The 72,089-nt window shown below is 44.8% G+C and overlaps 2 protein-coding genes across 2 annotated transcripts; one reads left to right on the top strand and one right to left on the bottom strand.

Moving 5' to 3' along the window:
- The first annotated feature begins 26,881 nt into the window (after positions 1 to 26,881).
- LOC8026368 (peroxidasin homolog pxn-2-like) lies at positions 26,882 to 33,292 on the top strand. Its single transcript, XM_029972682.3, has 3 exons — positions 26,882 to 27,612; positions 30,543 to 30,694; positions 32,736 to 33,292. Exons 1-3 carry the CDS (start codon positions 26,969 to 26,971, stop codon positions 32,876 to 32,878), a joined length of 939 nt encoding a protein of 312 aa, XP_029828542.2. The 5' UTR covers positions 26,882 to 26,968; the 3' UTR covers positions 32,879 to 33,292.
- Positions 33,293 to 57,078: 23,786 nt separating this feature from the next.
- On the bottom strand, positions 57,079 to 59,914 carry LOC8031733 (carboxypeptidase N subunit 2-like). The gene is made up of 3 exons (XM_002406933.4): positions 59,292 to 59,914; positions 57,671 to 57,822; positions 57,079 to 57,230 (listed from the first exon to the last, which is right to left on the bottom strand). The coding sequence occupies exons 1-3, from the start codon at positions 59,912 to 59,914 to the stop codon at positions 57,079 to 57,081; spliced, it is 927 nt and encodes a 308-aa protein (XP_002406977.3).
- Between the last annotated feature and the right edge of the window lie 12,175 nt (positions 59,915 to 72,089).

Raw genomic sequence — 72,089 nt, 5'->3', positions numbered from 1 at the left:
GCTGCGGTATAACACAAGGTGAAACGGAGTAGAATGTGATGGCATGTCGCATCACAGGCGCCCCAGGGCGGGCGAGGAGAAACCTCCTCGCCCATCGATATATTGACGGGGCAGAGGGATGAGAAGGGCCTCTGGGGACTGGGCGGTGCCGAGAACAGGCAAGTGTGTGCGACTGGACTTCGGGTGATCGTGGGAGACGAGGCCTGAGGGCCCTCTTTGTGTTTAGCTTTGGCTTTACGTGCGAGTGCGAATATCGGCGTAATGTCGCACGTCTTTGCAGTTTAGACTGAGTGTTTTTGAGCGTTGTGTTTTAGGAACAAATAAAAAGGAGCGGAATTCCCGCTCCTGTTAAAGAACCAGGCTGGACTCTGGTTGTTTGATGGACCACGTGGGATCTGGCGTATCGGCGGCAGTACGCGATTTTCTACGATATGCCCTTTAATTTTCATATATTTTGGTCTTGCATTTTAACCACTATTGTATAACTTGTTCACACCATTGTTTAACGTGTTTGTTTCCTAAGGTTGCATTTACAATTGCGCTGTGTAATGCCCATGGCTCCGAGGGTAAAATAAAGGAATAGAAACAAACCGAATCTGTAAGCTGCCAAGTTCAATTAGAATCTCCTTTTTCTGGATATGTACTGTATAGACTTAGCACCGGCCCTGGACAAGCGTAAGTCCATTGCCACAGACTGAATGCCAGCAGAGCTGGAGAGCCTCGCTTGTGTTTGGTCCCATGGTGGTGGACATTAGAGCATTGTGTGGGCCTTCTTTTCAAGGCCAGTCCCGGGCCTCCTGGCAACCCCTTCTGTTCGTCCTGACAACAAAGTGCGCTTAGTCAGCATACAAAGACCACTTTTACACTTGTTTGAACAAGATTGCAGCTTTAGCGGGCTGCTCAACTGCCATGTTGTGGCAGCATTTTTTGAAAATTAATTTCTTACGTATGCTGCACTCAATTAGAAGGCTGGGAGGCATATTAAAACACATTTGTCCAATCTGTCTGCCAGAATGTGTGAAAGTAGAACAGATAGCACATCGCTTTTGGTAGAGCAGCTCAACCTTGACCAAGGTTTACAGCAGGCCTGCACAGTGCTCTAGATAGAACACACCTAATTTCACTCTTCTTTATCACAGTGTGGAGCAGGGTGTAAGATAGACAGGTGGGGGAACGAGAGCCAAATGAGCGACCGGATTGTGTACCTCTCAGTTTTCTCTTTTTTTGTGGCGCCATCTGTGTGGAGCACCGCGAACTCTTACTCCAGGTGGGCGACCGGTGGCGACCGGCTAAACTGACGGAGATGGTTTCTCGTAGATTTTCAATAAAGGACTGTCGTGCTCTCGGTTTATTTTGCGCACTCTCCCATAAAGTTCCATGCAAATCTGATTCCGATTTTTTTCCCCCTCGCCGCAGCGCCATCTGTCGTAAATCGGGGTTACCCGCAAGCAGATGAGTACACGATCCGGTCACAGCGCTGTGGTAGGCTTCTATGGGCCGTTTCCCCACCTGCCTATCTTAGACCCTGGTGTGGAGCTAAAAACTAGCGTGCCCTACCAGCTGGTGGTGGTGTGGTGACCATAGCTGGATGGCGGTACTTTGCTTGGCGGGACTTAACCGAGAAAAAGTTTTCGCCTTTTGCCAAGTTTCACTGAGGCACAGTATAGTTTGCTGCCTGATGCGATTGTAGAGCATGTATCCACCATTTAGAGCTACATGAGACTGGTTTGATCAAAATGAGAATTACATATTGTCCTTTCAGAAATACAAAGTAGTAAACTTTATAACTTGCCATATAATTACTTTTTTCTTTTAAAGGGAAGCTGGAACACTTCTTGAAAAAAACGAGTTAGAGGTGAATTCTGGCGTATTTGTATCCCGTGAATCTGAATATCACTTTTGTTTTCCCCGAATATGCAACTAAAAGCGAGAAAAAGCGAAAAAACATTCGACCAGTCGTGACGTCATACTAGGATCTTCGGGCCTCCAAGCGCGTGTCGCTCGTGTGTTCAGCGCGTGCAACGGCAAGCTTGCCAGGTATATTTCCCCGCACTGACACCATCGTGACGTCTCTTTCTGATCTTTCTGAAAATAGCAAAGTGCGCGTGCATAGCTTTGACAGGCGCTGAAGATGCGCGAGAGCAGATATTCCGAACGCTCCTAGTGTGACGTCACGCCCCGAGAAGGAGGGGCTTCGGGGGTACTTTAAAAATTAATTTCTGAAGCATCCGTGCACCAAATTGAAAAATAATCTTGATATTCCTGATCCTGGAGGTAGAATGAAGGCCATTGAAATGTTTTTTCTCAAATATAGAACCGCTTCAGTTTCCCTTTAAGCTTCCTTTTTGTGCAAACAACACCAACAGCCGGCATTGAATTAAATTTAGCCTAAAGTCGACAAGCATTCGAACAACTCTATCGCATTGCCGCAAAGCAAGAAGAAAAAAACATGCATATCGTCTGCTTTTTTTCCCTGCTCTCTCTTCGGACCACCGGTATGCCAATAGTGCAAATAGTCGTAACCTGTTGTAAAATAAGGTGCGTAAGTTGTGCACGTAATGATGGCATGCAGTTAGGTAGTAAAAATAAGTGTCAGACGACACGTCACAAAGCAGAAGAAGAAATTGCAATAAAATGCGGCAAAAACAACAAATATGCCTTTGCCTAGGAGCGGAGGGGAGAGAGGAGCGACAATTTGAAGCCACTTTATGGCGGCTGTGTCATGTGATTCCAAGATGGCAGCGCCTATGCAACGGACGGTGAAGAGATCTAGAATTTTAGAAATAAATTGAAGGGATGGCATGAAACCATTGGGCAGGGGTCTGCTCTGCTAGCTCGGATGAGACGGGGTTCACCATCACCCTGATGCAATCACTGTAGCAAAGTGCTTGCCCTATTGTGCTGCACTCTACTTCATCAATATAGAGAATTTGTACCACCAATGTGCTGAAAAATATATTTCCTCAATGCTCAAACTATTTGCTAAGGCTTCGTGATATGCCACTGTCTTATAGCAGATAGTTTTCAACTTTCGATTATTACTTGATTTACTGAAGGTATGAAAACTGTGGGAAACTGCAGCAGCTGACCACATGGTCACCCCCTCGCCAAAGCAAGGGGTGAACTGCAGCCCGTTTAGAAGCCTAGCTTGTAGCCCAAGCTACTGTTGCATTAGTAGCAGAGTGCATTTGGAAGACAGTGGGGCTGTAGCTAGCTTCAGTTGCTGCATTGGAATGTGCATCAATTGACATTAGGTGACCATAGCAGACAGAACTTATTGTGCCTCTATTTGGTGTGGCGAGACTGGTTTGGCGAGATCAGGTGAGTATGTGGGCTCTTTTGCAGTGCTTTTCAATGCGGCCTCAGAACATGAACATAGGAGTCTTAGTAAAGACAGAGTAGATGGCAGATATTTTCTGCCACCTAATATTTTGACAAGCCTTGCATCAAAGGCTTTTCTTTTTTCTACCTGGAACATGGGCTGAAGTATCAAACTGCCCGTGATGTCGCAAACGAAAAAGGATATCACCAGAGCCTCTCAGTGCTAATAGTCGCTGACAAGATGAGAAATGCAGGGCATCTCTTAATGCCCAACCTCCAGCGAGCACGTGTCGCCTTTTCTTATGCTTTCGCTCTGTGTGGATTGTTGAGGCTTGCAAGATGCCAAAGCATTGCCAAATGTAGGAAGCTCTCCCTGCCATTCTCGTCTTACATTTGGTCCTCGAGGCACACTCCAAGTTGGTACAAAAACATATGATGGTCTACTGAACACCCGTACACTATTCGGGCGATATGTTAGATATCGTCGTTATCGGAATGCGAATGGCTGGGAGTGTGTTACAAATGTCCGGCCTCTATGCATTGCCGAAGGTAGGAAGCTCATGCTGGAGGCAGGGAGCTGAGGTTTCTCCCAGCGTCCTCACCTCGTGAGCGAATTTTAAAAGTGGCAATTCTACACCATGCAATAAAGGTTTTTACGAAACCAATTTGTGGTTGATCTTATCAAAAGTATGTTATAAATCAAAATAAATTATATGAACTTGCTTCCGTCAAAAACAAATGGTGCTATGTATTCAAATTTACATAAAATAGTTTTTCCTGAGCAACCTTCGAAAAAAAATTGCATTGAATAGTGCTTTAACTGGAGTAAAAAGACCCATGTCTGTGTATAACTATCAAGACACTTTCTAACGAGCATACAGTAAGGAAACGGGGCAATGACTATCCACCCTATACATGTCACCAGCGTCCTTTACTTGTACTACGAGACCTCTTCCAGCACAATGGAAGATCATGATTTCTCGGAGATGAAATGCATGCTTGAATAAAGGGGCAAACAAATCAGTGCCGCCTTTAACAATAAAACAAGATATAAAACCTGCACTCACAGAACAGCCTGGTTTTAATTTCGTTATTGCTTATAACATTTTGTTGTCAACTGGATTGATTGCTGCAATGCTGTTAGTCAATATTAGTGAAAAAAAGATCTGCTTGCATTGACTAAAAAGTGAACATTGTAAAAACAATTTTCAGCAAACACAGATCTCCAACAATATCTGGTCCCGCTGGGCAATGGTAGGAGCAATACATGTACAAACATTCTCACATCTAGGTCAGTTAACATGCTTTTGAAAAAGCCGGACGCCTTTTTGGGGTGTGTCCGCTCAGTGGCGCCTGCCACACTATCAGCCCGCCCTATGGACAGATCCGGCGGAATGTTCGATGCACATTACCTGCAGTGGAAAGTGATTTTATTGTGGTTCTTATAGCTCTTAGGCACCGGTTCCCGGATTTAGCGGTGTCGCTGTCTAAATTTAACCTGAAATACTACTTTCTGTACAAACACAAGATACCCACGATATTACACGATAAATAGCCACCAAAATTAACGTACCAAATAGGTAGTGCTGTTCGTAAGTCGCCGAAGTCACAGAACGTTCACGAAACAAAACGGCCATCTTGGAAAAATCAAAATAGTAATGGTGATAGCGATGGGTCTTCTGTAAAAATTCCGAGGACAAACGTAATCAGTGTTTTTTTTTCGTTTTCTTGTTTTAATTAATGTAAGGAAAACATATTCACTTAGCAGAAACTTAAAATCATGGCAACAAAATAGCCTCAAGTTTGAACATTTAGTTGTGCCGAAATACACTTGGTAATGTCTATAAACCTTGTTTTAGTAATTAAATGAAAACAGAACGCAGACTTGGAAACCCTTGCTGATAGCCTTTCCTTGCCACTGTGAATGGTCAAAAGCCGATGCAATGATAGGCTGAAATACTTCGGGGATAGCATGCTTAAAGTGGCCAGAAATATTAAACGGGGTATATCTATCGTCTTTCCATCAACCTTTCCGGAGCTTTATCTTCTCAATAATTACCTTCTCGCATGTTTCACAGTAATCCGGGGCATGGATTCACCACACTATTTTTGTCAAATGTGGCAAGAGGTATGCACCACCATCAGAAAAAAAAAATGAAAATGTATTTAATTACGACAGGAAGCCACGAAAGGGGAAGATGGCAAGACCCGATCCACCAAAAAGGAGTGGGCCTAAGAGTGCAATCTTGGTCCATGATTCAGAACGGTAACCTATGATGAATGCAGAGAACAAAGGAGTCCATCAGGTCAACAGGAACCAATATCTGACCCGAACATGCAGGGCAATGCAGAGCAGGGGCAAATTTATGGGTCAGCCTGGGAGGGAAGGGAGATGATATCATGGGCAAAATGTTGCCCAGATCTGTTTTGTTAACCTAATATTTGTTATGTCACTAAACACCAACGTTACCAAAACGCTCAGTTGGAAAACTCACTCTTGGAACCTGGACCGCTGGCGTCCTTTGAGACCAAACTAAATATGGTGACAGCGCCACCCTTTTGCGACGAATTAAAACATGCAAGTTGTTTTATTTAGCTAGTGCAAAATGGCCCTGCGAGACGGAGCCACGGAGAGTTCCTGTATAGGCTCTTTACAAGAGCCATAGTTGCATGACTGTTTTCCACGTACCGCCGCACCGCTACTCACCGAGATCCGATCATGTGAGGAGCAGACTGAAATGCCGTGCACGAAAGTACACGTTGCACGCACCCTGGAATGCGTTCCCCTGCTTTTGAGTGCGCCGTGCTGCCATTCGCCGAATTCAGTCATATGAGGAGCAGGCTCCATATGCCGTGCAGGAAAGACGGCGCTACGGGGATGAACACTCAACTCTGACTCCCGTAGGGAGCCTATACAGGAACTTAAGCGCCACTGGCTCTTCTGCGACTCGACGGAACCACTAAGAGTAGCCGTGTAGTTTCCTTAGTGGCTGCTGCGGGAGAAATAGCGGCGTTGCAATAGACTTCTTCCAAAACCGACGCGCCCCATCGCGGCCAAATACCATGCAGTGCAGTCTGGGAACTAGATGGCCACTCAGTTTCGGTTTCGACTGAGAAGCTTCATCTCATGCTATCACGCCGCGACCGAATACGCTGCTTGTGTTTTCGATTATCTGATTTTTTTTCCGAATGTACACTACACTCATTGTCGAGCGATACAAAGCGAAGTCCGGGGCACTTTCCTTGGTTCCAGAAACACCGGATATTATGAGTGCGTATGCAAACGTAGTAAGACGTGGCTTAGTCACCTCACCCCATGAGTGCAGCTTTGAGCTCAGTGTCAGTAATCCCGCCCAGTACCAGTAAACTACAACTGAAATTTGGTCACCTTGAGCCCTACGCATATTTTGTTTGCCAAACGTCCGCTTCTTGTTACTTCATTGGGCGAAAAGCAAGCCCCACCCTCACAGGAGTATCAAAGTTGAGCCCAGCGTTGGCGCATTAACTTTTAAGGAAACACAATAAATTCAACCTCACTACTGCACAAAAGTTACTATAATGTCTTCCTCATGTCATCACATATCTCACACTCAAATTTTATGCTGATAGAAGATTAAGTTTTCGCAAACGCTAAGATCGGCTAGCTACGACGGAGGCCCTAACAAGCGTCCCCTACTCCTCACTAAGCCGTCTTGGACGAGCTTTTACTAACGCCCAAGATCTGTGCCTGAACAGTGTGTCTGAAATTATCTCGGCATACTCAGTCAGGAAGAAAGCAAACACATAAATAATATGGCCATTAGCAACCGTCAAATGCGCTTTGAATAATTTCGTTCGTTCGGCGCACCGCAGGGTTCATGCCCGTCCGGTGCACTTCCGGCGAACGGTGCGACATTGTTCACAGAAGTGCTCGATTTCTGCTTTCTTTTTTTGTATGTGCGAAGGTACCTATATTATTGCAGGATAACTTTATGCGCATACGCGATGTTGAATATCAGTGGAAGGCAAGCGGGTGGGGACTTCACTCCGTGCAGTGCTGCGGGTCAGTACAGATAAGAGATTAGAAGTGTGTTCGAATGGAGCTTTTCAATGGCGCGTCCGAGTTTTACTTCGCATACTCAGGCGTATTAAGAAAAACAGTAATGGCAAAAGGTTATATTTCGTCGATGGACGCACGAAAAACAAAAAAACAAACTTCCAGATCAACAACACTAATGTAAAGGCGCGAGCTCGATGTATGCATACTTATTGGTTGCTACAGCTTGTTGATTCGTACACAAGCAAGATCCCCGAGCTTCGCAGCATCGAGATTCCCAGCACTGGCTCGTCCAGATACCTTAAAACGCTAACAAAAAGGCTCAAGCACAAAAATACAACAAGCATTTATACGTTTCAGGCTTGTGCTAAAGCTTCGAGGTCTGGCCATTTAGGTTAGTTTAAAGACCACAAATGGCGTTCTCGGGACCAGAAAACATGAAATAATGGCCGTTTATAGTCCACACTCTGTGTATAATCTCTTGTCGTCGTGTCGATCGAAACCGAAACCATGCCACTCTCCTCCCTGGCTAACTAGTTCCCAGAGAGCAATGCGCACCGTGTTGCATGCAGGAATTTATGGAAGTAGTCTATTGCGTTTAGTTCGGTTCTCGAGTAATCCTTTCTTCCTAACAAAGGCTGGCGTATCTAGATTTTTCACTGAAAAAAGTTAACCTTGGGGGCCCTAGTCCCCCACCCTTAAAATCTGCCCATGATGCATGCGCCTAGAAAATGAGGGAAAAGAGTGGAAGAAAGCACACGGGGACGTCAGGACACCCGAGCTCTGGTTAGAAGGATTGGTGGGTACACCTAAAGCTAGGTGCCTTTGTCTCCACTGCACTCGTCAAAACGCCTGAATGCGAGAGCCAAACACTGGACACCGGCGTTCTGCAGTCGAACGTGTTCGACGAGTGCTGCAGAGACAAAGGCTGCCTTTATCTCTACTGCACTCCTCAAACGCATTCGAACGCAAATGCGAAACGCTGGACATTGACGTTCTGCATGTGCAGTACAGACAAAGGCAGTTAGCTCTAGGTCTACCCACTAATCGTTCCAATCGGAGCTCTGCGTTTTGACATCCCTGCACTCTCATCCCCTCCTCTCTCTCAATTTCTTGGCACATAAAGTTCTGGAAGTTTAACAACAGGGGGCAGTGAAAAATACAACAGACATGACATCCACACAAAAAAGCAGCTTTCTTTAGTATTTTTTAAAGGTGTTCTAAATTGCACAGCACTCATAGGATCTCTTCGCCCGTAGCACACTTCAGGACTAATCGCCAGACGGCCGTCAATTCAGAAGACCGTCCCTCACAATCTCGCAGGTCTCCCGAAAATGGGAGACGTGCGGAGGAGTGCGAGAGTAGGCCAGCAGGGTGGCCTACTCTCTCTGACAAGGTTCGGAACGAGCAGGCTTAAAACCAGACGACTCCAGAAGGAACGTCTTTACGTCCGCAGCTTATGTCCCCTAGGGGTAGAGATGTAAAATTTCCGGAAATTTTGAAGGCCGGAAAAAAACGACGAAAAAAACAAGTTTTTATCCGGAAAGTTTGGAAACATTCGAAAAATATTTTCAACAGCTATAATTCAGTAATGATTCGAAATATATCGACAGAGGTCAACAACCGCAAGATATTTCCGCCAGTTTTACGGTGAACTATTATATTATATCACCTTTTTTAACGTTTACGACAACTTTTGTCAATTTAGCTGAGCTTTGACTACTCATCTGGCAACAACCGATAGCACCTACGCAGTTCTTCGTTCCCGCTGGTGCCGTTCGCGCTCTCGACGGGCAGTCGGAGGAGCCATATCACTTTAGCTTTCCCAGCCCCTTAGTGAAAGTTCTGAGCATCTTACTCTGGTGTGGACACTTGCCGTGGACCGTGGAGCTGTCAAAACTGTGTGCTGTGCGCCGTGGAGAGGTCAGCCAGGGCAGCTATAACGCTTTAGCTTGAACAGCGCCGTTTCCGAAACCTCGTGCGCATCGTTCTCGGGTATGGACTTTTGCCGTGGATCCGTGAAAACTGTGCGCTGTTCGCTATGGTGAGGCCGCGCTCCAACGTTTGGAGGAACTTTGACGTGCTAAACAGTGGTAAGGGGCCAGCGGTGTGCAGATTTTGCTGTGCCAAATACGAATTTCCCAACGCAACTCGCTTGCGGCAGCACATCGAAAGGTGCTCGAAGTGCCCCCCGGACATCAGGTCTGCAGCATCGGACGACCCGACAAGATCAGAGTCTGGGGCATGTCGGTCCAGGAGCCCATCTGTGGAAGTTTTACGGTCAGAGCGTGCACCTGTGGAAAATGAAAGCACAAGCTCTCAAAATGAGGCCGACAGGTATGTCAAGCAGCAAACTTCTATAGAAGCGTTCGTTGACAGAATGACGCAAGGGTGTCAAAGCAAGCTTGATGAGGCGCTGGCTCGAGCGATATATGCCAGTGGAACGCCTTTATCAGTTACGGAAAACAGATACTGGCGAGAAGCGTTCAAGCTCCTCAGGCCCGCATTCGTGCCGCCTTCCAGGCATTCTTTAGGTGGACGACTCTTGGAGGCCGAGTATGCCCGAGTGATGACGCAGGTGGAAGAGCATCTTGAACTTTGTGTTGGCTACACCGAAGCCTATTTTCTACTGCGCCGTGGAGACGGAAGATCACAGGCACACAGGAGACTACATCGCGGGAGAGATTGTGAAGGTTGTGGAGAAAATTGGAACCGACAAGGTTTTCGCTCTTGTTACCGACAATGCAAGCAACATGAAGGCCGCGTGGACAATCGTCAGTCTGCGCTACCCTAGCATCACTACTCTTGGATGCTGTGCTCATGGACTAAACTTGTTGCTGTCGGACATGCTCAAACTGGTGACATTGCTAGAAGTTTGCAAGAGGTCCAAGACTGTAATCAAGTATGTCAGAAACTCTCACGTGGTTGCGGCTCTTTGCTAAGAGGCAAGAAGAGTGCTATGCTGGAAACCAGACCACATTAAAACTACCAGCTGAAACTCGCTGGGCGGGCATTTTGATGTCACTAGAAGGCTTACTGAAGAACAAAGAAGCTTTACAAAAAACTGTGATCGCTGCGGAGCTTCAAGTGAGCAGGGAAATAAGATCAACGATATTAGATGAAGACTACTTTTGGCGAGATGTGCAAAGCACCTTCCACGTGTTGCAGCCAGTTGCCCGTGCAATTTTCCGAGGCTGAGTCAGACACTGCTGTCCTCTCAGACGTCCATGAGATCCTGTTCAAAGTAACAAGACAAGTCGAAGAGGCCCTTCCAAACTCTGCCTTGACAACGGGCGAAAAGGAAAGAGTAGCAGAAATCCTGCGTGAGCGACGCAGCTTTATTTGCCGTCCAGCACATGCTGCCGCAAATTTGCTCGACCCGAAGTTCAAAGGGCGGTGCTTAAGTGACGAAGAGGTATGCCACGCAATGGACTACATCACAGAGACAGCAGAAAGGATGTGTCTCGATGTGGGAAAAGTGTTGTCAAATCTCGCCGAATACCGGGTCCAGTCAGGTGCTTGGTCGAGGAAGGCATTGGAGGACTCGGCGAAGCATATTCCACCGTCCACGTGGTGGCAAGGGCTGTGTGCCTCTGAACCCCTGGCACCAATTGCTTGTCGCCTTCTCCAAGTCCCGCCCTCCTCCGCTGCGTGCGAACGATACTGGTCGAAGTGCAGCGGTGTCCACACCAAAAGTAGGAACCGACTCAAAGGACACAGAGTTCAGAAGTTGGTGTTTGTTCGCTCCAATCTCGAGCTCAGGAGCCCTGATCTGAAATACCACGACGGAGATGACTCAAGCGTGGAGTCAGAGTAGCCCTAACTAACACACTGCTTTGGAACATCCGCCTTAATTTACAAAAGATATCTAGTCAACGCGTGCATATCTACCTTATCCAATGTTGGTTTTGAAGTTTGATCCTGTACTCTTTAATGCAGAACTAGTTGTAGCCTTAGAAGGGAAAAGAGTCATGACAAAATACATCAATGTTGTTAAACTTCACTCCCCTTTGAATATGATTATTTAACGTGGCATTAAAACATGGCACTACCTTCATGATAGTACATAAAGCAATTAATTTCTTCAATGGTTGACATATGCGACTATATTTCGCCACTCTGCTGTTATGTTATTTAAAGCTATGTTCATGCTGGTGCGGTATTGGAGATCCGGCTGTAAATTAAGAGTCTCGTATATTAATTTATTGACCGAGAAAAACGCCATAGAGGACTTCGAAACACGGCTTCATCACATGCGTACACACTACCAACAAGCCTCGGACAGCACTGTCATTTCTCCTCCGTATAAGGCGTTCACACTGAACAGTAAAGCAACGGTCATTCGGGACGTTTGCTGCATAGTTTTTAGACAACGCAAACGGTGCAACGACGGGGCGAGGCGGCAGACAACCCGAGGTGATTGTGTTTCCTCACTTGCCCCGCCGTCGCGCTGTTTTGTTTTCTTAGGGGCTGAAAGATGTATTATGTTTAGTATAGCGGGATTAAGTTTCCGCCTGCTCTGCCGGCAAAATTCAATTCAGAGGAGCGTGATGACCATTTTCCCTTTCGATGAGGTCAGCGATATCAATTATAACGTTTGTTGCAGAAATTTGCTTAATAGATTTGTTAATACTTCAAAAACTTGGGTTTCGGTTTTTTTCCCGAATACTATGTCGGGGAAAAAACCAGAAAAAACAGTTTTTTTCCAAAATTTCCGGTTTTTTTCCGAGCCCTCGCATCACTACCTAGGGGTAGGGAAACCAGTAGCTCCCACAACAGACACTCGCTTTTCCTTTAACAACTTTATTGAGACTTCTTCAATACAGCCGTCAAATAAAGCAATCGTGCTCAGCGGCTGAAGAGCTGCGCTTGTTTCGACGTTCAGTGGGTGCACCGAGAACTCCAACTCGAGTTACTCCGCTCGGAGCTGAGGGAGCTACTGAACGACGCACCATCACCACTACTGCAAGGGAGGTCATGTGGGAATATTGTGTCCCTGAACTGCTGCTGCCGCTTCAAACACCTTAGAGTTGTCGGAGCTGCTCGTCGGTTTCAAGTCGTACCCAAACCCAGCAATGCGTGTCGCTGTGGAGGAGGGAATAACCCTTCAGCTGCCTAAAAACTATATGAGAAACTTATCCCATGAGTAGCGGGCCTTATAGCAAGCTCGTTTCAAACGCACTGGCATTATGCGAGTCATCTCCCAGAGTGCCGCACGAAGAACCGGTCTCAAACTAACTTACCGAGTGCAGCCTCATGCTGTCACCATCTGCATTGTAGTAAGAGTGCAGATCTCAAACTGAAATTAGCGCTCCGCTGTTCGACATGACGGGCAGGAATGCGACTGTGAGTCGCTGCATTGTGTAGTTTATATCTGTGATGACTTCAAACAGCTGGGCTGTAAGAGATATCTACAGATGGCATTAGTTCCTGTAAACAGCTCGGTACAAAACAGCTGTAACTTTTTGTTGAACGATACACTGGGAAAAAACTGTTTGCGCAAAAGCTTGATCAGAGCAAACGCAAGAAATTTGAGGGCTAGGCGCGCCTTGCGGAACAAAAGGATGCCCACACGATGCTTCCTTTGAAGCATGCTCCTTTTATACGAACATCCCAAGTTAATTTCAGGGTTAGAATATTGTTTGCCAGTTTCACGCTGTTTCGGATGGGTGTGAACTTGGTGGCAGGCCCAGTATAGGGATTTCAAATGTCGGGATGGGCAGGCCTTTGGGCTCTTAGGACACCGAAAGAGGCAGCAAAAACCTAAAATAGGCACTCTAAAAATCAAACTTTTATCCGCTTACTTTGCTCACCTTCTGTGATGCGACATACCATCACATTTTACTCCGTTTCACCCTGTGTTGTACCGCAGCCGACGATACGAGCCACCGGAGCCAATCCAACTCTTTGTCGCTGCCAGATGACACTGTGCTCCACGTGCCGTTGCGCACAACGGACAGGACACGTGACACACTTTCGGCCCTGGATTGGCTCCGATGGCTCGCAGCATTCCGAGTAAAGTGCGGTATTGCATTTTGTGCTCTAGTAACTCACCACTGCCGAGCTGCGACGCCAGAAGCACTCAGCAGACCCCACCAACTCTGCCGCCCCAACGCTCCGTTCACGCTGACAGGGCGGTAGGAGCCATGTGGTTGGTGACCAAGCTTTAATTTTTTCATGTCTGATCTGCACATCTGTATGAGAAAGGGGCATGATGGATGATGCAAGACTGACAATCGGCTGGTTCACCGAGCATGTGGCCTGCAATGCCCTGTCAGTTAACGGGTGAATGAAGTCTAAAGTTGGCATATAACAGCCGTTTACTGTCTCACTCTCAGGCAGCAATGACTGCCTCGTGCCACCACACATGAAGGTGTCCACGGAACAAAGCCGCATATGTGTCTGCTCGCACCTTTGAGAAAATTGGTCCTGCCATAACCCACACCTCGTCGAGGTAGAAAACTTTCGGGCCCTTTATTTCCTGTGTTGTACAATACCCCAAGAGGTACCTCTGTTGAAATGGGACTATCTTGACCCCCTCGGTCAGAAGCGAGGCCCCTTGCAGCCATTCAGCGCCGTCTATATTGCTCCTTGCGACAAAGTATCTGTGGCCACAGCTGGAGCTAGTGAAAAAGCGGACACCATAGCTCTTCCCAAAGCACCCTGTTCCTCCTCAAGAGCTTCTTGTTCATCCAGGAACAGTGCAATGGTGCTTGGTGGTCTGTGATCGCAGACCACCGGTCATAGCCTTACGAACGCCCCCCCCCCCCCCCGCCCCCACTGACGTCACTCAGGTGACAAGCATTTCACTCGCATGACGTGACTCCAAGCCATACTCACTATGTCTGGCGACAACCAATAAAAGGCATGCGCTGGCCCTTTGACCCACGCGGAGTGCAGTGCAGGAAGTGGAACGGCATCGGGTGACCCAGTCGCTGCAGTTACCCAGAACTGTTTTACTGCTGTCTCGGCGAAGGTGCAGGCCCGCTGTTTGATGCACGTAGGTAGAAGCCATCAACCGCAAGCATCGGACACCTGGGGTGGAAAATTTACACCCAACAAAACAATAACCATGAGAAGAGTGTTCTAGCCGGTGAATTGCAAAAACATAAAAAGCAGGCACATAAAGAAGTATTTCTGTTACCTTGTCTTGCAAAAACACAAAAAGCAGGCACATATACAGGGTCCGATCGAGAAAAGTAAACCCTACTTTTCGGCGCGCGTAAAAAAACTACGCATCGCAGAATGCTCAAACTCAGCCAGAATGTAACCCTAGCGGTTCAAGCAAGATGCTAAAGTTTCAGAACATGAGCTTAACTGGATCAAAAGATAAAGGAAAAAAAATGAGAAATCCCTACGGGGAGGCTCCAACCACGGAGAGACGCAGACGGAAGCCGTCTGCTTTGCGTTGCATCGCATAGGTGGCGCCACCACCTAAGCGGGTTGGCGGGTTTGGCGGCAAATTGGGAATTGTTCTCTATCATTTCTGAAGTCTCGCTTACGCACTGCTTTTCACTGCAACGGATATAAAGATTGCATGCTCTAATTTGTGATACTTCGGTGGATTTGCTCAGGCATAACATTTCTTCATGCTAATTATTTTAGCAGATGTCGTCTGCTTTGCTCTTCGCAAACTCGAACACCGGTTCTCCCGTTGATTACTTTGAATCTCTGCCGTGTTTCGCTGTACTTTCCTGCCTGATGAGGCAATTAACCCAAAAGCAACGCGCGGACGTCGTGGTTTGGTATTAAAAACGCAGAGGCTTTAAGGATGCTCGCCCCCGATACCATCCAGTGCACCGTTCCCGGCCGCCGCCAACCCGCATAGGTGGTGGCGCCACCTATGCGATGCAACGCAAAGTAGACGGCCTCCGTCTGCGTCTCTCCGTGGTCGGAGCCTCCCCGTAGATATTTCTCGTTTTTTTCTTTTATCTTTTGATCCAGGTAAGCTCATGTTCTGAAACTCTGGCATCTTGCTTGGACCGCTAGGGTTACGTTCTGGCGTAGTTTGAGCGTTCTGCGATGCGTAGTTTTTTTATGCGGGCCGAAAAGTAGGGTTTACTTTTCTCGATCGGACCCTGTAGAAGTATTTCTGTTACGTCGTCTCATGCTCAAACATTATTTTGGATAGTATACATCAATAATGCCTGTCTCGCAGTGGCTTTCTGAACAAAATGTAGTAGAAAATACAACCAGTTGAATACCAATGGAGAAGTAGAACAGAGAGGCACTTATTTGTTGTCACTTTAACATGCACATTATGGAAGAGCACAACTCTTCGCGATTAACCTGTAGCAGAATCGCTTAGCAGTTCTGCTGCAGGTGTGAATGTACCTCGATGGAGAATACAGTATTTGTGCAGAAAACACCATCGCAGGCCTACCAGGATGAACAGTAACACTATTAAGGGCCGCCCACACTAGCGAGAAAACGCGCGTGGCACGCCGATCGCGGCAAGTAACAAAATGTCGCCAAAGCACAGTCAGCGCCACGAGCGCGTGCAGAGACACGCCCTTTATCTTCCCGCTTAACCGATTTATCGGCGCGCCGGGCGCGTTTTCTCGCTAGTGTGGGCGGCCCTTTACCCGCCAGAAATTCGACGCGCCGGGAGGGCCATCCGCGAAGCCTGATCTGTTTGTAAATCCCGTCTTTCGACAGAACGCTTTTATCTCTCTTATCTTCTTCTTTGTCCCCGACGCTACGTGAGGTAGCCAAGCGCTATCAAATTCCACCATAGCGGTGTCGAATCGACGATCGAACGCCGCCGTAGGTAAATTCCACTCACCTTTTACGTTCCGAACAAGCGTCCCACGGGCCTCGATGTGGCGAGACGGGGCCCGCTAGCTTGCATGAATGCGCTGTGGACACCGTGAACTTCACTTCACTGCCGACGCTCGTTCCCAAGCACTGAATATCACGAGCAACTCCACTCGGCAATACCGCAGCACATAACACGACAACGTGTAAAACAAGAAAGACCGCTGGAACCGACGCGACCGCTCCGAAAAGCGCCCAACAAACACTTGGAGGAACCAAAAGTAAAAACAAAACAAAAATATACGTACGCACACAAAAAATAAAATTGGAAAAAGCAAAAACAAACGGAACAAAAACTTAGGACACTTCCGCTTTGTGTTGTTTTCCTTGTTTTTTACTTTTTTTTTCAGCCAATAGGCGTTGCAACCTTAATGCGGCGAAACGCTCGTAGTCCTGAGAGTCCACTTTCTTTCACGACTCCCTGCTGTTGCCATGGCGACCCAAAGCGAAGAGGAAAGGAGCGAGCGCCGGCCGCGCCGGCGGACCGGTGTTGAGCGGTGTCGCCTGTTTTCCGTGGGAGGATACAAATCCAGGAGACGGCATCACCATAGAGTAACACAGTAAACGAAAAGACTGGCCACTCAAGACGATTCGCGGCCCAGGATCTAGGGAATACGACGACCGTTCAGTGGCACTGCAGTCGCACACTTAATTTAGACATTTATCATATTTTCACCCTTGATAAATAACTCGACTTTATAACCTAACATTTCAAAATTAATAGCAGCTCCAAATACTTTTAAAAGCAAATTGAACAGCTGCGGCTTTGGCTGCGGCTCAATGGATGGCCGTCGACTCGGCGGACGCTGGCTTTCCGGTCCCGTCACGCGAAAGGTCCGTTCGGCTGCGCCTGAACGGCTCGTGCGGGCTCCTCGTCATTCTTCCGTTGTTAGAAAGGTGAGCCGTTTTACTGACACCGTATTTTGCTTGCTTTTGCCCATAGTTGGGCGCACGGGCTAAAGCGCGAGCTAGTGGTTCTGGATGAAGCCTCGGCAGTTGCACGTGCGCGCGTGCGCTCCTGCAGCGAGAGTGCCAGTCAAGACACTCAAGGCATACTCAATAGACCCTTTCCGGAATTCAGTCTGGCCACTTTGATCACTATCATCATCATCTGAAAACGGCATATGTGCTATACTAATGGCGGCCTTCTGTTTACTGATGAAGGAAGAACTTGAAGATGCTCCTAAGCAGATGATTCGAGGCCTATACATTCTCGATGTTAGCGCGGCGTGAAGAAGGAATTGGACGTAAGATCTGCGTAAGGGTTCGTTTCTAACTCGGTCCCAGTCAATCTGTTAGTAGCACTCACTCGGCCTCAAAGCCCCTTGATGTATAGAACTCTATCAAGGCGTCTATGTGGGTTGGCGCTTCGTTCAGACTGGCTGCATTTGTTTCGCCATTGACACTAAAAGAGATTGAAAATAATTGTAGTGAAGTGCACGTGATGGTGCGCCATTAAATACTGCAGACCACAGGTTCATTGCCGCCATTAATATAGTAAAAGATTAACCGCCATTTGAGTCACCAGATGGCACTGAATTCCGGAAAGGGTCTATTTCATACCTCATGTGCATCGCTGTCACTGCTGGTGGCGCGAGCGCGTGGCTTTCTCGCCGGCAGCTTTGACATCGTTGTACCTGGCGCCAGGTATGAAGCAGGGTACATGTAGCCTTCATGCGCGCTTTGCTTAGGGCGAGGCCGTCCTAAGCAAAGCGCGCTCACGAGGATAAAACAAAGAAATGGGGTGCGTCAATATCCTGAAGGCTTTTTTTTATCACCATTCTTTATTGTCGCTTCAACAATTTTGGTTTCCAAATTGATATGAAATAAAGGCACTAAATTCGCATAACCTCAAATTGACTGGTGCCCTTTTCGTTTCCCAGCTGATAATAATATGTTTTATTTTCCGTCAAAAGTGTATGACGGAGGGAGACTGAGGAAAAAAGCTGCATGATGCAGCTTGACAAGTCCTCGGCCCCCAAGATGTGTGGCTACTGCCAGGATGCTTGGCTACTGCAGTTACTGTTGCGTAACCTGGTGCAGAAAAATGGAAGAACGCACAAGAAGCCAGGAACAAAGTTCCTCCGAGTTCCAAGAGACGGCATGCAGGTTGTTGGTGATTTAAATGTTTGCACTCCAGAATGTCGCGCACGGTTTTTAAAAATGTTTGGCAGGATTCGATTGTGCTGGCATGTCCGTTTCGTAAATAGAAACTTGGACAAAGTTCGCTTTTATTCTCGCGTCTCTGGTGTACTGCTTAAAAAGCTGTACACGAGAGGCGCGAGACATCACCAGAATGAAGTTCTACCAACGGGTAGAACTTCATTTTGGCGATGTGTTTCAGCCATTATGTTGTATTTCATAAGATATCTGCAAGAGTAAAATTAATTTTATTGGGATTTTATCGGGCCGTGCAGACTGCACACTAGCCATTCGTTGGGATTATTAGCAGCAGGTAGGTTGCACTCTACTCCTCTCCTGGTCTATTGTAGTGACTGCTTTTTTAGATGGTCATGTCTGTTTTTTCCTATTATGGTCGTGTGGAATGTGTAAGTTCCCATTTTGATCTTTGTTAATATTCTCTTAGGTCATTCATCTTGAATGCAACTCCCTTTTCTTTTGGACATTGTTTCTGCTTTACACATATGTGAAGCGTGAAGGAGATTGACATCAGGGTGTTTACCAACCTGGCAAGCCTGAAATTCTCAGGGAATTCGGGATCAGCTGGAAAAGTCAGGGAATTATCAGGGAAACTATTAAAAGGTTGGCTAAATCAGGAAACGTGACCAGTGAAAGTGCCACGGTGGTGCGTAGCGAAGCCCGGCAATCAGGTGTCGCCACGGCTCTGCTGAATATCATTGCCCAAAATGTCATCCTTCGAAGGAAGGGACAGCCAGGGAGTTTGATCGAAATAGTCAAGGAAAACGTGGAAAAATCAGGGGCTTTGCAGCAAGTCATTTGTTAGACACCCTGTAAAATGTACTTAATTAGGCAGTGCAGATTGCATGCCAAGCCTTGGTGGAATCATTTGTGATGAGTGGGTCGCAGGTACACCGGGCACCAGTCTGCTTGTAGCAGTATTTTGTCAGACATTTCATGTGTGCTTTTTATGGTAGTGGTCATGTTAAAACGTACATGTTAAATGTGACATGTTAAGCGTGACATGAACGTAAAACCTGCATTAGTCCGTCGGTTGGCTTTCAGTTCTTGTTATTTTGGTCATTATTGTTACTTAAATCAGCAGGAGCGAGGTATGTTTAATTGTGTAGTTCAGGCTGTGTTAGGGTTATTTAATGACTATGTCACAAACTAAGTAGGTCTGTACTAGCGGCAATCTCGTTTAGGCATTTACTTGTCGGTTTTTTCTCATTGTGATCATCGTGCATCTCAGAATTCTTCTGCTGAACTTTTTATTTACATACAAATCGCATTGGATCAACAAGCTTTGATACTGCATGGCCAGTTGTTTTTTTTCTTTTTTAGTATTTGTTGCTGATGCTGCATATGTTATATGTGTGTGCGCGCCTTCCATAGAACTTGCTTGAGAATAGAAAACAAGCTTTCAATCCAATTGCATTTGTAATTTCACTCGTTTGATAACATTTTCATGCATGCCATAATATGCTTGCCGTTCTTTTGTAGGCTGTACTGTTTGTGAATCCTTGATACACGGTGCTTTTGTTTTGTAGCTTTTGTAATTATATACGAGGCCCAAACTGCCCATCATAATTTTTGTTGCGAAAATAAACTTTGTTGATTACTCCCTGGTGGTGTTCTTCTGGGCAGCACAAACCTACATGGGTTTCCTGGCTTGTAAAGTCAGAGTTAACTGTAGATAGTATTGTCCATTAGTTGCGCGCATTAGGATTCACACATACGTGTGAAGTAATTATAGCTGAAATTCGGCATGCGGGAATAGTAGGAAAAACATAACTAGCTGCAAACCAGATGGCGCAGGATACCGGCCAACACATTACGCCAAACTCGATATCTATCCATCTGGTAATTTTGTTTTTATTGTGACTCCATTCATTCAGTCGGGGACTACGACGGCCGCTGAGTGCGCTCCCTGCCAGCTAAATGGGCAGCTGGGGCCTATGAAAGTGTCCGCTCTTTACCTTGTGTAGATTACTCTATGGCACCACAACGAACTCCCGATTTTTGGTATTTCAAAAAGAAGGGCCGTAGTGCGTTCGCGATTGCGTCCAAAACCATGTTTTAGGATTGCCGTTATTAAATGTTAGAGATGTCGCCTACAAAGCTTCTAAATTTAATGATTCTTGACGTCTCGAATCAAAAGACGTGAGGAGGCGAGAGACAGGAGAATCAAATGCCAAAAATAAAAAGGCGCGCGCGCGTGCGGAATTTTTGTTTTTTTGCGATGCGTTTTTTTTTTTGTTTTTTTTTGCGTGTCTATGACTGCAATTTGCACCGTTTTAGACAATAAAAAAAATACGACCTTTGGGGTGTCAGTGCCCCTTTAAGTCCGGGGATGGGAAGTGTTCTGGTAATGGAATATATCTTGTGCTGTTTCTTAGTGCTGTCTTTATTGCATCAATGATATCATCGTTCGTAAGGTCAAGTATGAAGCGAAACGTGTCCCAGGGGATAACATGACATAGTTTCTTTTTAGTATTGGAACAACCCCTCATCTGAATCCAAATAGGAAAATGGTCGCTTCCCATTGTATGAGGTGCCGTGGACCATGTAACGTTGAGGGCTGGATCATGCGCTGTAACATCTATTGCTGAAAATGTCGATGGTAATCGCAAGTATGTCGGGCTGCCCGTATTTGCCACGAGAAATCCTGCTTCATCGAAAAGTTCTTCGAATTTTCTTCCTCGGCGATCTGATCTTACGTCACCCCACATTGTATGATGCGCGTTGAAGTCTCCGCAAAATGATAAGGTCTTGGCGATGTTGTAGACACCAGCTTTGGAAGCGGTCGAACATGTCAGTGCTGCTTCCCGGACGTATGTATAGAGAGAAAACCGAACATTGCGAGCAGTGCAGCTTAGCACGGCGGTGGCTCAGCCGGACGCGATAGCGAACGGACGTGTGATGGAGTGCTCTTCAGCGACTACAATAGCGGCGGTTTCTAGCACTGGTGATACTGGCTCCGGCGGTTTGACGAGTGACTACGCGGCTATTTCGCCCTCGATTCCCTCCAGCGGAACTATGAACCGCAGCCTTGTGCTGCACGCTGACACCCGGGGACGTCCGTATCGAGTCGAAGATTTTGTTCGGCCGCTGAACCAGGTGGGTGTCCGGGAAGACGTGAAGGCCTGGGTACCTTCCAAATGGGACACGTGTGGCTCCTAAAACTGCATACTACTGCAGCCAAGGAGAAGCTCCTGGCGACAGGGCTCCTGCAGTTGAAGGACCGCTTGTGTCTGGTCATCGATCCCAACAAGCGCGAATTAAAGGTCAAAATTCACTGGGTGGCGTGTGACGTGCCCGTGGAAAATATCCGTCGAGCCTTCAAATCCTACGGAGAAGTTAAGGGAGTCACCCGCGAAAAGTGAAAGGTCGAGGGCCTGGCCGATGTGGACACCACGACAGTCGTCGTGCCTTTCGGGCTTCGAGATGGCGTGACGCCGGACTTTCTTCCTCACCAGCTCCGGTTCCTAGGAGGCACAGTACTAGTGGTCGTTCCCGGGCGCGCGCCGGTTTGCCTTCGCTGTCGTCGCACGGGACATATACGGCGTGAATGCAGGGTGCTTAGGTGCGAGGAATGTCGAGCCTTCTGACACGACGCAAGGGACTGCGTGCGGTAGTACGCCAGAGCCGTCGCCAGCCATACCGCTGACGACACGGGTAAGAGCCACGTCATGAACGAGGCCGAGGCGGAGTAGGCAGCGTCGCCCACGACAATAGCTCCGTTACCAACAGGGCTTCAGACAACGGGAGCGGAGACCAGCACGGCGCCGTGTGTCATGCAAAGCCAGGCGTTGACCACTCCTGCGGCACAGGAAAATGGACTTAGCGGCGAACTACGAGCGAAGTGAAGGCGACGGCGCAGGAGGCACCGGCCACGAGCGACACGACAAGTGCCTCCCAGGGTGAAGACGCGGATGAAATGGAATTTGAGGCCAAGGCTGCCAAGCGACCGTTCAACGAGACGCCAGTGACGACCGACGTGACCAGCCCTCGTTCAGAATCGGGGCTGCAAAAGGCGGCGAGCAAGAAGAGATGCCGAATAGGTGGACGAGACGGGTCGTCGGCTCTACCCTGAGACGACGAACAGTGACTGTCTGATGCTGCGGCAGCTCCATTTCATGCACATAGGTGAACGCTATGCTCGTGGTTTGAAACTTGCTCAATGGTAGTCTCTCTTGAGGGTTCATTACGCGTCGCTACGCTGAACATGCGAAGACTTGCAGCTAGGCGTAGGCAACAGCTGCTCTACCGATTCTTCACCGAGCATGAGTTAGATAACGTGGCCATTCAAAAGACCAAAGTTGAGAGTGAGGGTCAAAGCGACAGTACGTTGCGGTCGTTTCTGTCACGCTATGAAGTGTGCGTGAGTCACGCGGTTGGTTTGTCGGCAGGTTGCTGCTTGTTTCTTAAGAAAGCTGTTTGTGCCGTCGTTCACACTGTTACGACATGCCCGTCCGGTCGGTTTGTTATGTGTGATTTCACCGCTTGTAGTCTTGAGTGGCGGGTAATCCGTGTTTATGCTCCCAATATGCCCAATGAGCGCAGAATGTTTTTGAAAATATTTCCGGGTTTTTTTCAGTGCGACCGACTTATTATCTTTCTAGGGGACTTTAATTGTGTTGGCACAACAAGACCGCTCCAATAGGGGGCACTACAGAGACGCCACCGTTATGGCTTTAAATAACCTTATTGGACACTGTGTTTTGGAAGACATCGCGTGTTGCGTGCCTCGTGCAAAGTGTGTGATGTACACCCACTTTCAAGGTAACAGTCACGCCAGGTGGGACCCAATATACTTCTCGTCGGATTTGGTTTCCCTATGTGGTCTATTACTCGGTCGATAAAAATTCACCTTAATCGATCACTGCCTCGTTAGTTTTCAATTAGGTGCCAAGAAAAATGTGCCACCTTTTTCGTGGGAACAGTGGGAAGTTAACGCGAAGCCGATTCGAGATGAGTCTTTCCGAAGCTTAGTTGCGAAGAAATGGCAGGAAGTAGAGCTGAAAGGAAGGTGTGTTATCGAGAAGTGGGAGACCTTCAAGCAGAAGGCAAAAATCAGCCCAATAGAGAAGGCATGTTCCAGCATCGGAAGGAGCCGCTCGCGTAGGTCAGCACTTTTCCCGCATAATGTCTGCAGCTGCTACGAACGAATCTCCGAAGGGCTCCCGAGGACCAACAATCACGTCGAGTCCTGGCACAATGCGTTTCTGCACTTCCAAGTCGCAAGCCGGTCAAAAAGAAAGTTAGTTTTTTTTTTTAACCCCCGCCTAACTTAACGCTCGTCACGAGACTTCCTCACTAAGGGGGGATATCTGTAGTAGCACAAAAACGACGTGAAAAAAAAGCGCTCCAAGACACACGTGCCAAAAACCAGGGTTGATGACGCGATTCACGTGAGGCACGGGCATGGAGCTATACTTCGTTTCACCTTATGTTGTACCGCAACGAAGGCTAGAAGCGCGAGCTCATAGCGCCGGCAGCCGATCTTAAAGGGGTATTCACACGAGGGAGAAATCCCGGGGATTTCTCCCCGGCACGCGCGCATCACGAGATGAAAACGCGAGGCTTTTGCACATCGCAAAGCCTGACGTTTTCGTCGTGGGATGCGCGTGCCGGGGAGAAATCCCCGGGATTTCTCCCCCGTGTGAATACCCCTTAAAGGCCGAGAGCTTGTGCCGCCGAGATGTGCCCCAGAGCAAGGAGCTCGCGCTTGAGGCCTTTCCTGCGGTACATCGTAAGGAGAAACAGAGTATAGACAATTGCAAGCATGGCGCCACAAGTGGTGCCCCATGCGTGCAAGCGCGTGCAACGCGCGGGTGAACGTAGCTTTGGCAAGCTCGTAATCGCACGGGCGTGCCTGCTCGAGCAGAGACATGGCGGCGGCCAGTCGCCCAGCTTGCAATCGTCTATAGCCATCACGCCGTTCCAATCACAAACCGGCCGATGAGCAATCTTTAATTATAGCTTCTTGTTAATATGGAAATATGATATCTTTGTTGTTGGCACAATGTCTGCTTGAAATTCAACCATCGACGAGCTCAACACTCAAAGGACAAAAAACGGTTCTGTATTTGAAGAAAACATTTCGCATGATATCGCTTCTTAAAAAAGAAAACTTTTCGAGATTCCTTAGTTTTAAAACGAGAAGTAGGTATGGCGAAGTTGGCAACGACCGCGCGGTGATCGCTATGACCAGGTACAACACATCTGGTAGAGACTCTCTTCTGGTATATAAATAAGCTTCAACCTCTTTAGGACTATAAATAAACAAATTGGAAAGCATTACCAGCAATGTTATGAAGCAGTGAATAGTGCCCGATAGAGCACGATGGGAGGAAGAGGTGAAATCAGCAATACAAAGCCTTCACACTGGCTCGTCTGAATCAGGTCTTCCTTTTCGTGAAAACGCACACCCTGAAAAGCTGCAACTAAATTTTGTACCATACAAAGAATGACATTTAAGATCTTACGGCATCTCCCCAGCCACCCTAATCTCCCTTCCTTCGATTATAATGTGCATGGGCCCCTGAAAAACGCTTTTAGGGGACGTAGATTTGGAAGTGATGACGATGTTCAAGAAACGGTTTATTGCTAGCTAAAGGCGCAACAAAAAGAGATGTTTTTTTGTTTTTTGTTTTTTTTTCTAAAGGAGCACAGAAGGTAGTTCAACGGTTTGAGACTTACTCTGAAAAGGAGGACGATTACGTTGAAAAAACATTTATCCTTCGTACTTTAATTAAAGTTGGATTTCCCTTGCTTCTACCCGCCTCGGAGACTGACACAATGCTCTGGTTCAGCAACGCGTAGTTATTTACTGACTGTCATTGTCGCCCGTCGCAATTCACTCAACACCCCGCGCATACTTCTGCGTCGGCCTCATATCAGCCACGCGGTGTTGCATGCGTGGCCGATTCCACTTGGTCGCCTTGCGGTGGAGACGGCCAGAGATGATTTAAAATGCGGGCGACCTAATCGAACGCTTTTTGCGGCTAGGGGGCTCACAAAGTACACATTCGAAATTATCCAATTTGCTGTTACTTTCTGAAACGCCCTTATAATTGTTGGGGAGGAATCGAAGTTAATTGTGATTGACTCTCGTTCAGAAGAAAATTATTTCAAGGTGTCTTATTTTGACTGCATTTACTACTATAATACTAGTGTCATAAAGGTTGCGCTGTCGTTTCCATTCCATAGCATTTTCCTCGCTTTGTAAGGTATGTAAAGTTCAGCACGTTTTCACTTCATCTCTCTTACTTTCTAACTGTCTTGTGATTAACATTAGCAGACAAGTATAAACTGCCCATTAGAATTCTGACCCAAGGCAATCATAAGACATATAAAACGCAACTGGGTGACTATTTTATTCTGAGCATCGGCTTGTCCGTTTAAATTCTGCACGGATATTCCTCGTAGTCAAGTACAACCCGACTCAAACCTTGCACTGAAGCATACTCATTTATTATGTTTTACTTGTTGTCTATATAAAAATAATATTTGTGTTGTTTAGTTTACGCAACGAGGTAGGAACGTTACAGCGATAAACCTGCAGCTGAAAGTGACCCCCATTGGCAGCCGACATGTTGCACATTTTTTTATCACTAGACACATTACCTTATTTATACGTCTAGATTTTAACGAAGTAAAGCTCACAAATAATATCTGATTGATCTTTAATAACAGTACCGATGAGATAAGTTCTGTTTCGTTTGTTTAAGTCAAAAACGTACTTTTGCGACAAAAACTCGGGCAGCTTCGCAATGCTTCCGCTAGATGCCGTCAGCCGCGGTGCTATATTTTGGGTTTTTATTGTTGCTAGACACTGATATCTGAGGCTAACAGTACTAAAAAAAAAATAATTTACCACGTTTTTTACAGCAATTGCACTACAAATCTCGGCTCAGTTTTACGTAAAGGCCTCAGGATATGGTACGGTCACGTGTCTAGTGGTCAAAACTGTACAACATGGTGGCAGCCAAGTAGCGGTCACTTCTGCCTTGTGAACGGGATACCAGTTTATCGCCCAAAGCCCCGTCTACCTCGTTTATTTTACGCAACATGGTATATTCCTGTATAACAATGTTTCAGTGTTGGCCTCTCTATTTTCTTTTATAATGCGACTTTTCACAACACTCGTCTATTATTGATCCAAATATAAAACCTCAAGGCTTAATGCGTAATTTAGATAATGGGTCGGAAAATGATTTTCTATAAGAATCTGACAACTATATCAAACACGGTGTGACTCTTATACCACTTACGCATCCACTCAAGTATAAAGATGTTGAAGCGCTCGAACTACTCCGCCGTATCCGTGCGCTCTAGAAGAGTACCGAGAAAAATGAAGCTGACAGTGCCATTTGATCTGTGAAGACGGCGTTTACTTTCCAAATGGCTTTCTCCGCAAGAAACTAACCCGATAAAAAAGATCTAGTCCCCCAAACGTGTCCAACTGATAATGACCGATAATGTTCAAGGACTTACAAAAAAAAGTTAGCTTAAAAAAACAGATACCCGTGACATACGAAACGAGGATCTTAATCTAAATCTAAGTTGGTCTTCCGGCATTGCTCCTGCGCATCTCAGCAGCGCAGCAGGGAAGATTCATTCGTCTGAAGGACTCCCACGTCGGAAGTCATGCGCTCCTTCCAGTTAGCCCTGCTGTTTTTCCTAGCATGTTCAGCCTCCGCTACACCAGCCTGCGTAGAAACATACGGGTCTACTCGCACTATTTACACGTGTTCGGGATTCACGACGCATGAAGACTTCGACCGATACGTAAACCGCGATTTCCCGCCCCACCAATACCCGGACATCACGTTCGTGCTCAAGGATAGTACAATAGATTATATCCCACCTTCTGCCTTCATCGACACGAGGGCATCGACGCTTGTGTTCAATAATGTCCAGGTGAGCTCCCTTCCAGAGGTGGGACAGGGGGTTCACCCATTCCATGGCGTGAGCTCTTGGCTGAAGCGCATCGAGTACAGGAACGGAAGCAGTGTTCCAGGCACCTGGAGGCTGCTGCAACCCCTCACAAAGCTGCAAGCGCTCGTTTTCCGCAACATGCCCCACCTTCAACTCACTGAAGATTTTAACAGCTTGCCCCTGAATCTGAAAAAGATAGATATTGAAAACTCAACCATACGTTCCGTGAGATCAGCATGGCTGTCTCAGCTGACGAACCTCGAAGAGCTGGTCGTGAAAGGCACCAACCTCAACATTTTTGAAAGATCTATGCTTCCCAGTCCCGCCACCAAGCTTACTTCTCTTGACTTGCGGTAAGTTTGTTGAATCGTGGTTTCAAGTTTCATTCAATTGTAACGCGTGATTTGTTTTCTTGCAAAGCACTACAGTATGCTGCTAGCGCTCTTAGAAATGTTATAAATAACACTGTGTCATTAAACTTTGATTCTGATATTTATACTTTAATTTGGAGTGAAGAGACGCTCCTTCCGGGGCAAGGGATTGGCGACAAAAATCGTCAATTTTATTAAATGACTTACTTTTAGAGCTTGACCGACTCTAGCAATGGGGATAGTCCCTAGTCCTTAAAGGAATGAACAGATGTCCCCAATGTTACTTTTCATGGGAATGGTGTTTCTCACCTAAACAAGAGAGTTATTTGTTGTCTCCTTGGAGGTTCAAAATTCTCATATATTTTGTGCCAATTTTTAAATCATTATTTCCCTAAATAAAAAGTGTATGTTCGCACATATTTGCCCGAGTGGACATGACCCTCCGGGAAAAATTGAGAGATTGTTTGATAATTACTAGTACGAGAATGCCTATGACGAATTGTAATACTTGAGCGGACCCTATGCAACAAGGGTAGCCTTTACAATTATAGACAAACAAGCACAGAAAAAAGTCAATGATGCCTTGCCACGCGACGTATATAATAGACAGTACCATGTTTCAAAATTAGCGAGGTGACGGTTCACTGCAGCACTAAGTGTTCAAGCCCTAACTGAATAGTCTCGATTCTTTTTGAAAAAATAAAAATGTGTCCTCTTTCAACGTATTTGTCATATCTCAAATCACCTCAATGTCAGAAGCATACTGAAAAGTGGCACCGAAATGCCCTTTCCAAGACACGCCTATTTGCTTTGTGACCGAGCGGTCAGCGATCTTGCTGAAGTAGAGGGGACAATGGCTCCCACGCGTGTAGTCATAAGTGAATATAGCTGAGTAATAACAATTGTATTAAGCCCTCACACTGTACAACGAACAAGCTTCTTGAGCTTATGAAAAACACTGCAGTGAATATTCCCCGGTATCTGGATTTTTCTGAATACGCAGTGCAAAGAAATCGTTGGTATTCGCTTTTCAAAGAATTGCTGATAAAATGCAAAGATCTGAAACGAGGGCTGCAGCTGTGCCTTGCTTTCGAACTTCGTTCGATCAAAATGCCTTGGATATTCTCCTACGTCAAGTGGATGTCTTTTGTAATGATGCAAGGCCCAAAATATTTAGCTTCTCTTAGCTCAAAAGCACACTTGCCTTTCTGAAGGCACAGTCGGCTGTAGCGTCTTTTTATTTCAGCAGCTTCATATTGAGGCGGGCTGCATGTTCCTACAAAGTCGGAGCGTTGGCCGCTTTACATAAGTGCGTAATGATGCCAATAAATCCCGCGAGGATGGTTTTTATCACCGTCTGAAAAATAGAAAATAAAAGGCGTTGCTTGTATCCTGTAAAGACCATTAACCGTAGTGATCCTTAATTCTAGTACTGTAGCATTATTGACGCATAATTGCCTGTACGCCTGGGTAAATTGTATTGTGCGTAGGAGGGTCTTGTGCGTGCATCACGCAGTAGTGATACATGGGTAGTATTACAAACATCGTAAACTCAGCTAAATTCGACAAGGCCTCAGTCTCACAAGGCGGTAAATAAAACGCTTTTTTTTTTTTGGTTTGCTCACCGTATTTTACCAGTCGTTGCAACCCCTAAAGAAACAAGTTTTCTTAGAGCTACTGACCTTTTCGTGGGGATATTGATCTCTCAACCGCGCCAATATACCCAAGGAATTTTCACCACCTCATATTTATGATGCTGCAGCAATTCACTATAGAGTGGAAATAAATTCGGCGTGATCTTCTGTGAAAATAACGGCAGATTCATATCGCTCATAACAATATTAATCTAAGCCCAGCAGTTATGATACCATTCGGCATCTTGAACTTCTTCGAATGTCTCCTGGTCTGTGAAATGCTGCACACACTTTTCAGCGATCTCCTTTTTTATGTATATTTGTAGCGTGCAGGCGGATGTGAGACATTAGTGATGATTGAATATAAAATGTCTGCTTACATCCTAGATGTAGGGGCTAAAGTGAGTTTTTATAATACTGTACTCGTCCTATCGGGGTTTTGTGCAGCTTTCATTTGAAAATAAATAAAAGCGATAGGTTAAAAAAAAACACTTTAACTTAACAAAATAAATAGAAAGAAACGACGAGTACATAATGCAATGTTACAAGGCAAAATGACTGACGTTATACCCAACAGTATCTGTAACGAATGAGTATTGTGTTACTTGTTTTTGAGAATTTTACTGAGTTTACTATTGGCTATGTTGGGTATACTTATTTTCTGTTTCGGTAACTGTGTGTAGGGTTCTGCAGCAGAAACGCACAAACATTTTTCGGTCTTTTCTTTTACTCAAAAGAGTGGTCTGATAATATTAAAATACACTAAATGGAACAGTACAATTGAAGCCCGCAGACAGCCAGCAAAGTTTCATATATAACTGTTTTATTACATTTTTAATAGAAACAATATTTCCATTAGTAAACGATGTTTCATTCATTGCGAGTTATTCATGGAAACAGTATGTGTGATTTATATTCATAGTTTAAATTATTAACACCGTTTTATTACCATTGTTTTTTCTCGAATCAGGAAGAAAAAACTTGCTAAAGTAAATTCTATTAGATATTTCTGTCTTCCGGCTCAGTACATTTTTTTTCAATTCGAATCCTGGGTGGCGGGCTACCAGACGCACTCGCGTACGGGTTTTTATCTTTCTGCGCAGCCGTGCACGCCACCCAGGATCAAGTTTGTGTATGCAAATAACTATTAATATTAATATTATTATTATTAGTATATGTACCCTGTGGAATTTATACAACTAAAATTGTCGATTGACTGAGGAATTTCTCAGGCCATACAATTCATTTTTCTCAATCTGCATGGTTCGGTATACGCAGGCACAACGAGCTCACATCCCTCCCTGAGGACCTCACCAGGGACGCCCCTTCCCTGAGAACGCTGAATGTTGCCTCGAACAAGATCAGAAGCTTCAACGAGGAGAGCTTCCAACAGCTAAAGGAAAACCAGAACGCCACCGTCAATCTGGAAGGTATTTGCCTGCAAGAGGGATGTGGACCTGAACCCAATAGAGCTCACAAGAATGCGCGAATCTTATATATAACTAAGCCTTATACCACTAGACGTACCTCGACGAAAAATAGGAGCTGAAACACCTGATCCGCCCTTTTCCTGCGTCTGCGGTCCCCGAAAGTTCTATTATCTCTCGCGTTGTCAAATAGGCCGAAGTATGGAACCTCAACTTCGTAGTCTATAGTTATAGTTGGGACCACATTTCTCCCCAAAAGCCGGTAGGTACGTAAAAGAAGCATGAAGGTCTGTCTCAGCTTATAATGTAAGCGATTATCCGTTCGCAATAAAACCGAACTGTATCACGCGAAAGCGCGTTTTTGTTTTCTCCCCGGGCGCTTGACTAGTGGCAGCCGTTGGGCCGATTGATCAGTTTCCGCTATGCAGATCCAAGTGCAAGGGGAGTGTGCGTGTTGAGTTTGTATACCCGACGTTGACGTTCTTAAGGCGGTAGAAATTTAGCACTACAGCATTGTCATAAAAAAAGGGGCTGGTTGCCCGCAAACAACACCTTTTGACAACAATGCAGCAGTGCTAAAATCCTGCTGCCTTAAGCATGTCAACGTCGGGTATACAAATTGAACACGAGTGGTGCGTGAACCTTCAGCTAAAATTCGTGTTCAGTCAGTGAGAATGCATTTCAGCTGATATTGGTCGCGATTGTAGATGCCTGGTGGGGAGTTTGCACGCCTACGTACTTGAAAATGAAGCAAGGATAAAAAGACCCGTCTAGACTCTATTCCGGCTGAAAATTTCCACATCGCCAAAAACCTCAATTTTGTGGCTGGTGATGTTGTCAAATGTGAAAGGACGACGAAGCCCAACAAACAAACTTGCGAAGAGAAGCCGCTCGTTATATAAATTGTGTGATTAATTCAATGAAGGAAGCTTTATCAGATCGTGTTATCGTAGAATAATTTATTTATGTATACAATACTTACAGCGCTCTTTTTGGGCTTTAATAAAGGGAGAACACAAATTTAAAAAAAAATAAAATATGTGAACAAATTCAAGAAAATAGCATCAAACACATCAAGCAGTAGGGGATACAGTGTAATTTACAACAAAACAAAATGATAACATGGAGGTGAAAATGGTAATACAGCACTTTCTAAAGGCACTGATAAAAATAAGAAAAAAAAAAGAGCAGTGGGATCAATAAGCATCATCATTCTTTTCAGAGCAAGTTTTAGTAGAATTTTAAATTAATCTAGTGGCAGGTACGTACGGATACAATTTTGGGGCTTGCAAGTCTTTTTCCCCAATCATAAAATTTTCAAGGTAAAAAAAAATACTTATGAATCTTCTTTCTCAGGCCCATTGAGCCCCTAACACCAGTGTTCACTAAAGGGGTTTTCTTTCCCATATTTGCATAGAATTCAAGCTACCACTTCATATAATGTTCGAAGCGCTCTCAAAGCGGTATCAATTTGCAAAAACTGCATTAAGTTCCCCAGAATCGGGTCGCAGCTTTCTGCTTTTAGAATTCCATAGTTCCCCTCTGTGTTACTTTTGACTTTTTTATTATTCTGTATCTTCTAGGCAATGGAGATATTTTGTAGCATCAAGGCAAAAGACCGGATGGTCTTCTGAGGCCTTGATGCCCCTTTCGTAGTAGAAATACAGGAATAGTCACTGTCGACACCGGAACAAAATATCAACGACGCTCTGATAAAATTACATTTTTCTGCGCTAACACTAGTATTACAACAACAACAAAAAATTGCTATTCCCAGTTTTTTTAATTTGTTGTTGTAATGCAACAGAGTTAAAACCGCGGTCAAAGAACAATCCTTCCCTTGTCCGTCCGTCCGTTTCTGTTCTCTCCCTAAATCTGTGTAATTGCCTCATACGAAAGTCATTTTGTTCTTCTCTTATACCCAGAGGGCGCTCCGCGGTGGTTTAACGTACTTGCAATTCATTCAACGGGTGCGCTTTCCCGAGTCCTAGCAGCTTGGCACATTTAGACCTTAAAAGTTCGTTGAACATGGTTTTACCCGCAGGAAACCCGCTGAACTGCGACTGCCACGCAAGATTCCTGCGGTCCGTGCCAGACAGCTGGAGGTCTCCGCCATGCGAGTCTCCCGAGAGGCTCCGGGGAAGGCAGGTCAAGCAGATTGGGATATCGCAGCTGCTGTGCGACTGAGCCGGCAGAATACGCGTGACCCGGCTGCGTTTTCAAGAGGTCTTCTCGATATCCATGGCAATAAAACCAGATTTCAGATGTTCGCCCCAATGAAGATAAAAAAAAAAACATTGGGAGAACCTCAAGGGTACAATTAACTACTCGAGGGCTCACCCCCACTTGTAAATTTTTTCTCTCAAATTATTAGGTATATTTGTATCCAATCAATTAACGGTGGGGGAAATTACACGTAGTTGACCAAAACATATCATCCGCATCAAAGATAGTATCTAACCAGGATTACACGAATAGTAACCTGAACATAAAGCCGATTTTTTTTATTTCTGAATAATGGGAAATAAAATGTCATTAATAATAAAAGTGTAGGTTGTACGGATTGGATGTGGTTAAAATTGGAAGTATTTCAGGGTCGCACATGCTCTTCAAGGTTCTTATTTAAAACGACAGTTTCAACTTGCATTTGGTGATATGATTGCTTTTGCTTTATAGTGGAGACACATACATTCTCGAACCGAAAAAATGTGTTAACGACAGCAATACCTTATTTCAGCAAAACGTACAGGCATCATTCAAGATGAGGAAGCACACAAAAAAACTCTCAAAATAAAATTTAAAAAAAAAACATTAAATTCTCTAAACAAAATTCACATCTGACGACACGCCTTCAATTCTTTGCACGAATCCAACTCGAGTTTGGCAGCTCCTATCACGAAACATTTATTTTCAATCACTGGAACGACTCTATAAGTGAGAGCGACTGCGCAACAACCCTAAACAACTTTTGTGTCCCTGTTTTCAGCTGAAAATTTCAACAGGATTTCCTTTCCTTTCTCATTGCCAACCGACGTCATGCCGCCTGTAATAATAACACCCGCTAGAAAAGTTCCATTATCGACAAACTAAAACTCTCGTAGCCTACTCGGCAGATAATATCGTCACCAATGAAGATGCCAGAGTGCGTCCCTATCTCGGAGAGTCGACAAAAAAGGTTCGAGCCTCGTGCGCTCGGGGGCCAGAATGCCACCCACTTTCGAGAAAAAGAAAGCAGAAATAAATTATAGAAGTCACGTCCGGAGCGAGAATAAACGCGAATCTCCAAGAAGCGCGTGACCGAGCATTGCGTTCTCGGCCCTGCGTGCAGCATTACCCCCCCCCCCCCCCCCCCCCCCACACACACACCCTTTAAAAGCGCATCGTCCCGATGCAACGCGAAAGGAAAACAAAAATGGCTAAAACGTTTACGATGACACGAATAAATATGCATTGTCACAATCCTAACGCGCGTAGAACGGCTTGAGTCGAACTACGTGGACGACTTCGGGTCGTGGTTGGCGGCGTCCTGATGGTCGGGTTCCGTCGAGAAGCACCTCGCAGTGCAAGCTCCCAAAGCGGCGAATGACGCTTTGGAAACTTGAACTACGAGGTACAAAGTACCGTTTTAGCAGTTTCTCGCTGTGGCCGCGGCGGCGAATGGGCGTCCACACCCACAGCTTGTCTCCGGGCTGGAACTCCACGTCGCCGCGACGAAGAACGTGTCGACGCTGGGCAGTACGGCCAGCGTCGACACGTTCTTGGTCCTTTATGCGAAGGCGGGCTAGCTGGCGTACCTTTCTACCCGTTAGGTGACGAGCTGGGCGTGATCCGTGCCGTCGTCCGTCGGGTTGTGGGGCAGCATGGCTTCGATTATCGTCGTCACATTTCTGCCTTGGTCCAGTTCAAAAAGGTGTAATCCCAGTGGTTCCTTGAACCGCCGTGTTGTACACAAACGTGATGTAAAGCAACACCTCATCCTACGTCTTGTGTACCACATCAACGTCCACTTACATCAAGATCGGGGGGATTGATGGCCGGGTGGCCGAGTAAGCTAGCGCACACCAGCTCTGAGCACGTGAAGCGAAAGCTCGCGCTGCAGAACTCGGGGATCCTGGGTTCAATCCTCACCCCTGCCCGTTTCGATCTGGATGAGCATCGTACCGGCGTGCGGTCGTGTATCACTACTGCGTGGAGCACGTTAAAGACCCCAGGCTAGCGGTTGTACTGCACTGGCTAAATTGCTCATCTACAGCTGGGAGACTCGTCGCCCGTCGAGGCAGACCACGTTCTAGGCTGTATAAACATAAACACAACCCAATTTTTTTTTACATCAAAATTATGTTGGCGATGGTCTTGTTTAATCGCTTCTTTAGCCCGTTGGTCGGTGTGGCTCAGGCGGGGTAACTCTTGTTTTAGTTGCACCATGAATGAGGAGCCTCGGTCGGTAATCAGGACTTGGGGAGCGCCGTGTCGGAGGACGATAGCCTCAACAAAGAGCTTGGCTACTACCACGGCGGTTCCCGACGGGAGTGCTTTTGTTACGGCGTACCGGGTGAGATAATCAGTTGCCACAATTATTTAATGGTTTCCCTTCGTCGACGGCGGGAAAGGTCTAAGTAGGTCCATTCCAATCTGCTGGAACGGTGCAGTCGGGGGCGCGATCGGCTGCAGGAGGCCTGCTGGTTTTGTCGGTGGTTCCTTCCGTCGCTGGCACCCGTGGCACGATCGTGTGTAGAGGTGGACAGTTTTCGGGAGCTTGGTCCAGCAGTACTTCTCTCGGATCCTCGCGAGAGTCCTGTGATAGCCAAGGTGACCAGATGTCGGGTCGTCGTCACAGGCTTGGAAGTACTCTTCTCAAATACTAGTAGGAACTACGAGGAGGCACGTTGAGTTCCTACTAGAAGAAAGCACTAGAAATGAACGTGTTTCCTAGTGCCCTTTGGGTTGTTTCTTCTGCTGTTTTGCCTTTATTTAGTAATTGTGAGTATTTACTCATAAACCCCGTGTTGATTAAGGATAATGGTATCGCTAAAGCTATTGACTCTCCCAAACCTTTCTCTTCCGCTGGTGTTAATTGTATTACTCCTATGCTTAAAAAAATAGATATATCCTTCTGCCGCTTTCGCTAAACGTTTTCAGCAATCACTGGACTCTGGTGAGCTAGGGTGGTTCCCGTACATAACAATAGCAGTAAACATTCACCCTACAGCTACAGGCAATCACTAGCGTCCAATGCAAGATTCTCAAACACCTGCTTCTCTCTTGATCACAAATTATTTTGAATCAAATTCATTTTTCACCGCGCTGAACACGCATTTCGCAAATCACTTTCATACGAGACTCATTTCTTTTTATTCAAATCTTACTCGCTGACTGTATATATTTAGATTTCGAGAAGGCCTCCGATCTTACCAGCTCCTGCTATTAAAATGAGAAAAATAGGCATTGAAAGTAACATACTAAAACGGCTTGAGTGCTTTCTAACCTATCGTCAGTAATTCGTTACCGGTTATGACGTCAGCTCAGATTTTCGCCCTGTAACCTCTAGCGTACCCTAAGGTACTGTCCATGGACAAGTGCTGTTTTGTTTATATTAACGACCTGCCAAACTGTGTACCATCTTTGATCCATCTATTCTCAGATGAGTGTGTTCTTTTCCGGGAAATAACCACTATACTTAGTTTCAGCTTCGGCCCGAGCGTGGCCGATGTTAGGAGCCGAAGGGCCAATCAAACAGCGCGAAAAGCACAGCGTCATGGCGTGCTGTCTGCGCTTGATAGGACTAGCCGGCGGAGGAGCGCGCACAGAGAGACGGCGAATACCGGTTGGTCCTATCAACTGCAGAGAGCACACCATGACGTTGTGCGCCTCTTTCGCTGTCTGATTGGCCCTTCGGCTCATAACATCGGCCGTGCTCAGACCGAAGCTGAAACGAAGTATAGCAGGGATGTGCGTGCGCTGCAATCTGATAATAACGCTATCACTTCTTGGTGCCCGACGTGGCATACGACGCTAAATGTTAACAAGTGCAAATGCATGCGAATCTCTCGCTGCCACGCTAACTTATCCACATATCACCTTGATAGACAGCCGGCAACGGCCAGGCGGCGCCAGCAGAGTGAGAGCGCACGGTTATACCCTGTCTCGTTGTAACTTGGCAAACGGCGAACGATAAGCCCCACATTGCGTGCCGAAGGCTTCGAAATGCGCGACGTACAGACCAACACGCGGCCCTGACGTCACGCAGCTGCGGTGGCGCTGTCAACGGCACTGCGCATGCGCAGACGCTTCACTTCCCGCGAATTTGATTTCTGCGCACGCGCAGTGCCCACACCTGGTGTGGGGAAACGCGGCATTGTTTGTAAACAACGTGTCGGTCCATACGAGCGCAACGCACACATATTGGAGCATGACGCAGCGAAAAGCCTGATACTTCGTCGGAGTTGAGGCGCGCTCCGGTGATACGCAGTCACGTTCCGATTGGCCCGCCAGGGCCGTAGCTTCCGTTCTACTGGCACGTTACGCGATCACGGCTTCCTGGGATACCCAGTATTCCTTGCTTCAGACACTAGATGGCGCCAAACCAAACAGCATTGCAGGTTGCCTATAGTAGCCCGCTCGGATTCGTCGAATCATACAAGTATTTAGGCGTTAATATTACTTCTAATGTTAGCTTGGTACATTCACATAAATTTCATAACACAGCTAACGTGCATTATGCTAGGATACTTAAAATGTAATTTGTACTGGGCTCCTTCTTCTATTAAGTTATTGTTCTACAAAACAATCGTGTGTTCACAACTAGAATATGCTTCACCGATTTTGGGTCGTCTGAATTCTTGTTAACCAGTTGGAATGGTTCAAAATAACTCAGCCTGATTTATATACTCTAACTACCAAAGAGCTGCTAGTGTGTCCTCAATGAGATCTAACCTGTGTTTTTAATCACTAGGATCACGACGCAAAAATGCACGACTTTGCTTATTCCGAAAACATTTTTATCACACCACTTTAAGTGATGAACTGTTAGCACCACCTTCTTATACATCGTCACGCGTGGATTACCTTCATAAAGTAGGGGTAATTTCATGCAATACTAATCGCGTTTTTTTCTTTCATCCTACGCACATCTAATGACTAAAACCGCCCCCCCCCCCCCCTCTTTAATAGCCACTATTAGTAATTTCGATTTGTTTCCACCTGCTTTACAGAATCCACCTGAATGATTTCATGTAATAGTAGTAGGGTGATTTCAGAAAGATAGACCAAAGGGTGGCTGGTCGACATTTTTCAATCAACTAATGCTTTTATATGCCATTCTCTGGTGTCCGGCATAAATGAATCCACACTTACTTTTGATCAGGAAAAAAAAATTTTGGGGACAGGAAATATCGAAAGGCATGAAGGAGTGAACAGTTGCATTAACGCGCACTGATGGAGGGGGCTAGTTTGAAAGTGAATAACTAAAACGATAAAATTAGGCGAATTCCAATACATTTTAGAAGCAGATTATGGGTACAGCTTACTTGTAATTTATAGTCATAATATTTCATTAGGTGAATTTTATTTCTTTTTCTAAAAACTGACAAACATGCCTGCTCGAACGACAAATGGGAACAATTGGAGGCGTGTATCATACGAAAAAATTTATTGAACATCATGAAAATTTCAGATAGTATTCTACTTATATATGACTAATTTAAAATATATATATATATATATATATATATATATATAAGGTATTTGAGTGATACGATAGTCGGGATATATTTAGGCAAACATGGAGAACAAATAAAACAACGAAAACTTCTGATGCAAATAAAAAATAAAAAAAAACACCTATCGTTTTTTTTTTCAAATTAGGGAACCCTGTTATACTCTATTTCGGCATTTATTTCTAGTGAGAACATGTTACATTATTTGATTGAGAAAGAAGACACAACTCCCCAAAGTAGGGTCCTTTTTCGAAGCCTGCACCTCGCAGTGCCCTACATGAGAAGTGACTCTGAGTTCTAGTTTCGTGAAACTAACACACATCTTTTATATATTTTCATTCAGATTAGGCTATTGACAACTGGACCAATTGGTTACAAAGTAGAAGTGAGGAGAAGCTATATACAACATTTTACACATAGCGAACAAAGAGGTGTCATATTAGAGACTAGTGATTCGTTAAAAGATGATGCAGTATGAAGTTTTACTTTCCGGTATATTTTATATCTAGAATTTAAAAAAAACTTTACTTCCACACACAAAAATAAAGATATAATACTAAAAATCTTTAGCTTAGCTATGTATTTCTGGGGACAAACCATTTCAGGAGGAGTGCCACCTAGCTGGACTGTAAGAGCTTCGATACTCTCGGTGTACGAATGGATCGTGGAAAGCCGAGATATTTCATCCTGCGCGAGGAGAATGTTTCGTGATTCTCATATGGTGATAAGATAAAGATTATAACCTATCACCAAGTAAAACAAAAGGTTAAATACACCGCGAAGAAAACTGTTATAAATAAGATGTCCCTGCCTTCAAAATGAGCAGCCCTTGGAAAATTCAATTCGGCACTTTACGCTAAGGCTTTCTTCGATCTACCCATTTAATAAAGTTGCTTCCAAGCAGATCCGACTGTTCGTGCTACATACAGGTCACAGGTTCCTTCTGTTGATGACTTCCATGGCCGCCACGCGTGCCAAGATTGAATGCCAGGAAGGCGCGCACCGTCAGCCACTCTTCTTTTCTTTTTTTTGACAATACCGAACAATCTTACTTTCGTCCAGATACACAAGATGCACCCAGTTTCTCGGATAGAACGCTCTGTTTATTGAACCTTCTCTGAGGTTGTTCAGCGTGGCCTGATGCGTCACAAGTCCGCAAACTCCGTCGCGTGCATTTTCCCATGTCTAGATGCAGAAAATAACCACTCGGCTTGTGGGAAATCATTCTGTGCAAACTGGTGAAGCTGGTAGCGATTCTTAATATGACTGGCGGCCCCGTTACTTACGTACGTCACGTGCGAGTATAGCGCAACGTTGTCTTCAACCCACTCTTTCACTTTTTCTAGAGCCAAGCATATGTGAGCGACGTCATGACACAGGTCTTCACTGATGATGGCAAAGCTTCTTTTAGATTTTATTGTCGTCACTACATATGTGAATATTGTAACTGTTTCTTTGCCAGTGGTATTCTTAAACGTTGTAAAAAAGAACGATGGTCTAGTTTTAAGCAATGTCAAAATGAAAGAGAATGTTCCCGCGTTGCATGTACTGCTTTTTTATTGTCGATCGCTTCATCTTGCGTTCGACGGATATGGTTTTGAAATATCAAACTTTCAACCATTACTTGGATACTTTTAGAAAAATCTCAGAATCCAGTGTTTTTCTTTTTTTTTTTGTTTTTTACAAGGTTGCCGGACTCTTATGTTGTAAGCACAATCTCTTTACCCTTTGAGATGAAGTTCCTCGGGTGTAACAGACTGACATTTTGCGCAGTGATCACAGTCGCCTTAAAGACATAGACTTGTTAGTGGGTCGCACAGAAATCCTGAGTTTATTTCACCAGTCTTGAATGTTGACCCTGTAACCTTCTCTACAACGGCAATACAAAGGTAATAATTGGCGCAGCGCACACAAACACCCACTTCCTGGGCGAAAACATTTGACCCATCTAGGGCACAAGGAATAAAATTTCGTTAGCCCAACGCCGGAATCAGGATGTTGTCTTTGTATACACGAAGAGCCTCTCGGATTGAGCGTGCCAGGAAGCGCTTTGGCACGAACGTTTTCTCCCCGTCGAGCATGAAACAGATCGCGTCCTTCTGGTTGTGACCTTGGCGCGAACATCGTAGCTCGTCTTTCCTGAAGTACTCCAGGACAGCAGACACGTCCTCAGGAATCACCTTGCACCTCGTGCAAGGATCCGGCTCATACCACACGCCATGTTTGGCCTTACCTAGAGCGTAAACACTGTTGCCATGTTAATCTTTCCTAGGTCAACATGACAGTGTTTACGCTCTATTTATTCAGGCGGGGCTCGAGTATTGGGGGGTTCTGCTGTCTCTCGGTGTGCCTCTTCGTGCCTGATCTTATCGCCGGTGTCGCCAGCGAGTGGGAAAGCGACAGTCACGACTGCTCAGTAATAGGCATCTTTGGCCATATTTTGCTGTTTGAAGCGAACCCCCTCATCCTGTACAGCGAGCGGGGAAATGCCAAAAAAAGATTGTATCGGCCGTTTTGCCAGAACAAGCGACGAGTGTCGCCTGCTACTTCCCTCAACTATTGCGCAATAATCGTGATCTTCCCGAGGAAATGATTGTTGCTAGCCACAGAACACTATCGCGCAGAGTGGAAATGCTTGAATATGTTTTGATTCCAGATATAAGACAGGGGTATAAACAAGAGAGAGCGATCGAGGTAGAGGGGTAGAGAGAGGCGCATATAGCGTCGTAGGAAAATAATGTAAATAGAGTTCAGAATGGCCGATGGCTGCAGGATCTTTCCTTGTATCACTAGTTCGTAATACGGTAGCTCTTCGTGCACAATAGTTTCTGCTCACTTTTACTGTATCAACAATTGCTATAGTTACCAATGGCTTCATCTGAATAAGATATATGAGAGATGTTAGTTTCATAAAATTGGAACTCAGAGTCACTTCTTGTATAGGGCACTGCTAAGTGTATACGCTTTGAAAACGGACCCTATTTTGGGGAGTTGAGTCTTCTTTCTCAATCAAATAATGCAACATGTTTTTAATGGAAATGAATCCCGAAATAGAGTTTGACAGGGTACCTAAATTTAAAAAAAAATCAAATGTGGCGGTTTTTTGTTTTGTTTTGATTTTAAATTCGCATCGGAAGTTTTTATTGGCTGATTTGTTCCCCATATTTGCCTAAGTATATCCCGACTACCGTATCACTCAGATGCCTTATATATATATATATATATATATATATTTAATATTAGCCATAAATAAGTAAAATATTATCTGAAAAGCTTATGATAATGAAAAAACATTTCATAAGATACAGGCCTCCAAATGTTGCCATTTGTCGTTCGAGCACGCACGTTTGGCAATGTTTAGAAAAATAAAAATAATGTAAATAAATATTATGACTATAAATTACAAGCAAGCTGTACCCATAATCTGTTTCTAAAAAAGTATTAGAATTCTCCTAATGTTATCGTTTTAGTCATTCACTTTCAAACATGTCCCCTCCATCAGTGCGCCTTCATGCAACTGTCCACCTCTTCATGCCTTTCGATTTTTCCTGTCCCCAAATGTTTTTTCTGGTCAAAACGTAGTGTGCATTCGTTTATACCAGACACTAGACAATAGCACGTAAAAATATCAGTTGATTTAAAAATGTTGGCCAGCCACCCTTTGGTCGATCTTATCTGAAATCATTCAGTAGTCTAAGTCAGATATCGCTTATAGATTTTGTTGTGTATATATGTATTTAGGATAGCGGACTCGATATTTTTTAAGTGTTTGAGTTGTTTGTATTCATTTTTTTTGTAATTCCTCTTGTATTGCTCCCCAATTTTTATCACATTCTTAGTTCTTATTTGCTCTACCACTCCCCTCTATAATGCTTATGCCTTGAGGGTATGTATAAATAAATAAATAAAATTAGAAAAAAATCGAATTACCGTCCAATATTTTTAACCAGCGTTCCATCAAAATCTTTGGAACATGTATATGGGCACCCTGACGGCTCCTCAGCCCAGTTGTCCGACTACAAGGCACAGGGGGGAACAGAGGGGAGGGGAGCGGGGAGGTTGACTGGGTTAACACGCGCCTTAGCTAGAGTGTACTAGAAAGGACAAGTGGCGCCACCGGAGGGCTATTTTGGTACCTCCGCATGGGGAAAGAAACGACTGATCCAAGCCACTTGGCTCATAGCGCCCTCTCGGGCGCCACGAGCGAAGTCGCTTTTTGTGTAAAACGCGTTTCGTTCCAACGCCATGCTCGACCGGCACAAAGGTCAAGGTCATAGAAACGATAGAACGCCGGACTATATTTTTTTATAGAACCTAAACGTCAGGCGTCATGTACATAAAGTCACCGAGGCCTGACTTATCGTCACAACGCCACGCGACATCAGGACGACGCCTTGACGTCAAAGTCGCCGTCGACGTTGACAACGTGCGTTACACGACATCAAGACTGCGTTCTGACGTATACTGTGTTGACAACGACGACGATGTCAACGTTGACGTTGATGATGACGACGACAACGTCACGGGACGTCAAGATGACGGCGTCCTTGTCAATGCAACTTCATAAGGCCACTTGGTGTCAGTTCATTGACGTCGTTGTCAACATGACGAAACTCGACGTCACGAAGACGTCCCGACAGCTTCACGACGTCGACGTCTTCGTCGACGACGTTACACGACGTCAGGACTTCATCGTGACTGCGCGTCGATGTTGATGCTGGCGAAAGCGACGACGTTACACGTCGTCAAGGCTTCGTTGTGACGTTGGCGTTCACGATGACGTCAGGACGACTTTAACGTGACGTCATAGCGATGTTTGACGTTGCGTGGGGCGTTGGCGTCAACGTCGGCATCGACGACCACGTCCATATCGTGCTCGATGTGGCGCGCCACGTCATGACCATGTTACAAGGGCGACTTGATGTCCCGTAACGTCGTCGGCGATGACATCGTAACGTCATCGTATCGTGGTGCTTTGACGTTACCTCTGACGTCAAAATCATAAAAAATACAATATAGCCCCTAAAGGGCTATATTGCCTTTATGACCTTGGCCTGTGTCGTTGCTCGATCGCAGCGAAGGTGGCGCTGCGATCGAAGTGGCTTGGTTCCACCTGATCGCTTTCCACATTAGCGGTACACGCGCGAACAACGGAAGCCTTTGTTTTTTTTAACCAGCGTCCCCCTTTTCGATAAACCGCGCTTATCTAAACTGCGGCTCCGCTTTCTCTAATGCCCGAGCTACGCGGGCCGTTGAAACTGCAGTTAAGCATAACCGCAGTTAGCTTAGACGCAGTTTATTTATTTATTTATTTGGAGCTACTGCTAGCCGCCTGTTGGCACCCAAGGCAGGGGTGGGCATAAACAAACAAACACAGAAAAAAAAAACGAAAGCCGTTCTCAACTCCCTGCAATGCCGAATTAGAGCGCAGCTTTTGAGGAAGAGGAAGGGAAGGTACCGAGAGGGGGCTATGCCTCTCCTACTCTCCTGCTCGCCTCCCATTTAAGAAAAACTTTTCCGCTAAATTTAGCGGAAAAAATTCTCCGCTAAATTTATTGGGGAAATATTTCCGCTAGATTTAGCGGGGACTCTTTTTTTGCTAAATTTAGGGGGAGACTTTTCCGCTAAAGTTTGAGCGGAAAATTTTCGACTTAATGTAGCCGGGAAAATTTTCCGCTAAATTTAGTGAGGAAATTTTTTCCGCTAAATTTAGCGCCGAAATTTTTCCGCTAAATTTAAGAGAAAGGAGGGAAGGAGGTTTTCCGAATGCAAGAAGCGCCTTTGTGTCTGTCGTCCTTGAAGATGTCAGTATTTATTCCATCATATAACTTGGGTGCCGAAACTTCTAAATGCGCGGGTCGTCCAGATTTTCGTAACTGGTGCGAGTTGCAACAATAAAACATTCTCTAGCTAGTGCTGTGCGTCTTGGTCGTCTCGGTTTTTTGTTGGTCTATACCAAAATGTAATCGACAAAAAAAAAAGCTGCTTAAAGCTCTGTACTTTTTTTCACCTACTACGCCCTAGCTGATTACATTTTGTTTGTGGTTATATTTCTATTACGTTACTAGAGCCTCGCACACTAACTCCCGAGTGTGCGATGCAAAATTAAAATGAGATACCCAGAAACCCGTTGCAGGTGCCCTGAAGTCGCTGACACAAATTTTGAGGAATGTATTTGGAGGAGACCAAATACATTTGGTTTTATTTGTATCTTGTACTTAAATGCTTTTTAGGAAATGTAATTGGATTTGCAATTAAATACATTTTTGACGAACTATTTAGTATTTGTATTTCAATACATATTTGCATGTATTTTACCCATCCCTGCCCGAACACTACACCCGTGCTCTGCGTTTCCGTCTTTTATGCTGGTTGTTTTGAACGGACGGAATTTCCCGGTGACTGAATAAACAATAAAAAATATTCCCAGCGTGTTGATTTTTTTCCAGCAATGTCATACCTCTAAGAGTATTTTGAATAGCTCAGGGGATGAATCTCTTATTAAAAAGCAAACGCTCGATCATGCCGTAATTATTTGAAAGCCAATAAATCAAGCCGCTCCAATGCGGTTCGAAGCCATAAGTTTGTTTCCCAGCACGGCACGTCGTAGCCTGTATTTCAATCGTAGTATTTGTTTTTCTATTTGTGCTGTTCGCGGAAAGCTGCAATTTCCGTCTTGAATTAATCTCTGTAGAGCGGTTATTCACTCAACTGGAAGTGATGCTTCACAGGCTGAGAAATCGCTTTTCAATCAACTTGAATGCAGTCAAAGCCGCGACTTCCGGTAGGTGTTAAGTGTACGGAGCTACGCCGTGGCGAGCCCGAAAACTTCTAGCGCTCATCCCAGCGCGCCCCTTGGAGGGCAGTTTTTCCAGGAACCGTAGTATATTTAAACAGCAAAATAAAGGGTAGCTTTTTTTTCGATTTTACCTACTATTGATTTTTAAAGCTAAAGTTCCACACTGTAAATATACGTACCTCCCTTACGATTTCGTACTGTTGCCCTTGCCACAGAGCGCAATCGCTCTCGCGGGCGAGACAATTCCGAGTCATATTGGCCACTGTACGATAGGAGCTTATGCTGTTCAGACCAGCGTTCCAACATGACTATTTGCACGTTGATCGATTGCAGGATATCCCTCAAGTGGTATTAAATATTTTAATGTAAAGCGGAATGTCAACCTGCGGCACCCCACCCCCTCCGATCATGGCCCGACCAGCGGCATCAATGCCCGACAGTTAACGATCTCATCTTCTTGTTACACCACTGATACGCTAAGACACGGCCACATCGGCGGTAATTCCAGTCTTCTGTTCACAACCCACAACACTGCCATCACGATGTTGCAGCTATGTTGCTGACACGCACAAATACAAAACCACGTTGAACTCCGGTTGCATTCGGCATCGGAAAACAGAACCGAACTCAGCACGGAAGGCACCCAGGCAGCCGGCAGCAAAACCTGCCTCTCTTGGACGCCCTTCCTGCGGTTTCCATAACGTCGAAAACGTCGACACGGTTCCGCGTGGTTTCGCTACTGTAGTTCCGTGACGCGCGAGTCCTGCAATCTGGAAACGGCCATCCCTCAGTGTACGTGGCGCTGCTGGCACTGCTCCGGAACTTCGCTGTTTCTAGCGGCGTCGTTTGCTTGTTTGATAAAATTAGTGATAAAAACGTCAATGCAACCGAAATGTTCTGCACGTTTAGACTAGAAGACGGAATTACAGGCGGCCTTCGCTGCCGCTGAAGCTCAATCAACTGAACAGCTATTTATTAAACAACGTGCGCGACCTGCTCGAAAAACGAAACCGAAAGAAGATGAGTCGGGAGGGCGAAAGCTTTCTCCCGTCTGCCTGGAGAAGGAGAAAGACGTTTCGGGGTTCCTCCCCTTTTTCTCGTGTCCGTTTGGGGGCGCGTCGGTAGAAGGGAGGAAGACGCGCCGTTGCTACTTTTTTCCTCCATTTTTTCTTTGAGTGTGTGAGCATGACGGATGCTGCGAGCTGCGGCAGCAGCCGCCCGACCGCCAGTGGCAGCAGTGGCAGCAGCGGTACCACTTACGGCCCTGCCAACAGGCAAAGCAAAAGCCACAAGCGGCCAGCGGCCTCTCCTATACAACGGCTTTTAAAGATGTACCAAGAAGAGACAGAAGGGACTGCAAAAATGGAAAATAAAAGATTAAAGATTCAGAAGGTACTACTTTAGCTGCAAAAACCGTCAAACCATACGCAAGTGAGCATGCCCCAAGTGATAAAGTCGTACTTTGAGTCGAAAAATGTAGAGTAATGGCTATGTTGTAAAAGTCTAGAAAGACAAGCCATACCTTTCGAAGGAAAACAAAGAGTGGAATTTTTACTGCTCGAGCTTGCGCCTGCTTTCGTAGACCGCTTGTTAAAGATCGGTGTTTGTGCACTAAGCTAATGATGGGATGCTTTAGATTTCGCCTGTTTCAGTTGGGGAAAAAAGAGCCACATTATTCAACACATCGATCAAGCCACTACAAAATCTGACATCCTACTCCTTCGGGAAACAAATGGCGACTTCACACTACCAGGATACCATAAATTCGCGCAACCCAGCCTCACTCGGAAACGCCGACCTATTCGTAGCAAGCCCCTTACTCTAACAGAACAAACACCCACCATGGTTACCATATATGTGGCCCATTACGTTCCCGCTATACAATTAGAATTGAACCATTGCGACACAAACGGACAACAACAGGTAGCAGTAGAATGCCAACTGCAACAGGGCAAAGCCTGGACAGTAACCGTTAAAACCTGCTGGATCCCAGGTTACCAGACATCCCTCACAAAATAGATCAAAGAAGTCAGAAACAAACACAAAAGAAAATATATAGTCAATAGCCACAACGTCGCATGTGACTGTGATCACAGAACATCGAACGGATGAAAAATAGATAACGAAACTATACGAAACCAACTGACACTTCTGAACGACACCACACTGCCCACCCGCATAGACAACAGTTAATCAGATCACATGCTACCTACCGGAAAGGTATCAAGGAGGGTCACCACACCCATGTTGCCCTCAAACCCAATCTCGCCTCTCGTAGGCCCTCGGCCCATCCACCATCTTCATCAAAACATCCCTCCAGTAATCCTTGCCCTGAGATTTAGTTTCTAACATAACACCGTTACATTTCATCGCCTTTTTGCTTTTTCGACAACCTGCATTCGCGCCTTCGTAGCTACCAAATTTTCCAGCATACTGTCTCCCTTTGCCTCTACTGCAAGCAGCCGACTATAGCGGATCCGGGGTACCGTAGTTTCCATACAATGACCCTCCAGACCTCCACCATCAACCGTTGCATAAAAAAAAACTACTGGAGTATCCAGCGGAAGGTGGAGGAAGTCTCTTGCAGCAGAACGAATTTTCCTATCGATCTCTCTCAAAAACACCCTAGATCTAGCACAAACGACCGATTGGTAAATAAGTCATGGGAATAAATAACAAAAAAAAATTAGGATAGTGAGTTTCTGTTTTGGTTGAAGAGGGGCTCTCTCTAAGTTGTGTAACAGTTTCACTAAATCAACATCCGGACGGTTAACATTCCTATGAGTGTCAAATATGAATCCAAGGTAGGCGCAGGTGTCAGAGACCCCCATAATAGGCAATCTATACCCTGTGCAAAAAAAAAACACTTTGGGACTAACTTCTCTTTTTTGTTTTTTCCATCCCCAATCATACTCAATGTTGACGATCTAGAATAGTTAATTTCGATACCTCTATCCTCCAAAAAGACCCCGAAAGTGTCCAATAGGTATTGCAACCAATACCAGGTCGACAGCAAACGCAAGTGGAGCGCACCTGCGTTCTCCTAGGTTAACACCAAACTCTTCCAAAAGGCTCGACAAAAATTCATCTAACATCAAGTTAAATAGAGGGGCGATAAAGGATTGCCCTGTCTCACGCCTCTCCTCGGTCGCACGGCCCGAGAGGCAGAACCATGAGTAAGATTCGTTGTCCACCGTAGATGGCTTGCCGGGCTTTTTCACCAAACGTCCCCGAATTCATGACCACAAACCCCCCTCCCTTGATAGAGAGACATAGTTTAAAGTCTTTGCGACGTAGTTCACGCACCGTTGTGGCAAAACTCAACTTTCGATTTCCCTGGCTCCGTAGGCCGGCCAGTCAGTCAAGTCATTGACTGATGATCTTTGGGGATGCATCCTCACGTGCTTTGGATGCAATTTCCCGTACAATCGCAACCTTGTCGATGGCATCCAGACTGGGTGTAAGGGCACATTTTGGCCCTTGTTCAAGTACGCTTCGTGCTTGTGCTGAAAGTAATACTTCGCCGATGACCTGGAGTGGGGATATTTTGGGCCCTTTCGTAGGCTTCTGGCCAGATGGTGTTTGCAGGTGGGATGAAAAAACATTTTCCAAGGGTATTCCGCAGCATGCCTTGTCATGGTCAGGTGGTTCGAAAAAACATTGTGTCTAGGGCATTTGACTCTTAGAAAATCCGTTAGTATGCGAACCTGGCGCCATGTTTCGGATCTCAGGATTTTTTAAACTCTTTGGACATGGCCCTGCGATGGTTTAACCAGGTCAAATAAATGTACCTCGTCGAGGAGAATCTTCTTTTTGATGCTGCGGGACAGCAGCCGTGCTCGGCAGTTGTTGGTAGCAATGTGATGAATAAGACACTGCGGACCAAGAAGATTAAATCATATAGAAAGTGAGTTCAGAGTACTAGATAGATATGTTGTGATTGCCGGAGCTGTGCTGGTTGGTTATTCATGTTTGTGAGATTTGCCAGCTGAACGAAGGAAGAAATATACAGAATAGAGAGCGACAAGAAACATACAAGTGCACTCTGCTGGTCTACAAGCATTTACTGAATAACTTCTTTTCGTTCGTTGACTTTCATTTACTGAATAAGTTCTTTTCCTTTGTTGCCTTTTATTATTTCCTAGATGAATTCCCTTTCCTTCGTCTTCATCACTTCAGCTTAAAAAACTTCCATCCCCAGAGGTAACGTCATCTCTAGGCTCCTTCAGGATTTTTCACACGGAAGGCGTTCCCTGCAAATACTTTTTTTTCTTTTGTATGTAGCACGATGGAGACAGTGCTTACACATTCGTCCTTCTCCTCAATGGCTAGACTCTAGAACTTCCCTTGTGAACTGTGTATTTATATATACCGATCTAAAATTTTCCTTGCGATCTGTAAACTCAGTAAATGGTTGTTAGTCCGGCAGAGTGTATACGCATGTTCCTTGTCTCTCTCTATCCTCTTTGTTTTCATTCCTTCAGCTGGCAAATCTCACAAGCATGAATAACCAACCAGTTCAGCTCCAGGCAATCACAATTGAAGTGTTACCTTTGTGTGAAAGTATGTAGACATACAGGCGGTTAAATTCTGAATTTTGTCTAAACAATTGCAGACAGACAACGTCAACGCGAGTATGCAACAATGCTGGTTGAGAACATACACTATAACCCAAGATTATGGGGAGGAACAGCAAACACAAAGCTTTGAACGCTTTTTTGAAGCTTCGTGTTAATATGTTACTGCTGTCGCTCTCCACACTTCTTGGCTTATATGGCCTGAGACATAGTCCATGCGATGAATAATAAGATGAATCATAATTTTATGTTAATTCATCCATTGACTATGCATCATATTACCAACACAATACATTTGATAGCCAATAAGTGCAGCAGAGCATTCTTTGATGGCAAGCACAGGGATTAGTAAGGGACAAAAAGACACCTCATTAACTCTGAGAATATTATTAAAAGAACAACCTTAAGGGACGTTGACAACCCCCAATATTTTTTTTTATTCTTGCCGAGGCGATTTATTATGGTCTCAGAAGACCACCCAATCAATATTTTGCTACAGTGTCACGTACATTTTTAATAAAGTAAAACAAAAAGCAACTGCTCTTAACCGAAACCGAAACTGGACTGGGGAGGAGGAAGAAATATAGAGAAGGAGAGAGGTGGGTGGAAGTCACGTCGCTGAGATACTTTTTTCCCACAATCAACGTATTTGCAGCTTTCTAGAAGCCACTAAAAATGTCATATTTGTTTTCTAACTTTAATATTTTTTGTGTGTGCCTTTGATGACCCACGACTTTGATTATAGTTTGTGGTATTGTCGAAACCGTAGAAAACGGTATGTGACCACGAAAAAGAGTGGGCGCGGCTCAAACTGGCCAGTTCTCGATCGGCGGTTTTCGGGCGGAAAGAAAACGGATTTGGAGCCGCGAATTGTTTTCTGGATAGTTGGGCTTTCATTTGTCATGTACAAATAAAAACCTTGGCGAGCTTAAATACCATTTTAAGTGTCCCTTTAAACCACATATTGAAAAAAAAAATTTACAGATATTTTTAGAAGTAGATCAAAATTTACCCGCAAAACTTTATCATAGCATATAATCGCATTTACTAGAGGGTTACTGTACTTGACATAATACTTGAAACAAATTCTTTGCAACAAAGAATGTATTTTCCATAGGTAAAAAGGGAATTGTTATTCAACTAATTGTCTTCAAACCATTGGGCGCACTTAATCATTTAAGTGCGATTCGCACATCATAGTGACAAAAACATTCATTTTAGACTTCTATGCTTTATAGACAATGAGGTTTGCTTAATGGCGTAGCCAGGGAGGAGGATTATGAGGCTTCAACCCGCCACCCCTCCCCCCGAAATCCACCCGACCATAAAAGGTCTCCACCCAGCCTCAGGTTGTTCAAGAAAGTGGTAAATTTACACCAGCTAGCCTGCGCCATCACAGTCTTTTCGATAATATACACGTGCATTTTGACGCCCCCTCTCTCCCCGCAGCCCAAGTCTTGAACATCTCAGTCAAACTAATAAACTTTGGTCACACGGCGTATCACACGATGACTCAATTTGTCACTGGCGAACTTTAGCATGTAGGTAAATAGTATATAAATGGCAATAGACCCTTCCCGAAATTCAGTTTGGCCACTTTGATCACTATCGTCATCTGTGGAACGGCATCTGTGCCATAACAATGGCGGCCTTCTAGTGACTGATAAAGGAAGACGTTGAAGATGGTCCTAAGCGGATCTTGCGAGGCCTGTACATTCGGGGGGTCAGCACGACGCGACGTGGGAATGAAACACAAGAGCTACGTAAGCGTTTATTTCTAATAACTCAGACTCAGTCAATCTGTTTGTTTTTCACCACACGCAATCGAAGTCACAGAAAAAAATAAAGAAAAACGAGCGGAGGTCATCCCCTCAACTCGCAGCCAGAACAAGCGGCCATGTGATCTGGAGCCGATTATATGCCGCCAATGTTGATCATAGCCATGCGCTGGGGTTGGCAAGGCATAGGACACGCGCTGCGTTCCAGACATTGTTATGGTTCGGCTGTTGTCGTCATTGCAGCGATTGGACACAGGACACTACCCGAATGCTTCTCGGGCTGTCGATTATCACGAGCCCAAATTGAGTGCCCACGCAATGCTCGGGTCCAATCTATAAGCCGCATTCAAATATCGTCACTGGGCGGTACTGCTACCGCCGAGCTACGTCATCAGGTTTTGCGAAGGAGAGATTGAATGAAAACGCTTGGTTTTGTCCTCGAAATTACAGCGCAACAAAGGAGTTTCTTGGTCAGTGCCGTTGCGTGCGAGTATCCTTGAGTCCCATTAGTGCCAGTAAGCTCGTGTGAAGTGAAAAACATTCCAATTGAATATCGTTGCACCGCTGCTTTAAAGCACATTGGTGTATAGAATTTTCTCGAGGCATCTGAGTGGGTTGGAGTTTTGCTCTGAATGCAGGTTCTTGGTCACCATCGAACTGAAAATGATTGAGAAAGAACTCACACTGAACAATTCCTCGCGTGCCGTTGACTTGCGAAAGTGACGGTGCCGATACAAGTTAATTTCCGCCATTGATATGGCAAAACCTAAACTGCTTTACAAACCACCAGATGGCACTGAATTTCGGAAAGGGTCTATTGCCAAGAGACGTTGACTATAAAGGAGCTCGTTTCGAAACGTGTGCTAGCGGCCTTCTGTCTGCGAAAAGTGTTTCGATAAGAAATCAATTGGCTATCATGCGTTGTGAACGAATCATGGCAGGATGGTGCATCTTGTGGCTTCTAAGCGTCTTCCACGAGGTTGACTGAAGCCTTTTCTTGCGCATGAGTTAAAAGACCTGCGTTCACTTTTTCAGCAATATAAATCCGCGTCATCTAAGTAATGTCGAAGAAAGGTTAGCTGAGGCAACCCTAACTCGCATTTTCCCTTATTATGAAACCGCATTCATCAAGGCGTTCGAGTAGCAATTTTATATGTTCAAAAAGTTCCAATTAAGTGCAGCTATAAAGAATCAGCTCATCTACCTAAGCATATCAAAATGCAAGTCTTTGGTTGGCATATGTATTAGGGATTGTTGGAATATATAGCACGCTCCCAACTTTTTCTCGAGGCCGTTTAAAACCCAGGCAGAATACTCGTCTTCAAACTCAGTGTTGTACACGTTCCACAAAAAAAGAAACGAAAGTTCGTTCCTCGTTCCTTCTGATTTTTGGAACGCGTTCCCGTTACAAGTTCCATCTGTGAAAAAGGAACTCGTTCCCGTTACAGTTAAAAAAATGGAACGTATCGTTACTTATTCGTTACATTTGTATTTTGCTGATTACCATACTTGGTTAGATCAAGCAAAGTTTCCATTTTTTTATCTATCCCATCCAATGGGAACATCTGAATTTATATGTCGTGATGGAAGGGCACCAGGAGAAGAAGACAAGTGGAATCAAGGTTTTATTTCTTGATAAATTCAAGTTGAAAAATCTCTGCTTTGAACCATATTCATGTTTTTTGGCGAACGGTTCAGACGTGTCAAATATGCTGTTACCCTACATTGCATGAGATTTTTACAAGAACCTCATACGTTTCAATATAACGAAGTCTCTTGTTCAAACTTAACAACAGTTGCTTCTTAGTGTTGCTTTCCAAAATGCGAAGAAGCGAAGAAGTGGTTAGTTTTTTTGAAAGGTCGGTCTTGAAAACTACAAATAGTTCCTTGTGAAGGTTTGATTCGTTGTTCAGTTTGAAGGTGGGGGACAAGGGGAGAAGGAATAAAGATTAATTTGTGTGTATCGTTTAAGTGACCAATGTTCGGGATACAAGGGTGCGTTCGATGTCTGGTAACCTGTGATTTTGTTGTAACTGCATGTCTCTTTATGAAAGTTCCGAAATGGCTGTAGTGGGCCCTAGATTTCTGGGTGTATGAGGATTCGTGGAAGCAAAGAAAGTAGCTGAGTTTGAAACGTCCCTCTTTGTATCTTTTCGTGCGACTAAAAGTATTGCTTTCTGTACCACAGTCTCGGGCACTCAAAAAAGAATCATTGATGTCCACTAGCTGTCCTGCAAACGACTGTTACCAAGAGAGGACCACACAATATAAATTCGAAGATAAGTAACTAAAGAGTTAACGAGTTAAAAACAATATTTCCGTAAAGATGTTTTTTTATACTTCAGAAAGTTCCCTCGTATAAACAAAATAAAAGTTACCCCACTGAACGATAAAAGGAACGCCGTTCCTTTTTCCGTTCCAGTAAAAATGTAACGCGTTCCCGTTCCAGTTCCAGCGATGCAAAATGGAACGGCGGCGTTCCTTCGTTCCTCCTAAAAGGAACGCGTTCCAGGAACGCCGTTCCGTACAAGACTGTTCAAACTCACATACGCCCCCCCCCCCCCCCCCCCGCCCCCTTCCCCTGAATCTATGTTTTTCGGGCCACAAGAAGGAAGGGAGAAACCCACAAAGGACACGCAATGCTTTAAAGGCCTGCATTCGCGTAGTTAAACGAATGGAACCGACAGATTGTGTTTGCACCTACATGAATATGATCGCGAAATGTTAAAAACCTTTATACAGAGTGAATGGGAAGTATAAGGGTGAAATCGAATACATCAGTGTATACAGAAAGCCTGATATCAGGCTCGGCAGACATAAGATGATGGAATAGACGTCAGGGTAGTTGGCGAATTAAAAACAATTTGCTAATTAACGTTTTAATTATTTATGTTATATGCACTATTTCAAAATAATTCCACCCCAGCTCTTCACAGCAACCCACGGCTGCCAGCACGGAAAGCCAAAATTGTCCTAGCGGAGGCCTGAGATTTCTTTATTTCCGCCGAAATTTCCCTCGCTTGCCCAAACAATTGCATAATATTAAATATTCGTTGTTTTCTGTGTCACTTCCATTTTTACTGTGAGAAATATGCGGAGCGCAAGTTCGTCTGCTTCTTGCACAAGGGTTGCGATGATGTCAGAATGTCGAGCTCTTACTGGCTGACTGAAAAAAAATAGTGGCTGTACCTCAAGACATTCAGCACTGAGGTTTATCCAATTTCCTTTCAGCCAAAGCCGATCAGAGCTCGACGTCGTTCTGACGTCACCACAACCCCCCGCAAGAAGCAGACGACTTGCTCTACGCGTAGCCTTTACGGCCCGCGTACCTTTCGCAATAAATTAGTTTATCGAGCCAAAACCTTGGCCAAAGCAAATCTAACGAGGGGAAGTGTTACCGGGAGATTCAAACTGAGGAATGGAACCCTATCTTCGGCTTAGATGCTATGCACGTCATCAGAACATTATACTGCTTTAATAACTTCATTAGAGCTTTTTATGATAGTCCAAAACAAAAGGTGTAACACAAGCGAGAGCTCTCAAACTCGAACACACGGATCAGGACGGCACTTCAGGAATTAATATTAGTCATGTTAAGTCCATATCTTCAGACATTGCAGTATTTATTCTTCTACTCAAGATTTTTTTTCTTTCGATTAGGCACAGCAGCAGTCTCAGAATCTTCGACTTGTTTTGTACTTTCTCCACATAATTTTCCAGGGAGTGATGAAAACTGATTTTTCTAAAAACGTTGGATGGATGGATGAATGGATGGTAACGGCTGTACATTTTATATCGGGTGGTATCTCGCGTCACCTAGCCACAGTGCTTAAACGGGGTAGTGTAACGAACGAAATCGGAAAAGCGGCACAGCGTTGGAAGACGGCCGCGGGTGGCGCTGGCGCTTGCAGCACCGTCGTTCCGGCTATGGCTCCGGCTTAGCCGCTTGGTGAGCTTGGCCGCGGGTGGCGCTGGCGCAGCTGTCGACTACACTGTCGTCTGCTAGTTTCACGTTTTTATTCACCTTCAAACACAAATCACGTCGTTGGAAGTTTACTGGAAATAATTGTTTTCAAGTTATTTATGTTAGTCATGGAAGCGTGTTAGGGTGCCTCTATCTGCCAGCCGATTGAGCCACCCTAACGGAGCTGCGGATCAAAGCGCCAACTACACCGTCTTCCAAGGAGCGGCGTTCCCGATGCATGGTGGAGGCTAGGGAGGCTCTAGTGAGGGTGGGCGCAACTCAAAACATGGAGAGCGTTTGCAATTTAATGGCGGCGCATGAGGGAGAGGATTCGAGAAAGGATATGCGCCAGTGTTGCCTGCACGAGAGCAGGCGCCAGCTCTGTTGCAACTCTGTTGCTCCATGCGCCTTTCCTCCTCTCGCTCCCCATTGCAAGCAACGAACGCCTTGGCGCAGCCTCTCTCGCTTCCTTCTCGCTCCGAGAATTGCAAACGCCGAACGGAGAAAGCAAGGTTGCCAGACAAGCAGCAACGTCCAAGATGGCGGAATTTACCAGTCTTCGCGTTAAAAAAATACTTAACCTATCGCAACAAAACTGGTGGCTATGGAAAAGTAATCATTTATACCTTGTGTAAATTATTCAAGCACCTTAATGGGCTTTTATGACCCGAGTTAGGAAAGAAAACGACCCTTTGCCCCATAGACTCCCAGCAAAATTTAGCAATTAAATGGCGTCCATGTCCCGTGATCGCCGATCTAGCAGTTGCACCCACCCTCACTTGAGCCTCCCTAGTGGAGGCTACGCGGTAACTACACTACCCCCTTTAAGCCACTGTAACCTAGCCTAGTACTACTCAATGTTGCCAGATGGTCGTACCACAAACCGCCAAACGGCTGAAGGAAATAACCCAAATGTTGTCAAAGCCGCTGAAATTCAATGTTATCTCTAAAAAAAAACATAACTGACCTATGCAATTACAGAAATATACGGCACCCGAAATTTCCCTCAAATTAGTGAGATTTCCCTTATTCCCACATAGACCTGGATATTACCTTTGGGAGCTTCGCAGCAACCCCACGTCCTGTCACTCCTCCTTGGGAAATGATATACTACCGTCCGACACCAACTTCGGCAATGAAAGATTCAATTTATATATCTCGTTTTAATAAGCTATACATCATAAAGATATATTTTGGTCCCGTGTTAGGTATACCTTTAAGATAATATGTTAGATTATCTCCCCATTTAGATATAGGTTGGGCAGAGTACCAATATAGCCCTTGACTACTTCACTAATTAATCGTCTAACGAAAGAACAGTCGCGGGCAGCGAAAAAATTTTTCTCTATTATAAGACCAGAAACAAAACGACAAAATAAGAAGTGGGAAGTAGGATCTTCAATTTATACCAATGTTTATACTTTATTCAGTCTGTTCTTGACATCTATCGCTCTATGTCATAATAGGTTTCCAGTCGTAATCCTTGAAAAAGATGTGGTCCGATGGTCGGTAGGATACCTATACGTTTTACCAGCCGCGCATCTGTGGGCAGCTTCAGGCATCCAGGGGGCAGTGCATGTCTTGATCGCTGAGTGTCTGGACCTGTCGTCCCTTGACGGCCTCGGGCGTCTCGCAGCGGGCCCTGAGCCGGCGCTCCGAGCTGCTCCGCAGGAAAGCCACGCGGCAATCGCAGTGCAGCGGGTTCTCTGCGCAATGGGGACCAGTAACGCGTTTCTTATACATCGCACTGCAGTCGCAACGAGCAATTGTTGAAACGTATCTGCTCCTCGAATTAAAAAAAAATAACATTTACAGTTTTTACAACAATTACTTATGGTGCTGTCAGACTAATCTCTAACACAAGCCATGCCCAGATGGCAGCGAATATTAGGGTCATTCCACACCAAACGATCCAGGCCTAAATTCGACCCTCACGGATTCTGTCTAGACAAGTGTGTGTTAATGGTTATGTAAAATTACTTTTTTGCAAGACAGACAATATTTTTTTTGACGACACTTTCATTTTTGTAAAACAGACCCCAAGAAATAAACAAAAAGACTTGAAATGCGATTGCAAATTAAATTCCGTTTTATCGATTGCCATCTTGAAGTAAAACGGTCACGTGCAGCACGCCAAGGAACTCACGTCCCAGAAGGATGAGTGTCCTGGAGCCGTTAAGAAGTCTTCCAACGCTCCTTTCTTTCAGGCTGGTGATACGGTTGCCTTCGAGGTCAAGGAAGACAAGCGCCGGTAGGTCCTCATCAAAGTCGGGGTGGATTTCGCTGATTTCGTTGAAGCTGAAATAAAGCAATTTATGGTGTGTAAGGTTTAACTTTAGAGATGAAATAGCTGCAGACATATCTCGGCCTACGCAGTGATTATGGGCAAAATATCGAGCATGATTATAATTGTAAAACATAGAAATAGGCTTTCAGAAGAAAACTAAACCGCAGAACATTTTTAACACGTTGTTAAAAATGTTTGTGTATATCCCCGCGCTTTACTTTGTGTGTTTTTTTCGTGCCTTATCTACCCGTTTGAATTCTGTGTTGGAGTAAAATATTGTGTTTTTATGATATAAAAACGTCCATAATAAATATGTAGCTCACCAAACTGTCAACGGAAATATTGGCACTACAAAAAGACAGTTTCGAGCAGAAACTTCAAATTGGTCTGTTGTGACACCAACCAATGGGAGAACCTTTTGAAATTACATATGTGCACTCCGCCACCCTGTTAAGGCGGACAAGGCATCGCTGATTTTTTTCTCGGTAATAAAGTACTGTCATGAAAAGTACTATCCTGGCGGAAAATCCTCAGATGGTGTAGTAGCAACGTGGTAATTCTTGATGCCCTTTAGTATGCTTTCGATACAAAGTGTGCGAAAAAGCGCCCAAGACGTGTTCGAGCTAACAATGTCGCCCGCTGTACAGGTCCGCCAAGGGAACACCTTTGATATACTTAAGAAATTATCGGGATAGCATAGAAATCAAGCTGTTGCATGGGACTAATCACTTCCGATACCCGCGGATGGCTCAATATAATCATTAAATGCGGAGTATCTTGTTAACCTGGCATAATACTATCGCATTTGGAACAAACTGCTACAAAACCAAACTGAAAGACAGGTTCATTAATTAATTATTGGACAATGCGTTTGCTACTCGCAATAGTCAATGGCATATAGAATGCCTGTTAGAGGGATGCAGCAATTCCTGCATTTGATAGAGTGAAGTACCGCAGAAAAACATTATTGATCCATAGTTGCACTATCCTTTGCTAATGAAAGCAAATTGTGTGTTCGCTTTCCGTTAAGCAAACATAACTATACACCCTAACGTGTCTAAAAAACATAGGTAGGCATAGCGCTGGAAAAAGAACACATAAGTGTGAAGAAACGGCGTCGTAATTTTTCATGAATGCGTTATTCCTTATTATATATTGTAAAGGTATTTCTTTTTGAGATTTACAATTTTACAGAGCCTCTTTAGTATTACAATTTAACAGTTTACGAGGTAAAAAAAGTTTAACACAAGACCCGTATATACTTCGCTGCGCAAAAGTTTGTATTCGGAAGTATAATTCTAGAGCCAATATCATCTCCAAACACTTCCTCGCATCCACGTTTTGAAGGATAGTGACGTTAAAATCACTTTTTGATGATGCTACTAAGCTAGCGCCAAAGGTAAAAAAAAAAAAGCGTTAAACGTCCCGCTTCGAGAAATCCGCGCAATAGAAGTTCGAAGAAAGAAAAAAAGACTCCTACTTCAAGTCGATGTTTCGCAGTCTCGGCGCTGGTCTGGGCAGCATAGACCTGGAGAATGTCTGAAGCTTCGAATCCCTTATAACTATGTACTCCAAATTACGAAGCTCCGATACCCAGTGCTCGGTGATGCGCTCAATGGTCGAGTAAACGATGCTTATTCCGCGCACAGTTTGCGGCAGGTTGTTGAAGTCTTCAGTGAGGTTGAGCCGGTGCATTTTTGAGAAGCTGAGTGTCTTGAGCCTAGGGACGATCTGAAGCGCGGCCCAAGACTCCGGCAGCGTGCTGTTGTAGCTGAAGGCTATTCTCTCCAGGGTCCTCTCGACTTCCTTCAGAGGGCTTGCGTCGAAGGACGTCATAAGCGTCACGTTAATCAGTTCCAGCAGGGTGACGTTGATGCCCAAAAACGCACCGTACGGGAGGTAACTCAGGCGGCAGTCCTCGAGGATGAACGTCAGCGCCTTCCTGTTGAACGGACGCTCGACATAGTTGTCGAAATCGCCAGGCTTGTTGAATCCCTCGCAGGTGTAAGAGGTCTCGAAGTCGCTGCTTGTGTCTTTGCACGACGGTTCCGCCGACGCTGTCAAAAAATGCAGGAGAATCACCGCGCAGAAGAGACACGCCATGATGCCGGACAGAGGACTGCCAGCCGAGGTGTGCGCCAGACTGAGGCCTTCGAGGGCTGTTTATTGGTCGCATCGTCTTCAGCGGCCAGTTGAAAGAGGCCCGAGTGAGAAGCCAAATCCGTCGCCTCTTCGAATTGCGACTCCGGCATCGGGTACCACTGGCTGGGTGGCTGGTTTTGTTTTTAATCGCAGCAAAGCGTGGCTCCGATTACGCGCAAGTTCCGCCTCCCGGAAGTAGAGGACGTTGACCCTGTCTTGGTGAGAGCCTTCAAATAGTAGCGTTTCTAAAATACGAGGTGGTAGTAAATGGCAGTTAAACGAAAAATAACTCCTATTCCCGACATAGGCCCGAAAACTCATTTTTAATACACAGATAGCGTGCAGTTCAAAATAAAATTTCAAATGAAACATTGAACCATTCAGAAAGATGAGCGTGACAGCCTTGTGCACGTGTGTTACCCGAAAAACGTAATCAATTACCATTCCAATCACTCCTAGTTAACAACCATTTAATTTGTACTTGAGAGGAAAAGGAATTGACCGTTAGGTGAAAAAGAAGCCGTTACTTTTCCAATTAGTAGGGTTTTTCAAAATGACAGATTTTAAAACCGGTTTAAAAGCGGGGTCTTTCGCCCTCTCCATTATTGGATTAGATTGAATAAATTAGAAACGACTTGTCTTCTCAACCCACCAATTTCGGTAGATCATATCCTCCCGTTGGAGACTTGGCTCGGGGATTCTTTGATGGGGAAACTTGTACAAAAAGCGTGATCAGGAAAGAGAGGAAAATATAGTAACGGCCACGAAAATGTTTAGGTAATTCAAAAAGTAATCAAGTTGCTCTCGCGATTATGTTTCGAAATATTTATTCCCATATTTGCAAACTTACCCCAAACATTTACTGGTTACAAGGATTTTGATTACTTCTCAATCAATCAATCAATCAATCAATCAATGTTTATTTTTTCTCTTGTGCTAACCAACAGCTCGAAAGCCTACTGGGTTAAGCAAACACAATCGAAATACACCCAAAATACAGAGTAGACAAAATAAAGAGTTGTGAAAAAACAAAAAACAAAAAAAAACATGCAAGCACACAAACGTGTATATATGCCAATTAAAAACACATGCATCAAAATGATCGTTCTCCAAAAGACAGGTTTGTACTAAAAATATCGACGTCAGTAAATTGCGCGTTTAAAACATGTTGGATACGCGAAACCGGTGATGCGTTGCGAATGAGGTCTGGATAAAAGACTCTAGGATTTCTAGAGTTCGTTCTAAGTGGTATGCGAAAGTTAACACAGGTGAGGAGAGTAGGGCTGTCTATTGCATTATGAATTAGCCTATGAAAAAACTGAACATCCCGAATAGACCTTCTTTTACCTAAGGTGCCCAATGTTAATTTTGCTAAAATCGAATTATATTCATAAAAACACTTTCTTCCAAAATATCGGTCGTAAATGATGCGCACAAATCGCTTTTGTACATGTTCTATACTTTCACTTGCTGTTATAGATATGCAGTTCCAGACTACAGATGCAAATTCTAGTTTCGAACGCACATGGGTACTATATAATTTCAAGAGACAGTGATGAGTGATAAATGGTCTAGTTAAGCGAGACATTATTCCTAGCGTGCGCAATGACTGGCTGATAATGGAGTTTACATGAGAAAGGGAAAAAAGATGGTCGTCCACAAGAACACCTAGGTCTCGCATCTGCGTGGTCCGACAGATCGTTTCATTTTCCAGAACATATACATAGGATAAATTGTGACGCTTTCTTGACAGCGACATGACTTTTGTTTTGCGCGGATTTAAGAAAAGATTGTTAGAACTGCACCATTCTACCACTGAACGAAGATCGTCCTGCAGCAAAGTACAGTCAGTGACTGAGGTGACCTCCCGAAACAACTTCACGTCATCTGCGAACATAAGTATTTGAGAGTGTTTTACGGACGACACCAAATCACTTATAAAAATAAGAAACAACAAAGGTCCAAGGTTTGAGCCTTGAGGCACTCCTGATATAGAAATGAATGGACGAGACAAGAAGCCAGATACCCTTACACAGTTCTGCCTTTTATGAAGATAACTCCTAAACCAGGTATTGTACTCAGGACTCAGGCCATAGTCCTTAAGTTTCAGCAATAACAGCTCATGATTCACCTTATCGAAGGCTTTGGACATATCCAGATATATTGCGTCTACTTGGCCCCGAGACTGAATTATTGGAAAGGCAAAATTTAAAAATGTGCACAGATTTGTCTCGACGGATCTGCCTTTGACGAAACCGTGCTGTACAAGAACAAACGTTCTTTTAAAATAATTATACAAACGATTGTACACCAGCTTCTCAAAAACCTTTGAAAATGCATTGAGAAGGGAAACAGGACGATAGTTACTAACATCACAAGAATTACCTGACTTGAAAATCGGGACTACTATTGAATATTTCCATTTTTCTGGAAAGACACCACTCTGTATAGACAAGTTAAACACTTTTTCAAGAACAGGAGCAAAACATTTGGCACATCCTTTTACAACGAAGTTGGGAATACCATCTGAGCCTGTGGACAGTTTAGAATTCAGCTTTCCAATAGCTAAAAGCACTTCGTGAACAGTATATCTAGTAAAAGGTAAATAGTCATCAAAAGTAGTATTACATGTCATGGGTAAAAGGGTGTTGACATTGGAAAAGCATGAACTGAAATGATGCGAAAACAACTCACAAACAGATTTTGGGGACGTTTCAATAACTGACCTGTTGCTCAGCGTTATATCGTTAAAGTTCTTCGTCATTTAAGCATGGATGTAGGCAACAGACACGACGGCACTTCTGGGTTCAGAAGAGTTTATAGTGTGTGCGGCTTTATTGTGCTTTTTGTGAATAAACGCAACAAGAGGCAAATTCTGCAGAGAGAACGATAACTAAATTCGCAGATAAACTCCCAATAAAAAAAAAACATGTTTATGAGGAAGCCACAGTTCAAATTATACTATAACTATAGCCCAATATTACAAAAAATATTTCACTATTGCAGCATTACAATACTCAGCTCTTCTTTTCGAGGATCAGTGTTTCAAATAAAAACCGTTTTCACACTTCACTCCCATTCCTAGTTCGAAATAATACTGTCATTTGAATTGCTCCATGTATCTTAAGGGAATTTCACCCGCTATTTATTTGTAGCCTTTTCAGCATAGAAGTTTCCTCATAGAAGTTTTCTGGAATAAACGAGTTTTTCCCAACTGCGTAAGCTGTTAGGAAACTTCAAAGCTGTTCGCCCCTACGTTGAGGCTGCAGCCATAGCTACAAGAGCGAGCTAGCCCGCGCTCCTGGCTTTGGGGGTGCATTTCTATCGCGGGTGCTCGTTTTGCGGAAGAACGCTCCAAGGCAGCGACCTCGAGCTCTGGTGCCTGTGGCGTTGGTTGCAACCTCAGCTTCAGGTTTAAAAAGAGTATACACTTTTGTGTAAAATGGTATGAAGGCTCGTTCATTGCTGTGTTCATGTCTTACGCACGCGCTTTTTTTGGCTGGCCGAAATAGACCTTTTGCCGAAGTACATAAGCATCAAAATGAATGCCGGGAAGGTAGGTCCACGCGCTGCGCAAGCACGTGCAGCTCGTGCACCTACGTTCCCAACATTCTCTTTGCTGCTGGGGTAATTCGGCAAAAGGTCAATTGCGAGCGAGCGCTGACTGTTCTGTGATTTAGCACGCGTGGACTGTTACTTTCGTAAACAGTAGATGCGTCTATAGGCGATCCAGATTTTGTTCGCCCGGTGTCTGCTGCTACTCCGGGGCACGAGCTAGTAAAAAATCTCTTTGATTTTTGACTGCCTCCGAGTTCCCACGTTCGAATCACTCAAAACTTGTTGTCTGAACACCCTATTTTCTAACGGTATTGAGCCTGTAATAAGTAGCGTCAAATCATGCGCCAGTCACGGTCGTATGTAGAAAAGAGCTTCTGACCGTGGTGCTTTTCCAGCGCTTGGACGTACGGCGCGTACTTTTCTCGCTTTCGGAATCGGCGACCATGTTCGTGTTGTGCACTGATCTCCGCCAAGGGGCTGGACGGTGCGTTGAGCAGACAGGTGGAAAGGCACCGGAAGTAAGCCTGCTTGTTACGCAGTAACAGCTCATACAGACCGGAAATGTATCCTGGGAAGCCATTCGATGTGAAAAATAGTGGGATTCTTGTCGATCAAACGTGCATATGTACCACGTTCAAGTGCCTTATTCACGAGATTTAATTCAAAACGCGTCGGGCTCGGACCAAATTAGTAAGTTGTCGCCATTCGACTGTGATGACGTACCGTTGAAGAAGACGAAGTTGTTTACAAGCTTCTCTGAGACCAGAGACCTCTTCACCCTCCGCCATCTTGAAGTCATGTTACGCGGCCACCATCAGGTGGCTTCAACTCGGCTCTCCGCTCTCCACACTGCATCTTGGCAAAGGAGTTGTATTCTTGTTTTTCGTCGCGTTTCACGGCGTTTCTTGCCTGGCTTTGTAAAGTGTCGTCCTGTGCTTTGCATGAGAATCAATATGTGCACAACGGCTGCAGTAATTTTGTAACAGGTGTTTTACTATTCTCACCGTCGGCGTACCGGATGCGTGTAAGGGGTGAGTGGGTCACAGAAATAAGCGTTCGCCCTGACCGCATTGATCATGTAGTTGACTATAAGTCAGAACGCGGGTTGAGGACCCAATTACTCATAAACACTCAAGTATTCGCAGTGATATATGTGGCGGAACATTCAAAATAAGTAGCGTAATGTATCATGTAGGATCGTGACAAAAATGGAGTGCCAATGGGGCAACTGAAAGCAGTTTCATGAAGGCATCGTGCTTCGCTTTCAATAAAAATCGAACTCAGTTGCACTTCGGTATATGAAAAACAAAACTCGCGTAGAATAATAAAAACGTCAGCAGAAAGCGTTGGGTTTATTTATGGTATTACACCAAAATGTGTTAAACGTTTATATTAGTTCTTTTCTAGATATAAACACTTGCCCAATCGATGTTTATTTATCAATTTAAAGAAGCTGTACTTTGTGCCCGGACTTACGTCTATAGTCATTCATGTGCTCGAACGAATTTTTGAAGACATACCATTCGAATAATTTATTTCGAATATTTCAACAAAAATGTCGGGACTACCCTGGTGAGAATACCGTCACAGGCAGCTCGAGAGTGCCTAGGACCCGCATTATGTGATATGCCGAAAAGAAGCCACCCAAGTGCAGCATTGTGGATGCCAAAATGTACCAAATGCATCTGTTTCAAGGAACGCAGATTTGTCTACACTGGTTCATAAAGAGGTGCCTATAGCATTCAACTTCAGCCAAACTTGACGAAGGTTACTTCTCTGGCGCCCTTTAATATATTGCCGAACTTGACGAAAGACGAACGTCAGTTTTCGCTCGACGGTCCTCAAATAATATCCAGGGAACGTCGCAAGCAAATGTTCGTAAAGCAACTTATCTGTTTCCTGACGCCAACGTTGGGAAATATTGTTAATAAGTACATTTTTGGGGCCGATAGTTGAAGTCATTTTCAATCCTGCTTACGATAGACTATCAAACTAATTCCCGGGCACTTCGTTGTATAGTAATATTCATAATTTATTGCTACCAGCAAAGAGAAACTTTAGTATTGCGGTTGCATCAAAGCCAACAGGAGGCTTGTGCGACGCCAGACTACAATAAAAAATGATATATAGCTGGTCTAACTTTATTAAAATTAATACATAATTTTATAGAAGCTTTAATAAGGTTAGACATAATTTTATAAAAGAAAATAGCCCTAGAAAATGGAAATATTTTTATAGATTATTTGCGTTATTATAGGAGACATTTTCCAGTTGTTGAAGTTCGCAAAATGTTGGTTTCCGCAAAAATCAAACTGTAAGCAGCGACTTCATGACTTCTTCGAAATCCGACATATTCTTAATAAGGTTGTCGATTTGTTTTTTTTTTAATATCCTTTCCGTTAGTTTATTTTTCTGGAAACTAGGGTCAGCGTGTACGGCAATAGACAATAGAATCCTCCCCGTGTATCTGCTCGAACGTTTCTCCGCCAAAACTGGGAAACATTATTGACAATTCATGACCAGATGGTTCGTTAAGTGTTCCTAAAAGCTGGCAATTATGGCTAGAAAAAACTTCATAGTTCTGGAGTGACTCAGCATCCCTGTTATATTAGATGTCTGCTACAGCAAACACATTTGTATGAAAACCCTAAGCTAAAATGACATGAAACACCAACACAGCCGCGAGCGCGCTGAAACCGCAAAACAACAACCAAAGCAAATTGTTTTGTGTATGTTTCTACAGCCGGAAGTTAGTCTGCCTCAGTGGGCGTCTGGTGTCTCAGCTGTAGATGAGAAATTTAGCCAGTGCGGTACAACCGCTAGCCTGGGGTTTTTAACGTGCACCACACAGTAGTAATACAAGACCGCACGCCGGTACGATGCTCATCCAGATCGAAACGGGCAGGGGCAGGATTGAACCCAGGATTCCTGGGTTCTGGAGCCCGAGGTTTCGCTCCACGTGCTCCGAGCTGGTGTGCGCTAGTCCACTCGCCACTCGATAATGCAGAGAGGCTCGTCAAAGAGCTTAGCTGTAATACCAACCAGGTAGTGGCGGCCAGAGCCCCTGGCGTGAGGAGGAAGATCATTCTCATCACATTCACAGGAAAGACAATACCGAGACGCGTTCGCTACGTATTGCAAGTATACCCGGTTGCCGATTACATATCCAGGCCTCGTGTGTTTCGGGTGTCATCGAATCGGCCACAAGGCCGATGTGTGCCCCAGAAACATGCAACGCTGCGGCTCCTGTGGACACGAGCAGGACAACATAAAAAAATGCGCCTCGACGCCCAAATTCGCCAACGACGAGGACAACCACGTGGCACCCGGCAACGAATGCCCAAAAAAACGCTAACCGCCGAGACGCAATGCATGAAAGAAGGAACAAACGACGGAGAGCACAACGGAGGCGCAGAATGGCGCGATGTGGAGTTCTTTCACTGAAATTCTTTAGGCGCCTAAGAATCGACATCAACATGTCCATCATGTGCAGATGTACCCAAGAGTCAAACAAGATCATCGGACACGGCATGATGACAGGACCCCAACAAAGAAACACGGTGCAACAGAACACACCCTCGGTGTTACTGGCATCAGCCCCACCGCTCTTACCTACCTTCCTTTCAAAAGACTCACGGGGCATGGACGAAGTAGAGATTATGCTCAAACGTCGAGTCGACAGCCTTGAAAGAGTCACACTAGAGATTCTGACCACAACGAACGACCTCGGCAGGAAAGTCTGCAAGATCGTATAGGCACCACATGAAAAACAACTCTAGCGACACCAGGAAACTGGGCAGCTCAAAAGGGATCGACGCAAGATTACACCCGTAGATCCTGCAATGAAAGTGCAGTTTTTTTTCAAACAACGCAGCAGAGCTCAAACTCCGTATCGAAAGAATGGGTAAATTAGGGCCGACGGCCATACTTCCCCAAGAGACGAATATTGAATGCGTGCAGGCTAGCGGCTACTAGAGGTACAAATCCCCCTCGATACCGGGAAAATACCGAAATATACTAAGCAACGATGGCGCAGAAGAGAAAAAAAGTCATCAGACAACCGGCCATACCGGTAAAGGAACCCATCCCGCACGCTCAGATAGACCCATTACACCTGTGCAGCGAGGCTAGGGAAGTCGTGGCAGTGCGAATAAAACATAAAGGTGCTCCATTCACCATCGTCACGACTTACATCAGACCCATTGTGAAGGATGGCGACGATATGAGCTGGCTCGGGCAGCTGCGGTTCAGCCGCAGCAGAGAAGCTACCCTGATCGGAGGCGACTTCAACGCACAACATGACGACTGGAAATACAACCGCTTCCAGCCACGAGGGAAAGCGCTGAAGCGCAAGTACAAAGAGCTTCGTGTCACGCTTCTAAACAAACCCAGGGCCGCACGAGGATTGGAATACACAGTAGACAAGGGGACGCCATGCCGGACCCGACCAATGGACCTTTTCCGAGAAGCGTTCTGCGCACGCGCGAGTGCCCGATGCCAAGCGGCGGAAGTCGGCACGAAAATCGAGGAAATTCGGATGGAGGCTATGGGATCAGCGAGTAGAACATGTATCTGCAGCATATATAATTGTGTTACACACAAAAAAAAGAAGTGGGCGGAAAAAAAAACACAACGTTTGGATGAACGCCACGGATGCCCCTCTTTAAAGTCGCGTTAGGCACGCGCCGTAGCTCAGAGAGCAAAGAAACTGGTAGCGTAGCTCTCATTATCCATTGGTAGCGCAGATAAGTTACTTCCTCGATTTTTAGTTCGTGCAGCCACCGCCTGGTGTGGTCGGTATGTAGAAAAGGTTCATTGTAACGTGCTTCTCGTTCTTTTTTTCTTTTTTTTTAGGGTTAACAGTGATTTATTGCAAAAACGAAAGAAGCGCGAGAAAATATTTGAGACAAGAATCCTCTGCGTCAGGGACGGCATCAGCGCCACCTTTCCTGAACTTGTTAGCCTCGAATTTCGGCCACCTTTTAAAATATGGCGCTAGTGTGCGTCGTCTGCTACAACATAAGTCATTTTTATATTTAGGACAATTAGTATGCATTAAAAAGATTACAATCATAGAAAGTGATTTTAATTAAAACGAGAAAAGCTCTTTAAACAATCGTTGCTTACATAGCCCTGGTCTTCTCTGAAACCGGTCTTTGCGTATACAGAGTGGAGCTTCAAAATATCCGATGATTTAGATTTTATTTTAAACAAGTCTGAATATGAATACAACCAAATCAGCCTTAAAAAAAAACGAAATGCGTGGCACGCGCGCAGACGCAATATTTGTACTGCAAACAGGAGCGTTAGCAGAGCTGCCACCTGTATTATGGTTGGGGCCGTGCGACCGCCGCCTTAACAGAAAAAGAATTCCAATTCCTGCTTTAGAAGCCCGATTGGGTGTATAAACAGTTTGCGTTGTTTCAATAAACAGCCAGTTGACAGTAGCGCTCTTGCTGTGCCTCTTAGTTTCTGTCCTTGTCTTGTGGCGCTTTTGTCAAAAAGAGCGACATACCAACTAGCCAATCTCTCACCATTAACAAAATACGTATACCTACAGATGGCTAGCAGCATTCTGAAAGTTACCTTCGGTTTACACGCATTTTTTTTTAATATTCGTTGCTACTGTAATATTATTCAGAGCTATAACTAGGGTTCGCAGTTTTCGGTTCAAACCGATAAAAACCGATAAAAGTACGCCGAATCCATTTTCAGAAATTCGGTTTTAGCCGAAAATGGTCAGTTTTTAGGTTCGGCAGTTTCGATTTAAACCGATAAAAACCAATAAACGTTTGTCGAATCAATTTTCCAAAACTCAGTGTTAACCGGAAAAGGTCACTTTGACCTTCCAGTCGTACCGCAGAGCCGTGGCGAAAAAGTGGAACGACAGTGTCTATCGAGACTTGTCCGAATGTATTCGATACACGGGTGCCATCACGACGTTCTGGTTTAATGTCCGCATCATCGATCGAAACGTGAGGTCCGAATCGCCCCATGACTTCGCCATGTACGAGCGGGTTTTCAAACTCGTTGTAAGGAAGACTGACTTGATGCAAGCTCTGCATCTTGTGTTGTGCTTCAAAACGTCGTACCGTGTCTCTTTCGACGATCACAATTGGTGTATTGGCCGATTTTGGCTCAGGCAGCGCTTGATCTCCTCAGCCTGCCAGCGTCCAGTGTTAGCGTTGAGAGGGTGTACTCGAAGCTCAGGGTCATAACAGGAAAAAAAGAGTGCGGATCGAGGAGGAGAACCTGGGAAAGTACATGTTTGTGTACTATAATGAGACCACGTATTCCTGATGTACAGAAGGTGAAGTTGCATGTTTTTTTGCGCATAGGCTTCATATCTGACTTGTTTGTACTTCTGTGTTTTTTTTTTCTAGTTTCTTTTACATTTGCACACATTTTCCAAATAAAGTGCCCATTTCTTTTTAAAATGTATCTCTGCCGTTATTCTTTGAGTGGTCACAAATATCAGAGCTACATACAAGGATCATCTGATCCGGTGTCCGTTGGTATTTAGTTTATATTCACCGAAAAAAGCCGATAAACTTTTGCGGGCATAAATATGCGCCGAAAACAACCGAAAATTGAATTTTAAAATAAACATCGAAAAAAGTACGCCGAATTTTGAAAAAAAATAGAAACCGAAAACGCGGAACTCTAGCTATAACCAATAGGAAAAATGGGGGACATGAAATTAATGAGCGAAGTAAATTCGTAGACACCACAGGGATATTCCTAGATAATCACTAGGTAGAAATACATGAAAGGATAAAACGTCGAGAACGGGGACGGAAGCAAGTCTTCTTTCACTGAGCAACAACATAGAATGACACAAATTATGAAACTGCAACCCAAAGGTTTTAAGGTTCTCAAAGAGGCAAAGGTAAAAATTGTTAATGGAAATGGAAATTTACTATAAATTTAAAAGCTTTGTAAAAAAAAAAAAAAAAAAAAAAAGCATTGGCGTCACAACGAGATATCAGTAATCTAGCCACGTCTGGTGCTAGGAATTCGACTTCAGTGTTTGTCAGTGACAATATAGTCGCAGAAATGTTGTTGACAGCGCTCCGATGGCAAATGATTCAATGATTTCTCACCAAAATCTGCTATACCTGCCCAGTAGTCTAGTATCCGAGAAATAAGGAGAACGGGCATCACAGGTGCGGCTGTGAACGACGATTATCTATGAATGCTAGAGCATTTGTCGTTGCCCACACGGACAGGTATTTGGTCTAGAGGACTAAGACCTGGATTACGTGGACTGAATTCTCAACTATTCAGTCAACGTCAATTTTTCCGATAAATTTAGCGGGGAAACTGAATTGGTGCATAGATCACGTGACGTCAATGTTTCGCTAACTTTAGAAGAAATGTTTCTCGATAACTTTGGCGGGAAAAGCTTTCTGCCAAATTTAGCGGGGAAAGCATTCCTGGGCACATTCAAAACAGACAGAAATCTGCGGTGGTGAGTAGCTTAATATTGCTATCCCATTAAAAAATTAAATCTATTCGTAAAGTGTAATGTTGGATATGATAAAAAAAAACAGAGTAGGACGGTTCAAGAAAATGCACATCATTTCATACTTCCGTAATTATTTATTGATCACCTTTCAATTGTAAAACTTTTAGACACGAAGTTAACAAGATAAATAAATAAGTAGGATGACACGTCAGTGATTCCAGGGAGATTCGTCCACAATAGGACATTTGCCAAAGGCGTCCTGATTATCACGCGATCCTAGATCTATTCAAGGCAAACGGAGGTTCATCACGAAGAAGCACGCAACCTAAATGTGGATTAGAGTTTTAATTACCAAAGATTACCTGGAACTTTAGGCATGAGTGCGATCGTGTAATCATGAAACTGTTATATGTGGACGGTCTCAATCAATCGGTTTCTCCAAACGCGCACTCGAGAAACTACATTTCGGGCCCTCCTTTGTTTACTTTTGAATTGCGCAAATTGCCCTGGAGCCAACGGCATTGTTTCATCCGCCTTGGCTTGACGAACAAGGAATAAGCTTTATTCGGAATTGGAGAACTTTCTCGAGATAATAAGCACGCTATTCGTAGAATTGAACCGAGGCCTATTTTTGGTCTTGATGAGTGGCGAGTTTTCAAAAGATTCCTCGTAACACTTCTTTTGCACTATAGTCAATGCAAGCTTTGTTCTCGCAAATAGAGAAGAATCGCTATGCTCTTACTGTCTTTCTGATGTCATTCAAGATCCAACAGGCAAAGGTGAGCCAGCTAGAATTGTCGTGTCGGAACGATGTCTAGGTTATGTGAGAAAATATAGGGAGGGGAAAAAAATAACCTAAGGTTGAAAATTACAATGCAAAGGATTTATCGCAGTAGCTTCCCATTTTTTTTTTAGATTTGAGCCATTTTAACAAATATATCAAAAAGGGAAGGGAAATACCTTCCTTCCTTTCCGTCTTTAGGGAGGTGCAATGTACATTCTTATAAATGCGCACTGAAGCACAATGGAGTGAAAGTTTAAGTAAACATTGAGCAAAAAGCATCAGGTGCTACACTTCTGTGGCCCCTACTACGAATCTACTAGTTCTTT

This window comes from Ixodes scapularis, unplaced genomic scaffold (genome assembly GCF_016920785.2).
Source record: "Ixodes scapularis isolate PalLabHiFi unplaced genomic scaffold, ASM1692078v2 PGA_scaffold0__279_contigs__length_252992795, whole genome shotgun sequence".
Lineage (NCBI taxonomy): Eukaryota > Metazoa > Arthropoda > Arachnida > Ixodida > Ixodidae > Ixodes > Ixodes scapularis.
This window is presented reverse-complemented; position numbering and strand designations above follow the sequence as displayed.

Excerpts from the sequence above, each read along its gene's own strand:
- LOC8026368 (XM_029972682.3), top strand. The coding sequence starts at position 26,969 with ATGCGCTCCTTCCAGTTAGCCCTGCTGTTTTTCCTAGCATGTTCAGCC. Across the intron at positions 27,613-30,542 it reads CTTACTTCTCTTGACTTGCG|GCACAACGAGCTCACATCCC; the intron begins GTAAGTTTGTTG and ends CGGTATACGCAG. Across the intron at positions 30,695-32,735 it reads CGCCACCGTCAATCTGGAAG|GAAACCCGCTGAACTGCGAC; the intron begins GTATTTGCCTGC and ends TTTTACCCGCAG.
- LOC8031733 (XM_002406933.4), bottom strand. The coding sequence starts at position 59,914 with ATGGCGTGTCTCTTCTGCGCGGTGATTCTCCTGCATTTTTTGACAGCG. Across the intron at positions 57,823-59,291 it reads CTGCGAAACATCGACTTGAA|CTTCAACGAAATCAGCGAAA; the intron begins GTAGGAGTCTTT and ends GCTTTATTTCAG. Across the intron at positions 57,231-57,670 it reads GACACTCATCCTTCTGGGAC|AGAACCCGCTGCACTGCGAT; the intron begins GTGAGTTCCTTG and ends CCCATTGCGCAG.